Raw genomic sequence first — 72,089 nt, forward strand, 5'->3', positions numbered from 1 at the left:
TCTGCTACTGCATCTCTGTTGTATTGGACTGCAAGGCGCCTTATGTCCGAGAGGACGTTGGTGGGCGTAAATTTAAAAAAAAAATAAATAAAATAATTAAAAACTGAGTGTATGTACCATGTGTATCTATGTCCAAGTTTCTTCTCCCAAACGACAGTGAACTGACCATCGAACCAGGTATCGATGGATTCATAATCTTCTGGTTCTATTTTACATAATCCTCCGATAATAATCAGCGGAGATATCAATTAAAAACAATTAATTATAACTCTTATATTTCGACATAAAATCCCTACTTTACGAAGGCTTTCCTCCATTCAAATTGTTATTCAGTGCTTCATCTCTACTTTCCGCAACAATGCTTTTATTAAAATTTATAGCTTGAAGAAAATCATGGAGACTAAAGATCTGCAGCCATTTTTGTTTTCTCGAATATGAACAAGAATAATTCTTGCTTTTGTTTTAAAAGCTTTTCCTGCAATCGGCGGATTTAAAATGTTTACTTTTTGGTTATTTTTCCGCAATATTTTACTGATTTTTTTTTTTTTTTTTTTGAGCAATCACATTGCTTATTGTTCTCATTTGACTGTTTTGAATTCCTATGATTTTATTTTCCCCCCGCCTCCCTCTCAGCACCACCGTCGACCGCCCTCACGATGCTACTTTTCTAGCGAAAATAGTCTCCAGGTTGCGTCCATATCCTACACACACGCGCATACATACACACACCTGCACACACACACACACACATACATACATACATACACACACACCCCCCCCCACACACACACGCATACCTACACACACAAATACACATACACACACCCACACACACAAATAAACATACACACACACATTTACACACTCATGCCTGCACGCAGACACAAATACACACGCCTACATACAAACACACACTCGTGATTGCGAAAAACATAATTTGAATTCCAGATGTTAAAATTCAAATTAATTTTTATTTTTATTTATTAATTTATTTTTTTGTTCAAGCCTGAGTGTTGAACACGCGTCACTTGACAGAACTTTTATTTTCGAGGTAGACCGTGCAAAGCCGGACGACGCAGCTAGTCTGGATATAATATCTGACATGAGAGATATCCAATGCTCATCTATGAGCTCTACGAAACTTCTTCTGCATGCCTCTTGCATGCTCAAGTAAAGTCTGAATATCCTACCAGTAGGGAGTTACAGACTGTAAAAAAGCAGTCGAAAAGTTTGTACTATGGAATGAGTAAAACGACAACAACGTGTATAAAGTACAAGTAAAGCATTAAAATAGACTTAAAAACTCAGCAAACAGCTGTTTCGATCTTTCAATCATATTTCCGATTTTTCTTCTGCCAAGGTTATTCATGGGTGTTTTTCGATTTATGATTTAGATTTTTGGGAATCCTATTACATTTGGGAAAATTCTGCTTCAGTAGTTAAGGACTTGTCGAGTACTCCCCTTTCCCTGGTGTTTGGAAATCTTTTCTTTAAAAACTTGTTTCTGTTTGTGACGTTTTTCCGCACTATAAGTGTCGTTGTTCTGTGATGCAGTGTTTCCGGTTTCCATGTCTATTTACTTTGCTTCCTTCCATTTTTCGTTCATTTATCGTTCGGTCTACATTGTGTGGGCTTTTCATTATTTTATGCTCTGATGAAGGGGCTTGCATTTGACAGCGCCGAAACAGCTGTTCGCTGAGTTTTTAACTTTACTTTAATACTTTATTTGTACTTTATACACGTTGTTGTCTTTTTACTCAGGGGTCACAAATATTGCAACCTTTTTTCCACTGGTGGATATTCTCAAGGACAGTTGAATATGTCATAGATGTCCACAGGATAAAGTTAATATTCACCTCGTGATCCATCAGATATCTACAGCATGTAATTTGGAACTATGTGACACTACGAGAAACTTTATTAAGTGATTTACAAAAACAAAAAAGGGACCAAAGACACAGTTTTAAGAAAATATGCTTAAGCCATGAGCATGCCGACGAATAGTTTCGTCTGCATTTCCTTGATGCTAGAATTAAATAAGTAGACAATGGTCCCAACCAAACATAAATGTGAAAAAGGAGCCAAATTCGGTCGAAATGAGGTTTGGAGTAGGCGGTGTCACCATTGAGAAGGAAGTCACCGACGAAGGAGTTTAGATCTAACGGTTACCAAACTCCATTGCAGTTCCTCACAGATGTTGGGTTGTCCCTCAATGCATTTAGAAAACAATTTTTTACTTTCTTTGATAACGGGTTTTAAACTTGCGACAAGTTATAGTCACCAATAAACAGTTTTTAAAGCATTTGACTACTCCAATCATAAAGTAACTTCGGCAGGTTTTAAATCATGTATCAAATAAAGTTAAAAGAAAAAAATGTTTTCTAAGTGAATTAAAGAGAACAGGACAATATAACAACAATGAGCAACTGTTATGGAACTTGTTACCAGTCACTAATAGACCAAGAGCTGACCCCCCAAAACGCGATTTATCTCTTTTTATGGCTTGTGGCCGGTTAAAATAGTAAAAAATGCAATGAAAAAACTTTGGCTCTAATGCCCCCCACTAATTTTGGGTCACACGGCTGCGTGGGTGGATGAAAGGTCAAAAAAAAAGAAAAATATTAAAGTGATGAGTTAAATGGCTAAAAATTATATAATAACATTAAATTAATAAGGAAAAACACGTAGCGAATTTCTCCCCCAGCTATGTTGGGGCGAACGTGGTGCCCCCCAGGGATAAAGTATCGATTATTAAACTAAAAAAAATGATCACTTTCGTGGGGGGGAATTTTACAGGGTATTAGTTTCATTATTTTGATTGCCAAAAAAAATTCCCCCCCAGTAACTATGGGTCAATTTGTCAAAAAAAAATTTTTTTTGTTCCTCTTTATTTGGTCCAAGTCGAGTATTATTCGAATGTTTAAATTGCAAAAAAAAAACCCCAAAGTTTGAACGTTTATTCGTTAAAAAAAACTCGTAGCAATTCCCCCCCACACACACCTATGGAGGGGGCTGCTACGCGGTGCGCGGTTTTACAACGTGGTGCCCCCCCCCAGGGGTGAATTATCGATTGATTAAATAAAAAATGATCACTTTCGTGGAGGGAATTTTACAGAGTATACATTTAATTGTTTTAATTGCAAAACAAAATCTCCCCTCCCCAGCAATTATGAGTCTACTAGCTGCATTGCCCGGCGTTGCACGGTCTACCTCAAAAATGTACGTGTATTCGGCGTTCCAAACATTTTATACAATTATATAAATTTTCCCGTTTTCATTACATTTCTTATTGCTGCTCCACTGCTATTAGTCAAAGCGCAATGTTATATAGCCTATAGCCTTCCTCAATAAATGGACTATTCAACACAAAATGAATTTTTCAGTTCGAACCCGTCGTCCCTGTAGACCAAGAGCTGAGCCCCCAAAACACGGTTTATCTGTTTTATGGCGGGTGGCCGATTAAAATAATAAAAAAATGTAATTAAAAATTTTGACTCTAATCCCCCCCCCGCCCACTATTTTTGGGTCACACGCTGCGTGGGTGGATGAAAGGTCAAAATAAAAGAAAAATATTAACATAAGTGAAATGGCTGAAAATTATATAATAACATTAAATTAATTTAAAAAAAACACGTAGCAAATCCCCCCCTCCAGCTATGTTGGGGCGAATGTGGGAGCCCTCCCCCCCAGAAGTGAATATCGATTGTTAAAATTAAAAAAAAAAAAAGATCGTTTTCGTGGGGTTGGGGATGGGAAACTTTACAGGGTATTTGTTTCATTATTTTGATTGCCAAAAAATCTCCCCCCCCCAGTAACTATGGGTCAATTTGTCAAAAGAATTTTTTTTTGTTTCTCCTTATTTGGTTCGAGTCGAGTACTATTCGAACTTTCCCATGACCTCTTAAATTGCAAAAGAAAATTGCAATTATTTATTCGGTAAAAAAAAAAAACAGGTAGAAAATCCCCCCCCCCCCAGCTATGGGGCGAACTTGTTGCCCCCAGGAGTGAATTATCGATTGATTAAATAAAAAAAAGATTACTTTCGTAGAGAGGGGGGATTTTCTCAGAGTTTACATTTGATTGTAGCAAAAAAAAAAAAAAATCCCCTCCCCCAAAATTTTTTTTTAAATTTAAATTAGAAATTTTGAAATATTTTTCAAAATGAAAAGAAGCAATTCATCGTCCGTACATCAGTGTTCAACTGTAGCCCACACAGTGAAGTCGTTATAGCTGTTGGTTTTTCTTTTCGGAGCACGCTGTACCGCATCCTTAACTGAAAACGTAAAAAAATCCTTTTTTCAAAAATAAATTTTGATGTTTTTATATTGTGAGTGTTTTAAAGGGTAATTTTAAGTGTAGCCAGCCATTAGATAAAAGATTGAATGTCTTGACAGAAACTTTATTTGAAGGAATAAAAGTTTCAAAGATTCGAAAACACTGAAAACTGAGATTCCGTGATTTAGATTTTTCCGAGTTCTTAACAGAAGCAGATCATCGAGATTGTAGGAACATTTTTATCAAACTAGATAGACACTATCACAACCAATATGATGAAGGTAAATAAATCTATATGAATTACCAAATTATTATTTTAAAAATTCTTTTAACGCATCGGATTAACGCATTAAAATTTACAAGTAAAAAAAATCGTTATTGCAATTTTAACATTAAATCACTTTTGTTTGTGAAATAAACTCATAATTACTGGGGTAGGGGGAGATTTTTTTTTTTGCAATTAAAACAATTAAATGTATACTCTGAAATTCCCTCACGACAGTTATTTGTTTTTTATTTAATCGATCGATAATTCAATCCTGGGGGGGGGGCACCACATTGTAAAACCGCGCACCGCGTAGCAATCCCCCCCCCCACAAATAGATGGGAGGAATTTGCTACGAGTTTTTTTTAACGAATAAACATCCAAGCTTTGTTTTTTGCAATTTAAGCGGTCAGGCTAAAGTTCAAATAGTACTCGACTCGGACCAAATAAAGAGGAACAAAAAAAAAAAAAAAAAGTGACAAATTGATCCATAGTTACTGGAGGGGGAGGGGGAGAGATTTTTTTTTCTTTTTGAAATTAAAACAATTAAATGTATGCTCTGTAAAATTCCCTCCACGAAAGTGATCATTTATTTTTAATTTAATCAATCGATAATCCACCCCTGGGGGGGGCACCACGTTGTAAAACCGCGCACCGCGTAGCAACCCCCTCCATAGGTGTGTGTGGGGGGGGGGGAATTGCTACGAGTTTTTTTTAACGAATAAACGTTCAAACTGGGGTTTTTTTGCAACTTAAACAGTCATGCGTAAGTTCGAATAATACTCGACTTGGACTAAATAAAGAGGAACAAAAAAATTTTTTTTGACAAATTGACCCATAGTTACTGGGGGGGAATTTTTTTTGGCAATCAAAATAATGAAACTAATACCCTGTAAAATTCCCCCCCACGAAAGTGATCATTTTTTTTTTAGTTTAATAATCGATACTTTACCCCTGGGGGGCACCACGTTTGCCCCAACATAGCTGGGGGAGAAATTTGCTACGTGTTTTTTCTTATTAATTTAATGTTATTATATAATTTTTAGCCATTTAACTCATCACTTTAATATTTTTCTTTTTTTTTGACCTTTCATCCACCCACGCAGCCGTGTGACCCAAAATTAGTGGGAGGCATTAGAGCCAAAGTTTTTTCATTGCATTTTTTACTATTTTAACCGGTCACAAGCCATAAAAGAGATAAATCGTGTTTTGGGGGCTCAGCTCTTGGTCTATAATCATTGATACATGTAATGGAACAGTTTGTAGCACATTATACATAAATAAATACTACGAATAAAACACAAAAGAGGTTTATTTGGCATTGCATAAAATATAAGAACATCACTTGAAGTTACAACTATTCAGAATTCATAGTTTTATATTGCACAACGCACGCTCACACACCATGCAAACATAGTAGAAAGACATCTTCTTATCTTCCGGATCTACGACTATCACTGATTGAGAATGTGGAGGCAGCGTTGCTCCGCATCCAATGGAAACTTCATATCCTCCGTGCAGATCGCGATGACAAAACATGCGCACTAACGGGAGGAATGAATGCATGCAACAAACTCTATTCACATGACGTCACTTGCGGGTATCAACCGTCGTTGGGGGTACTGTAGCAGACGAAAAAAGCAGACTTTCTACCGTTCATTAACACAAGCGTTTTTCCGACTTAAAAAGAGTTCTTTCTAAAAAAAATATCTTTTGAATATTTCAAATTTAGAAATGTAGTAAAGGGATGATGAACGATTCAAATGGTACTTTTTTTTTTAAATATTACATTTTCCTGTTTTAAGGTCTCTTGGCTCCTTATCAGAAAATTGGTGAAAACTCACATTCTGTTTTTATTTATAACTATTTTTAGCATTTTCCACGCAATCGCATGTCTGTATAAGCGCTACGTACGTCTATCATATACATTGTAAGTTCACGGATTATTAGATAAAACGAGTTTCTTTAGCGCTACAATACCAAGTACTCAATTAGAATACGTGAAGACGAAAAGTTACATGGACCATTGCCACACAGTTTGTAAGGTCCATTTTCAAGGTTCGAATTCGATAGCTCTGATGAGGTTTCGCAAGTCACTGTCACTCAGACAGAACATCAAGATATCGGTGACTGGCGATGGTAGGGGAGCCCACAGGAGTGAAAAGCAATCCAGACTGCGATCAGTGAGGGCTCTCCTCTGCTTTGCCCTCCTCAGTTTCATTGTGATGAGATCGCAGTAGATCGGAAAATCCAGCCTCACACAACCACTTTGTAAGACACGGCGAATAGTTTCGCTAGTGAGATACGGGGTGACCCAGCACGCATGTCGCCTAGCAACCTCACAGAAAGACACCCTTGATTGAAGCACCCGGGTATCCTCCATCCTCTGGATCTCCTTATGGCACTCGGAGAGTAGACGGATACAGCGCCGCGTCTGTTCCTGGGGAAGCTTCATCTCATCCCAGTCCATGGCAATGTCTCTCCAGGCACACCACGCGAGGATCACTTTCACAACCCTCTCATGTCCTTCGTTAAGTGCCTCTTGCAGAGGATACTGTGAATCGATATCCATGACGTGAGGGCGCACGCCGCTGAACAGCATCCTCCTTGCCGCGTCAACACATCCTCTCGTAGCAGCATGATGCAGAGGAGTCCTCTCGTCCTCATCTTGAATGTCTATCCCGCTGTCAGCATCCAGCAGGAGCTCCACTGCAGCATCGTTCCGAAAGTACAGTGCGAGGTGGAGGGGCGTCTGTCTCCATTCATCTTGGAAACGCGGATTTGCTCCAGCAGCAAGCAGTTTCCTGATCATTCCCATGTGTCCGAACCTTGCAGCATAGTGCAGAGGGGTGCGCCCCTCATCGTCCTCCACGTCGATTCTGTCGTCTGTCTCCATCAGGATCTCTGCTATTGCCGTCCTATTGAAGTAGGTAGCGGTGTGGAGGGGCTTCTCTCCCTGTCGATCTGGGACACGGGCATCGAAGCCACTGGCCAGCAACTCCCTCACTCTCTCCTCATCTCCTTCTTCTATAGCCCGGTGCAAGGCAGTCCGTTCATCTGGAGACTCCGACTCACTCCTGGAAAAGACAAGGATTTGTAAGGCCTTTGATAAATGCAAGTCAAGTTTCACCATATTGGGACATTTGGAGATCTATAAATCTCTACCTACATGATTTAGAATATGCAAGCGTGTGTGCTACAATGCTCAATAGCTCTGACGTTTGTGGCATTGAGAAGAAAAGGGGTGAAAGTGGACCTTTTAAAGTTTTGAGCAAAATGCATTTTAAGTTCAGATGCTTTCACTAGAAATATTTTCTAAAGCATACTGTATAGCAACACCTAGTAGAGCTTCTAGTTGTTTCTTTCCTCAAAACAGAGGAGAGGTTCTCTTTGAACTGGTTACCTCTAAATTTTTAATTTTGGCACTTGACACTGCTTTACTTGTGAACTAACTTTTTCTCTAATGATCGTTAACAAGTCAAAATTCAAGAGCATACTAACAGACAAACATTTGCGACTAATGTTAAGAACAAGCAACGATGAACAAAATATATTAAAATTAGTAGATAAAATTTAGTCTCAGTCATCAACCTTCAGTTTAATATTCATACAGTAGAGTCAATTTTCGATAACTCAAAGTCTAAGTTCCCCTCCCAACCTTCTCAAAAATTATTTTCATTTTCTTTCTCAAAAATATTACACAATAGATAGAGGTGTGTAGTTAGGATAATATTAGTTATTAAAAAGTATTTTACAGTGGATAAATTTTATTAAGATACTAGGTAAAATAAATTGCTTGTGAAATGACTGCATACATTTTTAAAAAATTCTTTATCGCATCTTTAAAAAGTCATTAAATTTGTAAACACGACTCAACTTATTTGCCTTTTCAGAACGTTTCAGGTACTGCAGTAAAATACTTGCAAAATCTGATATTTGCCGATTAACTGGAGGTGGTAAAAGTTCTTTATCAGAATCTACCTATGCAGACTCTCCAGGAACACAATAGCTTCGTAGAAAAAGGACTCACATGTATAGTAACACTTTCCTCAATTTTCAAAAAATATTTCATTTTTGCCATGTTTACATCAAGAAAGATTTCAAAAGAATACTATTTGTCGGCCACTTTAGCATTGTTATCATTGATGCTTATAAAGCAGTTTTTAACTGCTGTTACTGATATAAAGCTTAATTGGGCCTATTGTCGTTGGCCCAATTTCTTTTCTCTTACTTCAGTTCGCAATGTCTTTTTGTCTTAAAAGCCCGATTGAGTCACCCAGGAAATAAAGGCTTTTTATTTTCAATTTTTATCAAAACTTTAGATCTCTCAAAGATTAGCTAGCTGCTATTAAATGAAATTTTAGATCTTTAGAACTCACAGCAAAAGGTAGCCCAATCGGTCACTTTTCACGCAATCTTGCAACACCATGCGCATTAAGGAATACTATTGTAAAGAAATTATCCTCTTCGTACAAGCTGATAAGTGATAAGCGAAGCAATGTGTAAAAGGAAAAACAAACTTTTTCTTCTTTTTTTCGCTGAATTTTTTTCATAAAATGAAAACGAAACTCTCGTGAAAACTTCCGACGCAGAAGAAGTACATTCGAGATATAGAGACAACTTTGTATTGAAAACACAAAATTATTTTGGGACCGAATGAAAACTTCGAGATAAAGAAATTATACGAGTTATAAGACTTTAAGTTCTCCAGAGTTAACTGGTGAACTCTTGATAACTCAAAGTCCCATTCGAGTAATTGGTAGTTCGAGCTATCAAAACTCTTTTCCCAGCCATCCTAAGAATGGGGTCGTTTCCAAAATTTTAAAAGTATCTTTTTTTGAAAGAACATGCTTAAAAACATAGGATCTAACCATTTTTTAAATAATTTGTTTAAGTTTAATATTTTTAAAAAATTACTTAAATCGGTGATCTTTCAATGTTTACATTTCTTGCCGATGACATCACAAATGATGAAATGCTATTGAGTGTTGCCATTCACAGATCAAAATATTTAATTCGCATCTTTACTCACTTGTATTGGCAACGATATGGTTGATAGCATAGACTAATAATAAGAGTAGACCGAGCTATGGCAACCCTTTTGCTGCTCATAAACCAAACCATGTGACTGGTGGATATCCTAGCAACAGCGGGCGTTGATCGAAGCAGACGATCAACGCGAGCGAGAAATAAAATAAATAGAATTGATGGAATACGGACGAATGAGCTTTTATGAAATCCTATTTGTAAATTTGTTATTCTAAGTTGTAAATATTTTGTTAATATAGTGAGTTTTTCGTTTAGATGGTACTGTGCATTTTCTTTAGTCAATTTTTCAATAACTCTCTAAGCAATTAAAGATGCAAACGCCCAAAAAGAATCGGCAAACGGTAAGATTCTTACATACAATTTCAATTTAAAATACCGATTAGTACATTTTTGCGTTAACGCCAAACGTTTACGCCATTCCGTTCACGCGAACGCAAGATTTCCAAATGAAATAAAAGTTACTGAGAACTGTGATCAGAAACTAATTACGAATGTCAAAATAATACATAACTAAAAGAAAAACAGTTCAATCTCTGCACCTGGAAAAAAAAATTATAATGAAAACACATTACGTCTTAAAATACATGTCGAGTGCCAAACTATAGATAATGTTGCCATCTAGCAACCATGCTGCCAAAGTTTTCGCCAAGCCTTTCCACTAGTCACGTGATGTATCCATGAACCAATTTTTTTCATCAGCAAGTCTGAGAAAGCTCGGTCTACTCTTATTATTAGTCTATGGTTGATAGCAAGCGTAGAGCGCAATTTTAATTCGCTTCTTGATTAACTGGAAAAACGATAGAAAAATGCGCCAAAGAGCATCATTTGTGACGTCATCAAGACCACGCCTTGTTTGAAAAATCGGACCTTTTAAAAAATTAATTAAAAAATAACTGTTGGGATTATGAAAGTATTTTCTGGGTCTATGTTGTTATTATTATTATTTTTTTTTTGCTTATTCTATCAACTTCAGTGAAAAAAAGTACCACTTTTGACTGAAGGAAACAACCCCAATATTTTTATTTTCTTTTTCAGGAATAGTGCATAATAGGTAGACACTTATAGCTTGGATAGAATTAATTATTTGTACTACTTACAAATATCCTTACATAGAAGAAATTTTTATAAGATACTTTTTCGAAGTATCTGATAAAAATTTCTTCTCTTTAAGTTTGACTGCTTATATTTTTATCGCATCTTAAAAAGACATTAAATTTGTATGTCGTAGCCCCAATTTCTTTCCTCTTGATTTCAATTGTTATTGCTTTCAAACGTTTTTGCATTAAAAGCAGATTATTTCAGTCATCCAGAAAAATAAAGGCTACTTTTAAAAATGTTTGCTATAATTTTAAGTTTCTTAAAGATTAGCCAGCAATAAAATTTTAGGTCATTAGCCACGGCAAAAAGTAGCCTGATCGGCTACTTCTCACGTAATCTTGCATTGCTGTGTGCCTTAAGGAGCACTATTGTAAATAAGTTATTCCCTTGTCACAAGCTGATGAGCAAAGCAATGTGAAAAATGAAAAATAAACACTTTCTTATTTCGGCAGCATTTTTATGCATAAAATGGAAACGATATTCGCAGAAAAACTTCGACTCAGGATAAAGAGACAACTTCGTATAGAAAACATTAAATTATTTTCGAACCAAATGAAAACTACGAGAGAAAGAAAGATTCGAGTAATAAGGCTTCGAGTTATAGAGAGCCGACTGTCTTAAAAATGCTTTTATTTCAACTAAAATGAGTAATTTCATACTTCTTGTTCCCTCCTTCCCCTCCCCTTGTCACTGACTGTCACATTTTCAGGCCCCCCTCTAAACAAACATCATTTATTGCCAACCCCATATGGATTAAATACCCGACAAAAATTTCGAAGTAGGAAAACAGGCAATCCCGTTACAACGAATATCAATACAACGAACTATCCGTTTAAACGAAAGAGAATTCAGTCCCGATTTAATTTCCATTCTAGTGCTTGAATTCCATTACAATGAAATTCTCGTTGCAACGAATAAAATTTGCGGCTCTTTGAATGTCATTGCAACGGGATGATAAAAGTGCAATACCGTTACAACGAATATCAATACAACGAACTATCCGTTTAAACGAAAGAGAATTCAGTCCCGATTTAATTTCCATTCTAGTGCTTGAATTCCATTACAATGAAATTCTCGTTGCAACGAATAAAATTTGCGGCTCTTTGAATGTCATTGCAACGGGATGATAAAAGTGCAATCCCGTTACAACGAATATCAATACAACGAACTATCCGTTTAAACGAAAGAGAATTCAGTCCCGATTTAATTTCCATTCTAGTGCTTGAATTCCATTACAATGAAATTCCTGTTGCGACGAATAAAATTTGCGGCTCCTTGAATGTCATTGCAACGGGATTACACTGTATTATGATTTAAAATAAGGTATTTTATGCTTCTTTCAGCTTAGATAGAACACAATATAAAAGCTATGTTCGAAAATATATTTTGGGAAAATCGAGAAGCGGATTTTTTTTTTTTTTTTTTTTTCATAAAGAAGTGAGGAAGCACGGAAAAGTTGGAAAAATTAGGATTTTCAGTTCAACTCCTGAATACAGCACTGTTAAAAAATTCAGGAAGATTTTCTGGTAATTGTTACAGTAAAATGGCGGACTTAACGCATTGCTGATTTTTACAGTAATTATACCGGGAAAAATAAGCGATCCCAGCTCCAATTGGTTGCTGTGGTCTACAGAGGAAACCGTAAAATTTTACAGTAACATTTGATTTTTACGGTAATAGTTACTTACTACGGTAATAGTTAGTGTACTTGGCAACATGGATGCCAGTAACAATTAACGGAAATTTTCTGGAAATTTTTTAACAAGGGTGTTTTGAAAACAACAAACCATTTCCATGAAATCATCAAAGAATTGATTGTTTTCCAGATGTTTGATAAAATAATCTTCTTAGAAAGAATAGTCGTCATTTCCTGGAAACTGGATGGTAAAACACAATATCAGGCCACTTGTTCATTGTTCAGGTCGTTCAGGTGAACCGGTAAAATGGTGGATGGAAAACATCATGTACGACCATCCTGGACTGTCGGTTCCTCTGAATTTGCTCACAATTACCCTGATCTGATATTGGGCCTTGTTGGTCGCTGTTTTTCGTATTTTTGCTGGAGCTCTGATGAACACTTTTCCATACGTTTTATCGTTCAACCTCCAGAAAAAGATGGCTATTCTTTCTTCTAAGAAGACCATTTCTTCAAATACATGTAAAAGAATTCAATAGTATTTTCATGAAAATTATTTTTGGAACACCTTTGTTCGAAGTGTATTTTCATTAATTGGTGCGCATGAGTAATGTGGAACTTCATAAAAAACAAGATTAAATTTGCGCACATACTACAGATGGAGCTAAAGACAGCATTCCTCGTACATCAGCCAGAAGTTCTCAGAGGTAAATCAGGTTCCCACTTACGCCCCAACCTAAAAATGAACCAACTTAGAGCAGCGGCGCTCCTCTAAAAAACATTTAAATCTTGTTTTCTAATATGTATTTACTGTCCTACATATTTCTTACTTTTTCTACATATTTTTTAGAACTACTGTCTAGCTTTAGTAATTAACATTATTTTGGGCGCGGGCGACACTTCATTCGTACAGCAATTTATCATACATCAGCAATTCATCATTAGCTGAATATGCTTTCAGCCAATGATAAATTGCTGATTACTTGTTGCCTTGACTAGATACAATGTAATACTAAATCTTCTAGAAATGAAAATTAACGACAAAGCACTTTCGCAAAACTACATAGCAATGCAGTCATCTTACAGCAACCAGTCAAAGACACATACAAGGACAACATGTGATTAGTGTTGAGGTTAAGAAGCACTGCTCCTTTTTTCTTTGGTTGACATGACGCGCTCAATTTATAGAGTGAGTCAAGTGAAGATCACTGTTACAGGCTGTTCTCACTGCGAACTACCGATATGGACCGTAATATCTATACATATAAAAATCAATGTCCTGAGATAACATATATACATACTAGAGGACCCGACAGACGTTGTTCTGTTCAAACTTTGTAAATTGAAAAGTTGAAAAATTTAAATAACTATCAAGTGTTTCAACCGTTTTGACGAAAAAATAAGTAAATAGAAAATGTTTTTAGCTGCTTGGTGTCAAAATGCGTATATTTATTACAACTTGACTTATTAGTGCCCACTGAGCAGTTGTTTTATCAACTATTTTTTCTAGCGTACTTAAAAGATTTTTATAGATTGTATGGTTTGTTCCTTCAGCCATACTCAAAGGATAAAAATCATCCTCAGATATTAAGTATAAAAAAACTAACTACCCATCTAGAAAAAAAACGGGAAATCCCGCTGCAACGTCCCTCATATGAAAAAGAATAAAACAATCGAATGGATTTTGTTTTAAAAAATAATAAATGTAAAATCAGTTCCCTGAATAAGCGAAAAATCACCCCCCCCCCTCCCGATGTAAACTAAACACGTTCTTCAACTAAAATGACTAAACACTCTTTAAAAACAAAAAACGGTTGTTTGCAATTTAAAATATTTCACCAAATGAACAAAAAATACAATAAATTACATTAATATAGTAAACAAATAATCACGCAACTGTAATGTTATGGCCAATGTCGCCAAGCCACCACGTTCCTGTAATCCAGGGGATCAGTAAGCGAAGAGAACTCCGACCGATTAGCGGCCCATCTTTTGAACGAAAACTTCATATATTTGCCTTATTTGTTCTTTCCACCAAAGATAAAAATCTTCCACTGAACTGATCTTCTGTGTACAGAACTACCCTATTGTAATTTATCTGGACGAAAATAAAATTTGTTTCGTCTTCAAATTCTACCATCTTTTCCTTTAATAATGTACTGATTAGTTTGATAATCCTTCAAGTACTCTTGCCATTGGTGCCAAAACTCAGATGGTTTTGAACCGAGAAGCAAATGTTGTTATGTACACGGTACTATCCGTTCATTTGGTTAGGAAAACCAAAAGCACCGATCCGGTAACATGGTTTAACTACGACGAAAAATACGCCTTTTGCGGGAACCTATTTTATCTTACCTATTATAAATATAGGAAGCCTATCTTATATCAGGTAATCTTATGTATTATATAGGTAATATTATATAGGTATATATTATAGGTAATATTATATAGGTATATATTAGGTAATACCTATAATCTTATATATAAGATTATAGGTATTACCTAATAATCTTACCTATATATTGCGTACCGATTTTATCCAGTACTTTACTTTAAAATATATCACTGCACCTAAAATCGTTGCTTTCAAAAAAATGAAGGCTTCACTCTCTTTCTCTCTATAACGTTTTATTTGTTCTCAGTTGACATTATCACAGTAGGAAATTTCATTACAAAAAGCAGAACTGACTTTCTTATTGTCCTTTGGCAACCGTTTGTTGCCAACTTCAGCCATACTCAAAGGATAAAAAGCGTCCTCAAATATCAAGTGAAAAAATTAACTACTCATCTGGAACAAACGGGAAATCCCGCTGCAACATCTCCATATGAAAAAGAGTAAAACAATCGAAAGGATATCGTTTAAAAAAATGATAAAGGTTAAAACAGTTCTCTGAATAAGCGAAAATGTAAAATAAACACATTCTTCAGCTAAAATGACTAAAAAATTTTTAAAAATGAAAAACAATTCTTTGTAGTTTGAAATAATTCGCCAAATAAGTAAAAAATACAATAAATTACATTAAGAGTAACTTTAAAATGTAAACAAATGTAAACAACTCTATTGTTTATAGCCAAAGTCGCCAAGTCACCACGTTACTGTAATCCAGCCGATCAGTGAGCGAAGTCAACTCCGATCGATTAGCGGTCCGATCATTTGAGCGAAACCCTTTTGAAACTTCATATATGGCATGATTTGTTCTTTCCTCTGAAGGTAAAGATCTTCCACTGTACTGTTCTTTTGTATGCAGAATAACCCTGTGGTAATTTATCTGGACGAAAATAAAATTTGTTTCCTATTTAAATTCCACCATTTTCTACTTTAATGATGTACTGATTAGTTAGATAATCCTTAAAGTATTCTTGACATTGGTGCCAAAACTCAGATTTATTTCAGCGGAGGGTATAACTTTGATATACACCCCCAAAAATTACACGCCAAATCTGGCATTTCCTACGGACTTTTTAGGGTTGCTGTTTCTTATTTTGGTGTTGCCAATTTAGGTTTTTTCAGCTTTTTGGTTTTTGCTGTTGCCAAATTAAGTATTTTCTTGTATTTTGTACCATTTTTTGAGTTTTTTTTAAAGTTTTGTGGCAACAATTTTTGTGGCAACAAAGTTTTGTGTCAACAAAAACAAAAAAAGTCGCGAAATTTCCGATTTGGGAGGGTATATCAAAGTAGTTCCCAGCGGAGAAACAAAGGTTGCTAGGGAACGGAACTTTCTGATCATTTGGGTTAGGAAAATCTAAAGCACCGATCCGGTCACACGGTTCAACTACGACGACAGAACACACATTTTGAGTGATCCTTCCAGTACTTTACTTCTTTACTTTAAAATATATCACGGGGCCAAAAATCGTTGCTTTCAAGAAATGAAGGCTTCACTCTCTCTCTCTAAGTTTTATCTATTCTCAATTGGCATATCACAGTTGGAAATTTCATTACAAAAAGCAGAGCTGGCTTTCTTATTGTCCTTTGGCAACGGGCTAAATATTTATTTCAGTTCTCGCTCAACAATAGGTTAGAATAAATATTAATCATTTGGGAGATATAACCATCCCATGTTTCAATTAATTAATTAATTAACAGATACGTTTCCGATTCGACCCATCGCCCTTCGAAACCATGCTTGCCACAACTTAATTACACACAAAAAATTCGATCAAAATCGGTCCAGCCGTTTAAAAGCCTTATGGTGACAAACGTCCGCACAGAAGATTTTTATATATTAAGATATATATACATATCGCCATCAAACTGTTAGACTAAGGAAATTTATCTCACCAACGAGTGACCACAGCATGGTGAGGTTCGACTCGAAAATTGAAGGCAAGGCTTGGACGTTAGCTTACCGCCCCTAAGCCAGGGCTAAGGCATAACCACATGCAATACACCAGACAGCCCGGTCATCACAACCAAAGATTGCAGTTTCGTTTTTGTTAGAACTCATTAGTCTGGAATCGAATAGACAGGAATAGTGAGGAATATTATACATGCTTGGTAGAAGATCAGTGGTGCAATTCTTTGTTAAAAAATGAGAAAAACTATTATTATCTTTTTAAATGTCATTTAAAATATAATTTTGGTTAAAGAATATGGTTTTTTGTTTTAATGAACGGTAAATCTGCTTATTTAAGGGACAGTTAAGCTTATTTCCGATATTACACGGATTATCTGGATTTTCTTTAATCCGGATTGGTTTTGGTCCCAGCTAGTCCGCATAAAGGAGGTTGTACTGTACCTTGCAGTTATATATCGATGCTTATTCACGTCCTCCTGGTAGACGATATGATTGATTCGATACGATTGCAATTATCTTTACTCATTTTGCAATTTTTAAGCATGATTGCACCGCGGACATCACTTTGAGAAACTCTGAGCGAGACGACTCATCAACAAAAATCTTACTCAGGAGGTTCTTCTTCAGAATCTTCCGAATGATGATCGGACGCAGCTGCTGCTGGCAACTCACAAGACGCTCCACTGCTACTTCCCTGGAACACAAGGTTCTTGGTTTAAACAAGATAATTGCAACTCACCAAGAATATAAACATTAGCTAGAAAGACAGCCAGAAAAGTTGGAACTAAGGTTGGAATTAACCGAAAAGTTGTTCTAAATGAAAAGGGAGGTTCCTTTTCCTGTCGTCATTTTTACGTTTTTTCAAATGGTGAATTACTGAACTGAAATGTTATTATTTTTATGTATATTCATGTGAAACACTCTTCTGATATTCTCCAAATGCGTCTTTTTTTTCCTTCACCAAAACAGATTTTTGTACACATTTTTAAAAAATAAAACTTTGTATAAAAATATTTTTGTGCAAAAAGTAGTAGCGTTTTAAGAAATAATACTGAAACCTAATACCTATTAAATAATACCGAAATACCACACTGCATCATATCTTTACTACGTACTTAACAATATAAAGTTTCAAATAAATATTTTCAAATTGAAAAAATAATATGCACAGGGTGTCTCAGTCAAATGTTTCAGAACTCCTAAGAGCAGTAAGGTGCATCCTGACGACTCAAAATCATATAGGTATGCGTGGTCGGAATTTCATCTCGACCCGAGAAATTTGAGATATGATAGGAGTATTCCAGACTGATCGGAGTTACATGCGCCGAAGAAGTGAGGTGCGCATTGCGGTCGGTTGAAAAAAAAAGTCGTAAACTTACTTGGATCCATGTACCTTTTGCTTTTTACACGTGTTTTTCACTCACTGTCTCTTTTTTGTACATCACCGCTTCAGAAAAGCTTTTCCGATCCGCGTTGCTATATCAATTCGAGTCATCAGGATGCACCCTCTTAGGAGTTCTGAAACGTTTAACTGAGACACTCTATATAGAGAAAGTTTCACTGAATTTTGGGGTGAAATGAACGTTTTCCAATGAAGAAAAGGAAATGTAAAGTTTCAAAAATGGACAGAAATGAAATATGTGTGTAAAAAGGTTTCGCTTTTGCGATCGTGATTTCTGAAAAGTGTTCATTTTCACGACTTCCCCTGATTTAAACAATAATACAGCCATTTTTTGCACCGTAGTGTTTTACTTAGGTGATTTACTCCTACCTCAGTGCAACCTGGCCAGCAGTACGTGCAGTAAATAACAGGAAAGGTATGCAGTTGTAACTCTACAGCACTTTCGTCGATTCTACTATTCAAGTGAACCCCTGCGGTTCTGTTGGGCCTATTGTTCTAAAATTTCTAAATAGGGCGCTGATCTCGTTAATCATTACTCATAAATTCATATTTTTGAATATTTGATCAAGAAATGGCGTTTTGGTCGGAACGATGCCGAAAATTACAAAGTGTTAACTTTGCATTGGCAGTAATTCGCAAAAAGCATTAAAAACTAAATGAAATCAAACGATTGTCAGAAATCCACACGTTTTTAATCGATACCTCAATCTGCATCTTGAATATGCAAGTAAGAAATAAAACATGAAATCTTACAATTGATTTTAGTTTGAACATGTCATGAATTATTTGAAGTCGAATGGAAGTAAAATGAAATTAATCTTCGGCAAGAGCCGTTTCAATGAGTGATGAATAAGAAGTTTCATTCATTTTTTTTTCTTTTTCAGTGTTTTTATTATTCATTTTTCTCTAAAAACGTTTACAAATGCTACAAAGCGTATACATTGGGACAAAAGCTCAAAACCTTAAGTTTTTTTCTTTTAATTTTGACACATCATGATCAAGGAAAAACAGTTCCACAAACACTTCTATATGATATTTCAAAAGCGATACTGTAATTTTTGAAATTTGTTATCAAAAGTAATTATTATTTTGACCCCTTAAACTTAGAGTGGTCCAGAAATGATGTCAGTTTTGATTGAATGCTTGTCACACACAGTTTCTTTGAAGTCGTCAGAGTAATAAGCATCGGCGGAACACCATTGATGTCGTAACACAGCTGAATTCTGCGCTGTTTTCTCGCAAATGTTTTTTCTTTTTTCTTTCCAATGGGGCTGTATGAGAGACAGACCTCAAGAGGCGTCTGGGCCATAACCAGACCTAGGGCGCTCCCTAACAATGCATCAGTCTTTCGTGTTGTCACCATTAAGGCGGTGGTGCATGACATAGTAGTGTTTTAGACGCCCAGTTTACACCAGATGGAGGCACCTGGGCTCTCATTTGATGCGAAATTGCACCAGGAATCTAATTTAGCCGAGGGATATTCTAAGCCAAACGAATACCCAAGGAATCTTTTACATGCCGCATAATCATACGACATGGAGGCTGAAGATTTTCTGCATCTCGAAAATCCCCCGACTGGCCACCCCAGGTCAGAGCCTGGGTCCACAGGCGTAGAAGGCTAGCGCCTAACCATCACGCCACCAGCCGGCCTTCTCGCAAGTGTTTTGAGGAGTTTCTGGAATCCGGAGATGTTTTTCCGTAAAACAATTACCAGAATTACATGAAGCAGAATTCAGCTGTGTTATGACATGGATGTTTAGAGAATGTGCAGAGGAATTAGTGGATGTTATTTTGAATATTTTCAATGCTTCTTATAACTCGGGGACGGTGCCAGAGGACTGGAAGCTGGCTAACATAACGCCACTCTTCAAGAAGGGGTCTAAAGGTATTGCTGGGAATTATAGACCTGTAAGTTTGACTTCGGTGATTTGTAAGATTTTCGAAACTTTGATCAAAATTAAGATCATGAAATTCTTAGAGACTAACGGTCTGTTGACTAGTTTGCAGTATGTTTTCAGGAAAGGTAAATCCTGTACTACTAATTTATTGCATTTCTACGACAAGGTTACCTCAGCTTTAGATAATTTGACAAGGTACCGCATGTTGCTCTTCTCAGCAAGTTAGCTGACATTGGAATAGGAGGAAAAACTTTACTTTGGGTTAGAAATTGGCTTACTGGTAGGAAGCAAAGAGTAGTTGTGAGAGGAAATCATTCTAATTGGAGTGATGTTTTAAGTGGGGTTCCTCAGGGATCAGTTTTAGGGCCTCTTTTGTTTATTATATTTATGAATGACATCAATGAAAATATTTCTGGAAGCATGAATTGTTTTGCTGACGATGTAAAAGTTATGGGGATTGTCGAAAATGAAGAACAAGTAAAACAGCTGCAAGAGGATTTAGATCATATTACTAAGTGGGCAGATAAATGGGGTATGGCAGTTAATGTAGGGAAATGTCAAGTGCTACACTTAGGTCATGGAAATAAGCGTATGAGATATCGTTTACAGGGTTCAGTCATAAATCAGGCAGAAAATGTTATGGATCTGGGTGTCTTTATAAATCAGGACTTCAAGTTTAGTCAACAGTGCAGTATTGCTAGTAACAAAGCCAACAAAATGCTTGGGTTCATCAATAGATCTATTTCAAACAAATCTAAGAAAGTTCTTCTGCCTTTATATAGGAGTTTAGTAAGACCTCATTTGGAGTATGCTGTGCAGTTCTGGTCGCCTTATCTGAAGAAAGATATTTTTGTATTGGAAAGGGTTCAAAGAAGGGTAACTAAATTAGTAAGGGGACTCTCAGATTTAGATTATGATACCAGACTTAATAGGCTTAACATGTATAGCCTAGAGCAAAGGAGAGTCAGAGGGGACATGATTCAGTTATTTAAATTTATCAAAATGAAAGATGTAAATGGATTAAATTTTTGCGGGGAAAGCAGGACAAGGGGTCATTGTTTTAAGCTATTTAAATCTCAGGCTAACTTGGAAATCAGGAAAAACTACTACTTTAGCAGGGTCGTGGGCACTTGGAATAGCTTACCGGAAGAGGCGGTAATGAGCAAGGGAGTGGATAGCTTTAAGAGGGCCATTGATCTTCATTGGGGACTAATTAATTGACTAGGACCAGCCTAGCTGGGCCCAGAGCCTGTTGCTGGTCGTCACATTTGTATTTGTATTTGTATTTATTCTACCGACGTTTATGACTCTTAAGACTTTAAAGTAAATGTATATAAATAACATTCAAACATATTTGACATTATGTTAAAAGAAGGGTACGCCTACTTTCAGACCGCTCGGAAAGTAAATGCTTTGTAAGTATTTTGGTTTTGAAAAAAAGGATTCGAGCTCACTGTAAAAAATAAATAAATAAATAAATAAATAAAAAATAAAAAAAATATGTAACTTTACTCCATAAAACCGGTGGCAGCATAGATGCCTCCACTACTCTGAAGTAAATTACTGTTGTAAATGGTGGTTATCAATTAAGTTACACCAATGCTTGTGTTGAGGTCGATGGTACACCATGGCTTGGAGAAAGTTACACCATGGGAGACGTAACTATAGGTTAACGTCTCACTAATTTCTACATTAGGTTGCACCAGAATTTTGGGTATGTTCACAGAGAAATTGCTTGAAAGGTTACACATTGGCAAAAATTAAGCTTTCACCTGACTTCCTTGAACGGATGCTCATTTTTAATTGCAAACAGACTTATACTTCAAGCTAACTATTCGATGGTTTAAATTATTAAATTATTCAGATATGTCAAATGGTCAAGTGATAATTTCTTCCAATACGTTTTAAATTGAAAGTACAAAAAAAAAAAAAAAAAAATAGTAGGTAACAATACTTGAAATTTCATCATAACAGTATTTTTAAAAAAATCATCCTAGAAGCCCTTTCTTCACAGCTCTTCCTTTTTATTCGTTTATTCAATATGAGTCAAGTTCATGGTTTTCACAACCAATAACACCAATTATTTATTTGTTTTAATATCCAAACAAAACATTTTCGATGTACTAAGAGTGAAAATAACCTGAGTTATATCCGAACCCGCAACGCGAATCTCAGAGACAGGTCGCAAAGCAAGAGCTTTTACCGGTCGGCCACAAAGGTCTCACCCTTAACAAGCACAAATTATTATGTTTTACAAACAAAAACTCTGTTTAGAAAGTTGGTATTTTCTGGGAAAGTACAAATATATGCGTAAAAGTGTCACTGCTGCACAAATAGCGGATTGGGCAAAATAAAACAATCACTTGAACAAGATTCAAACTTACTAATTCCATCTCTTTAGTGGGTTTCTTTTTCCTTATTTCAGAAGTAGGCTCCTTTTCGAATCGTCTTTTCAACTGAAACCTAAAGAAACAGTACGTACAATATGTATTCAATGAATATGAACAAATTTCACATACTAGAATTAATCATTATTACATCTAAAAACATGACATGAAAATGAGTTGAGTCGGAATTAAATTTTCTCATTAATACTGTCAATAAATGGGGTTGAAAAAATGTCTGTATTAAAAAAAAAAAAAAAAAACTAGCATGTAGTGGGGCCTCATCATGAAACTTTCTCCTGTATCTCTCTTATGAATTCTTAAATCGAACCATGAGCGGATTTATTGAAAGGCACAACTGCCCCCCCCCCCTCGCTTTGGCGCTTTGGGAGGACTTAAAATAATAACAACACACCTTCTAAATTATAAAAGAAAAACAATCTTGATTTGTTTTATTTATTTTCTTTTTTGAATAATTCAAAAAACTACTTCTTGTAAAACTGTGGTGTTAAAAATATGTCTAAAATGACTATTTTGAAATGAAAATCAATATGGCAACTATATAAATGAAAACATAGGCTAAACAAGCTATACCTTCAGCTAAAGCACTTAAAATAATAGGTGATTATTTTTATATTAAAAGTTAAAAAAAAAAAAAAACCCACCTCTCCGTCCCTTTTTCGCACTAACAGAACGATTTACTCGTTGTGTATTGTTTTCTTTCTTTTCAGAATGTTTATTTTCAAATGAATCGGTTTCAAAAGGAAGATATTTTGGTTTGTTATATAGGCAAAAGGTTTTGAAGAATCTTTCAGTTGCATATTGTTACGAGTTCAACCACTTCAAGAAATTCTTTAAATGACGACACAGTTCTTGAGAAAACACAGGAGATTTATTTACAACTATGTACAAGAAATATCCTTAGCAACTGCTAAATTAACCATATCAATTAGGAAAATATTTAAAAACGTTAACTCAACGGCCACACACGTATTCACATCAAAATACGCAAAAACACAGCGCAAAGGCTAATACACACTTCCAGCGGAACGTTGAAAATGAGACTCTACAGTTAGAAAACAAACTCCCCCATACACAAGACGCCCGGCGTTTTATACCGAGCGAAGAAATATCTAGAAAATCGTACAAAGTTCCATAAATTTCTCATATTTTCTTTTTATTCCATTCACAAATCTTATCGTTCAGAAATGGGGGGACCGTATACTTCATTCGAATGTAAGGGCGTTGTATATTCATTACAAGAAACTATTTACAGGTTAAGTTGCTAGAATAATTTTAGATGAAGAATAATGGAAAAAACATCAAATTTAGCCAGATTACAACAAATTAATCATAAAAATAATTACTATTTACAAAATTTGTAACAATATTTTTAACCCTCCTTTTCTGTCTAGTTGTGTAGTTGAGGACTTGTAAACTTCGTATTTTTCCGCTCTCATTCGACTCGAAACTTTCAAGTCATTTTCACCCGTGTTGATTCAAGAGGCTCATAAAAATTATCATCAATTTTCAGCAGCGTCTTAAGCTAATGATGATTTTAGGAATTACAAATTGTCAAAAGAATTAATTAAGGACGTTTAGAACATCGATAACATACAGAAATCAGGGAATTTTCACGGGAAAATTTTTTAAATAGTCCGAAAATGTTGCAAAAATCACAAATTCGGGAGTCATTTAAATACAGGCTGATTTATAAAGAATGATATAAAAAGAATAGCGCAGTGTAATGGATTTGTTCAGTTGAAACAAATTTATTCTGATAGTACAACTATACAAGTTATGACCTATGCTTAAAATTTGGTGACTGAGATTCAGCTGGTGTCAGAGTTACAGTGCATCAAAGTTGGCCAAATATTGCATTACACATACACAAAAGTTAAATATTAATTCATAGATAAGCTTCACGTTCCAAACATTTAATAGCAACAAAAGTTTCTCTTCTTTAATATATTAAATTCATGCAATAGAAATATGCACAAAAACAAATGAATAAATGAAATAAATGTTTAGCTCCTTTGTCCTAAACATTTAAGTGTATACACATCATAAATCAATTGTTATTAATAACAACACATTTTTTGTGCTACAATTTATCATCTTTTACTTAAGTTTTCTTCTGCATATAAAATACCAGACACCCGGTTATCACAGTCAGAGGCTGGAGGCAGTGTTATCGCTGAGATGACATCTGCCTCCAACTCGGTTATTCGCTCTTCCGGACTGATGAGTTCTAATAAAAACGAAACTGTAGTCTCTGGATATGATAACCGGGCTGTCTGGTAGATTGCATGTGGTTCTGCCTTAGCTCTGGGTTAGGGGAGGTAACATACTGCTGATTAGTTTTCTTCTGACTTGAAATGTTTACTTGATTTTACTTGATGTTCCTAAGAAAAGTAATCAGAGAAGAGACTTTTAGTTGAAATTGGTTGAATAGCTACTTATGCTTGAAACAAAACCTTTAAAAAAGCTTTTCAACTAATGTAATAAATACATCTGCATTAATGCTTGTTGTTTAAAATGTAGCTGTTTTTTTTAAACTTGAAGCTATTGCTTTAAATCGCAGACACAGTGAGCTGTTATTGCTAATCATCTTTAGAATATTACTTTTAATATTAATTTAGCACATACATTTTCCTCCCCTTGCCCCTAGAAGAGGTAAACTCATACTGTATGCATATTTCATCAAAATGAATAAATAAAATGAAAAATTGCATTTTGACATATTGAATTCAAATTATGCTTTTCGCAAACACGAGCTGTATTAGGACCCTACTCGTTGGGTTTCTTGCTTCTATTACTGGTTCTTGTTCCCAAAATCAACTTTATTTATATCCGACCCTCTCTACTTTACACAATCAACCTCTGCGACTGCGAGCATGCCCCTCCTCCTGGGAGGTGGCGTGTGTGGGTGTAGGTGCATCTGTTTACGTGGTCACTTGTGAGTTTGCATGTAGGGCAGCATGGATACCACCGCTCAGGGGGAGCCGATGCCAATGGACAGTAGAGCTCACATGATCCTAGGTCGGGAAATCAAAAGATCCATCAACTGCGTTCAAGTGAAGCAATTGGTTGATTGTTTAAAAACAGCACACACACCATGCCTATACTTTACGGAAATACATTGATTTCGTAAAAGCAAGGGGGCAGTGTTGGGCATTAATCAACTAAATCCTCTATCGACTAAAGTAATCCGACTCCCATTTAGTTCAGACTAATATTTTAAAAATTTAATTCAATTGCAGACGAAGATTATCGTTAGTTTAAATTAACTCGTTAGTTGACTAAAAAAACTAATTTAGTTCAGATTGATTTAGTTCAGATTAAAGTAATCAGATTGAATTTAGTCAAACTAATTTAATCAGATTGATTTAGTCAACTAAAGTAATCAGATTAAATTTCGTCAGATTAAAATTTATACTAAATCTAATCAGATTGAAATAAATCTACACTGTTAAAACTACAGATTGCGTTTGGATTCTTTAAGGGGTTCCTTTCTCTTCTCCCCCCCCCCAATAAATATTAAGAAGCTCCTAATGTGTTACGGGGGGGACATTGGGGGTTGGGGGGCTGCCCCCCTTAACGATATAAGACTTTAAAAAATCAATAATTTTTAAAAACACCCCCTTTGGACTGACGCAGTTTGCGACATGACCCACACTACCCCCCCCCCCCATTTGGTACACAATACTGCTTTTGGTCTTCCTTATCTTTATCTTCTTTATCTTTACTAATAATAAAGCTGAAAGTCTCTCTGTTGGGAGGATGTCTGTAGGATGTCTGGATCTCTGACGCGCATAGCGCCTAGACCGTTCGGCCGATTTTCATGAAATTTGGCACAAAGTTAGTTTGTAGCATGGGGGTGTGCACCTCGAAGCGATTTTTCGAAAATTCGATTTTATGAATTTTCTATTAAAATTTTAAGCCCTTTACACATAATCTTTAATAATAATAAAGCTGAAATTCTCTCTGTCCGGAGGATATCTGGATGCCTGTAGGATGTCCGGATGTCTGGATCTCTGTGACGCGCATAGCGCCTAGACCGTTCAGCCGATTTTCATGAAATTTGGCGCAAAGTTAGTTTGTTGCATAGTGGTGTGCACCTCGAAGCGATTTTTCGAAAATTCGATTTTGTTCTTTTTCTTTTCAAATTTTAAGCCCATTTTTCACAGAAATTTAATAAAATGGGAAAGAATTTGTTCTGAAAATTATCTTTCTTTATCTTTCTTTTCTTTACTTCTTTATCTTTCTCCTTTTCCTTTCTTTTTAAATAACAAACCTGAAAGTCTTTCTGTATGGATGTCTGGATCTCTGTGACGCGCATAGCGCCTAGACCGTTCGCCCGATATTCATGAAATTTGGCTCAAAGTTAGTTTGTTGCATAGTGGTGTGCACCTGGAAGCGATTTTTCGAAAATTCGATTTTGTTCTTTTTCTATTCCAATTTTAAGCCCATTTTTCACAGAAATTTAATGAAATGGGAAAGAATTTGTTCTGAAAATTATCTTTCTTTATCTTTCTTTTCTTTACTTCTTTATCTTTCTCCTTTTCCTTTCTTTTTAAACAACAAACCTGAAAGTCTCTCTGTATGGATGTTTGGATCTCTGTGACGCGCATAGCGCCTAGACCGTTCAGCCGATTTTCATGAAATTTGACACACAATTAGTTTGAAGCATGGGGGTGTGCACCTCGAAGCGATTTTTCGAAAATTCGATTTTATTAATTTTCTATTAAAATTTTAAGCCCTTTTTCACATAATCTTTACTAATAATAAAGCTGAAAGTCTCTTTGTCTGGAGGATGTCTGGATGTCTGAATCTCTGTGACGCGCATAGCGCTTAGACTGTTCGGCCGATTTTCATGAAATTTGGCAAAGTTAGTTTGTATCATGGGGGTGTGCACCTCGAAGCGATTTTTCGAAAATTCGATGTGGTTCTTTTTCTATTCCGATTTTAGGAACAAAATTATCATAAGATGGACGAGATTACCATAACGTGGAACCATAACATGGGCATAAGCCAATTGGCGATAAAATTCACCATACATTATTTGTAAATATACAGGCGGACCAAAAGACCTTTTAATTTTCTATTACGGGCAAAGCCGTGCGGGTACCACTAGTACTGGAATAAAGGCTTGATTTTTTTCATATCCAGATAGCCGATGCCTATTCCCTATTGCAGTTACTTATATGAGGGTATGCCCCCCTTTCAAAAAGAAATTCACTCCACTCAAATTATGGGGGGTGGTTAAAAACGCGAAAATTTTCCAAAAACAAACTTTAAAATTTTGAAGTCTGCTCCACCCGCCCCACTACCCCCCCCCCCTGTAGGCCACACCGCTTCTGATCTTATTCGAATAAAATGCTTGAATTTTTTTATCCAGATGGCCGATGCTTGTTCTGTTTCAAAGTAACTTATTTAAGGGGATACCCCCCTTAGATTGAACCCCCCTCAAATTACGGGGGAAGGGTTTCTCCCGAAAAAACATAAGTACAATTTTTTTTCAAAAACAAGCGCTGAAACTTTTAAGTTTGATTCAACCTCTCCACTGACCACGCCCCCCCCCCCCCATAGACCACACTGCTTCTGATCTTATTGGAATAAAGTGCTTGAATTTTTTTTATCCAGACGGCTGATGCATGTTCTCTTTCAGAGTAACTTGCGTAAGGGGATACACCCTTTTAAATAGAAACCCCCTCAAATTACGGGGGGTTCCCCCCACCCCCAAAAAACTCATTAAAACACGAAAATTTTTAAAAAACAAACCTTAAAAATTCGAAGTTTGCGCACCCCGCCCCACTACCCCCCCCCCCCCGGAGGTCACACTGCTTCTGATCTTATTAGAATAAAATGTTTGAATTTTTTTTATCCAGATGGCCAATGCCTGTTCTGTTTCAGAGTAACTTAAGTAAGGAGATACCTCCCTTAAATAGAAACTGCCCTCAAGTTATGGGGGGTGGGGGATTCTCCCCCCCAAAACATTGTAAACGCTAAAATTTTTCAAAAACAAGCCCTAAAAATTTTACGCCACCCGCTATACTGACCACGCCCCCCCCCCCATAGACCACACTGCTTCTGGTTTTATTGGAATAAAATGCTTGAATTTTTTAAATCCAGATGGCTGATGCATGGTCTGTTTCTGAGTAACTTACGTAAGGGGATACCCCTCCTTAAATAAGAAAGTCCCTCATATTCTGGGGGGCTCCCCCACCTTCAAAAACCTATTAAAAACACGAAAATTTTTCAAAAACAAACCTTTTCAAATTTGAAGTCGGCGCCACGGACCCCGTTAGTCTGGATCACCGGATAATCCGGCTCGATCGATTTGACCGATTTCCCTTTACATTTAAAGAGCGATCGTCAAAATTCCATAATAATTATTTATTTAACCCTCTCACGGGCAAGACCGTGTTATGTCGTTGATTGAGTTCCCTTTTCTTCGCAATGAAACTTTTGAATCAATTTGTTTTACTCGATAGGGAAAAGATTGAACTGTCACAGGAGAAGATTACAGACTTTGTAGACATGTTTACTGTTTATTTGTAATTCTATGTGTTTCCTTTTAAGGTGATTTTCAGTGAGTATGTTTTATTTTGTTTTGTTTTTTTCATTCTCCGGATTTTCGATATTCCGGAATGGGTCGGATTCCAATTAATTAGAATTGTCGAGGTTCTACTGTAATGCCCCCCCCTCCAAAAAAAAAAAAAAATTCAAAAAGATTATTACATTTTCTCATGGTTTCGACACTTTTTTTGTATTTTTCAAGCAAACGTTCAAAATTTTCCCCGCTGTGTGGGGGGGGGAGCGGGTCCTGACCCCTCTTTGTATATGCAATTGACATACACTTGGACATAAAAATATACATCTGTACACCAATATACTCGGGATAACAAGTTACACTTATATACTCGTATATAAACGTATTTACTTGTGTTTGCACGTACTTTGATGTACATACACGTGGCAAATACAAAATTAGTGTGTAAACGTATATACTCCGATTAACACGTTTACGCACATACTCGTATATACACGTACTTACTCGTATATACACGCATTAACTCGTGTATGCATCATAAATATGTATTTTAACTTACAAATACAAATGTACGTCTGTACATGAGTATACTCGGGTTAAACAAGTATCTACACGCATATTCTCGTCTGTACACGTACATACTCGAAAATACAAGTATTTTTTCTTATATGCACGCATGAATATATATATACACGTTTAAAAGCTAATTTACCTCTGTACACGAGTACACTTGGGGTAACACGTATCTATACGCATATTCTCGTGTGTACAAGTACACACTCGTATATACACGTATTTACTCGTGCAAAAATGCATAAATATGCATATACGCGTAGAAATACAAATGTACCATTGTACACGAGTATACTCAGATTAAACACGTATCTATACGTCTTTTCTCGTGTGGAATCGCACTTACTCGTTTGTACACGTATTTTCTCGTATACGCATGCATAAATATGTATATAAACGTTTAAATACAAATTTACCTTTGTACGCGAGTTTAGTCGGGTTAACACGTATCCATACACAAATTCTAGTATGTACACGAACATACTCGTATATACAAGTATTTACTCGTGTTTGCACACATAAATAAGTATACAGGATGTATCAGTACAGCGTTTACATACTTTCAGGGCAGATACAGTGCACCTAGATGCGATAGTGACGACACAAAGCGTAAGACAGGGCACGATTAAGAGGAGAAAACATGTTTATTATTTTTAATACAGCAAAAATACTGGTAAGATTTGTCTGGTGCATACAACAGATGTTGCTACGTAAACCGAAGCATCAGATGACGGTGCATGCGCACACGTGGTTTTTGTTCCACCAGGAAGTCCGGGACCCGCCCGGTATTTTTGCTAAATTTCGATATTACGGGCGGTGTCGTAATTTCGAACACCTTCTTTGATGATGATCGTTGGCCCCTTAATTTTCTTTTTCCTTAGTTTTTTGCTGTACTAAAGATTCTGAACATGTTCTCTTCTCTTATTCGTGTTTTGTCTTTTTGGTGATTGGTGTTGTCACTACCGCGCCAGGAAAGTGTTTCCGACCATGCATTGCTATGCGTTTCCCCTCGTCTAGGTGTACTCTATCTGCCCTGAAAGTCTGTAAACGCTGTACTGAAAAACATTGTGTACACTTAAAAGTTTGAATATAAATCCGTGCACTAATAGACTCGGGAAATACGTATTTATACGTAAAATTTCGTGTTTACACTTACGAACTCGTATATACACGTATTTACTTCTGTTTGCACGTAGAGGTACAAAATTCCTGTAGACACGAATATACTCAGGTTAACACGTACAGCTCCGTATATACACGTACACACTCGTATATACACGTACTTACTCGTATATACACGTACAACTCGTGTATGCGCGCATAAATATGTATTTTAACCGAAAATACAAATGTACCTCTCTACTCGAGTATACTAGGGTTAAACACGTATCTATACGCATATTCTTGTGTGTGCACGTACATACTCGTATATACTTGTATTTTCTCATGTATGCACGCATAAAAATGTATATGCAATCTTAAATACAAATGTACCTCTACACACGAGTATACTCGGTGTAACATTTATCTATACGCATATACTTGTGTGAATACTTACATACTCGTATTCTCTTATATGCACGCATAAATATGTATATACAAAGCAAATTTCTCTGTACACGAGTATATTCGGGGTAACAAGTATCTATACACATATTCTCTCGTGTGTTCACGTACATACTCGTTTATACACGCATTTATTTATGTATAAACGCACAAATATGCATATACACATAGAAATACAAATGTACCATTGTACACGAGTATACTCGGGCTAAAAAAACCCTAGACATCGATTCTTGCTTGTACACGAACTTACTCGAATATACACGTATTTTCTCGTATATGCATGCATAAATATGTATATATACGTTTAAATACAAACTTACCTCTGTTCACGAGTATACTCGGATTAACACGTATCCATACGTATATTCCTTTGTGTACACGTATATACTCGTGTATACATGTATTTACTCGTGTATGCACAAATACATTTGTACATACACTTAGAAATTAAACATATCTCCGTGCACGAATATACTCGGGATAACACGTATTTATACGTAAAAACTCGTGTTTACAAATATGTATCGTATATACACATATTTACTTGTGTTCACACGTACTTGTAGGTATATACACGTAGAAATACAAAATTCCTGTATACACGAATACCGTCGAGTCAACACGTATATACACGTATATGCACAAAAATACTCGTATATACACGTACTTACTCGTATATACACGTACTTACTCGTATATACACGTATAACTCGTGTATGCACGCATAAATATGTATTTTAACGTACAAGTACAAATTTACCTCTGCACACGAGTATACTCGGGTTAAACACGTATCTATACGCATATTCTCGTGCGTACATGAACTTACTCGTATATACACGTATTTTCTCGTATATGCCTGCATAAATATGTATATACACGTTTAAATAGAAATTTACCTCTGTACACGAGTATACTCGGGTTAACACGTACCTATATGCATATTCTCGTGTGTACTCGAACATACTTGTATATACACGTACTTTCTCGTATATGCACGCTTAAATATGTATATAAACGTAGAAATACAAATGTACCTCTTTACACGAGTATAATCGGGGTAACACATATCTATACGCATATTCTCATGTGTACACGTATATACACGTATCTTCGCTTGTGTGCACGCATAAATATGTATATACACAGTTAAAAGCAAATTTACCTCTGTACACGAGTATACTCGGGGTAAAACGTATCTATACGCATAATCGTGTGTACACGTACATATTCGTATATACACGTATTTACTCGTTTATAAACGCATAAATATGCACATACACGCAGAAATACAAATGTGCCATGTTACACGAGTATACTCGGGTTAAATACGTATCTATAAGCCTATTATCATGTGTGCACGTACTTACTCGTATATACACGTATTTCTCGTATATGCCTGCATAAATATGTATATACACGTTTAAATAGAAATTTACCCCTGTACACGTGTATACTCGGGTTAACACGTACCTATATGCATATTCTCGTGTGTACTCGAACATACTTGTATATACACATACTTTCTCGTATATGCACGCTTAAATATGTATATAAACGTAGAAATACAAATGTACCTCTTTACACGAGTATACTCGGGGCATAAACGCATAAATATGCACATACACGTAGAAATACAAATGTGCCATATTACACGAGTATACTCGGGTTAAACACATATCTATAAGCCTATTATCATGTGTGCACGTACTTACTCGTATATACACGTATTTTCTCGTATATGCCTGCATAAATTTGTATATACACGTTTAAATAGAAATTTACCTCTGTACACGAGTATACTCGGGGTAACACGTATGTATAAGTATATTCAAGTGTGTACATGAACATACTTGTATATACACGTACCTTCTCGTATATGCACGCTAAAATATGTATATAAACGTAGAAATACAAATGTACCTCTTTACACGAGTATACTCGGAGTAACATGTATCTATACGCATATTCTCATGTGTACACGTATATACACGTATCTTCGCTTGTGTGCACGCATAAATATGTATATACACAATTAAAAGCAAATTTACCTCTGTACACGAGTATACTCGGGGTAACACGTATCTATACGCATAATCGTGTGTACACGTACATACTCGTATATACACGTATTTACTCGTTTATAAACGCATAAATATGCACATACACGTAGAAATACAAATGTGCCATGTTACACGAGTATACTCGGGTTAAACACGTATCTATAAGCCTATTATCATGTGTGCACGTACTTACTCGTATATACACGTATTTTCTCGTATATGCCTGCATAAATATGTATATACACGTTTAAATAGAAATTTACCTCTGTACACGAGTATACTCGGGTTAACACGTATCTATATGCATATTCTCGTGTGTACTCGAACATACTTGTATATACACGTACTTTCTCGTATATGCACGCTTAAATATGTATATAAACGTAGAAATACAAATGTACCTCTTTACACGAGTATACTCGGGGTAACACATATCTATACGCATATTCTCATGTGTACACGTATATACACGTATCTTCGCTTGTGTGCACGCATAAATATGTATATATACAATTAAAAGCAAATTTACCTCTGTACACGAGTATACTCGGGGTAAAACGTATCTATACGCATAATCGTGTGTACACGTACATATTCGTATATACACGTATTTACTCGTTTATAAACGCATAAATATACACATACACGTAGAAATACAAATGTGCCATGTTACACGAGTATACTCGGGTTAAACACGTATCTATAAGCCTATTATCATGTGTGCACGTACTTACTCGTATATACACGTATTTTCTCGTATATGCCTGCATAAATATGTATATACACGTTTAAATAGAAATTTACCTCTGTACACGAGTATACTCGGGGTAACACGTATGTATAAGTATATTCTCGTGTGTACATGAACATACTTGTATATACACGTACCTTCTCGTATATGCACGCTTAAATATGTATATAAACGTAGAAATACAAATGTACCTCTTTACACGAGTATACTCGGAGTAACATGTATCTATACGCATATTCTCATGTGTACACGTATATACACGTATCTTAGCTTGTGTGTACGCATAAATATGTATATACACAATTAAAAGCAAATTTACCTCTGTACACGAGTATACTCGGGGTAACACGTATCTATACGCATAATCGTATATACACGTACATACTCGTATATACACGTACATATTCGTATATACACGTATTTACTCGCTTATAAACGCATAAATATGTACATACACGTAGAAATACAAATGTACCATCTTACACGAGTATACTCGGGTTAAACACGTATCTATAAGCCTATTGTCGTGTGTGCACGTACTTACTCGTATATACACGTATTTTCTCGTATATGCCTGCATAAATATGTATATACACGTTTAAATAGAAATCTACCTCTTTACACGAGTATATTCGAGATAACACATATCTATAAGCATATTCTCGTGTGTGCACGAACATACTTGTATATACACGTACTTTCTCGTATACACACGCTGGAATATGACGTAGAAATACAAATGTACCATTTTACACGAGTATACTCGGGGTAACACGTATCTAGACGCATATTCTTATGTGTACACGTACATACTCTTATATACACGTACACACTCGTATATACACGTATTTACTGTTGTATGCACACATAAATATGTATATTTACTTAAAATTTAAAATATACCTCCGTACACGAACATACGCGAGATAACACGTTTATATACGTATATACCCGCACGCAGTCGTATGTACACGCATTTACTCGTGTATGCTTGCATAAATATATATATACACGTAGAAATACAAATGTGCCTCTGTTCATGTGATATTTATATTTTACGAATGTAATCTGAATTAAAAAAGTAATCAAATCAATTTGATTACTTTTAATCTGATTACTTTTAGTCTGACTAAATTCAATCTGATTAATTTAATCTGAACTAAATCAATCTGAACTAAATTAGTTTTTTTAGTCAACTAACGAGTTAGTTTAAACTAACGTTAATCTTCGTCTGCAATTGAATTAAATTTTTAAAATATTAGTCTGAACTAAATATGAGTCAGATTACTTTAGTCAACTAATCAATCAATTACAAATTTAGTTGATTTTTACTTTCTTCTATATCTAATATATAGAAGAAAGTATTGGATTCGTGCAAATTTTCGAATTTCGAATTTTGACGGATTCGAACGTTTTGAGGTGTGCTGAGTCCATTTCGACTATTTTTGGAAAATGTCTGTCTGTCTGTGTGTGTATGTGTGTGTGTGTGTATGTGTGTGTGTGTCACGTCTGTGTGTGACCAGTTTTTGTGGCCGCTCTACAGCAAAAACTACCGCATGAAATCGAACGAAATTTGGTACACATATGTGCCCCTATGTGAACTTGTGCCCATTAGTTTTTGGCGCGAATTCCTCCAAGGGGGGTGGAGCAATGGGACGTTTTTCGAGTTACGCGTGCTTGCTATTCCTCAGGAAGTTACTGGCGGAATCAAACAAAATTTGGTCCATATGTTGGTATTAACAGGAACAGGTGCTGATTCAATTTTGGTGTCAATAACTCAAACGGGGGTTGAGCTGTAGAACGTTTTTTGTCGTCAATTGTGACTGCTGTATCTCAAGAAATAATGAACGGAATGAAAGAAAAATTTATCGGCAAGTAGCCCTTAGTGGGTATAAGAACTGATTTTATTTTTGTGTCAACAGCTAAAAAGGGGGTAGCGCAATCACCCGTTCTTTTTTTCCATTTTGAGTGCCCTATCTCAAGAAGTAATGCTACGTTCTGGTTGAAATTTGGAATATATGTGAATCCATATGTAAACAGGCTTTGGTTCAATTTTGGCGCCAATCGCGCCAAGAGGTGCTGATTTATTTTTATTATCATTATTTTTTTAGCGAATAAAAATAGCTTTATTAATGCAACAATAAGAAAGATAAATCGTAATAGATTGTCGTCTGCGTATTTCTCGTGATTTTAATTGTATGGAAATGATCGGAAATATTATCTCAATGATTTAAAATTTTTAACTGTTGCCATCTTATGTTTGTTAACAAATAAAATATTTGTAATTAATTCAAGCAAGGCTTTTAAAATAACTTTCAATTTTCGCTCTTTGCTTTGCTTTTGCAATAATTCAGACATTGGGATGGTCGTCAAGTTTTTGCATGTGTAATTTTGTTTTTGTTAGAATATTGCTTCCTCGTCAAGCATGGGGAGGGATCAGAAAAAGGAAAAATATAGAAGAAAGTTTCGTGATGGCCACAACATACTAGTTACTTTCTTCTATATCTAATATATAGAAGAAAGTATTGGATTCGTGCAAATTTTCGAATTTCGAATTTTGACGGATTCGAACGTTTTGAGGTGTGCTGAGTCCATTTCGACTATTTTTGGAAAATGTCTGTCTGTCTGTGTGTGTGTATGTGTGTGTGTATGTGTGTGTGTATGTGTGTGTCACGTCTGTGTGTGACCAGTTTTTTGTGGCCGCTCTACAGCAAAAACTACCGCACGAAATCGAACGAAATTTGGTACACATATGTGCCCCTATGTGAACTTGTGCCCATTGGTTTTTGGCGCGAATTCCTCCAAGGGGGGTGGAGCAATGGGACGTTTTTTGAGTTACGCGTGCTTGCTATTCCTCAGGAAGTAACTGGCGGAATCAAACAAAATTTGGACCATATGTTGCCATTAACAGGAACAGGTGCTGATTCAATTTTGGTGTCAATAACTCAAACGGGGGTTGAGCTATAGAACGTTTTTTGTCGTCAATTGTGACTGCTGTATCTCAAGAAATAATGAACGGAATGAAAGAAAAATTTATCGGCAAGTAGACCTTAGTGGGTATAAGAGCTGATTTTATTTTGGTGTCAAAAGCTGAAAAGGGGGTGGCGCAATCGAATGTTCTTTTTTTTCATTGTGAGTGCCATTTCTCAAGAAGTAATGCTACGTTCTGGATGAAATTTGGAATAAATGTGAATCTATTTGTAAATAGGCGTTGTTTCAATTTTGGCGCCAATCGCTCCATGGGGGTCTGATTTTTTTTTTGTGTTAATAAAAATAGCTTTATAAATGCAACAATAAGAAAGATAAATTACAATATTCTCGTCTGCTTATTTCACGTGATTTTAATTTTCGGGAGATAATCGGAAATGTTATCGCAATGATTTAAAATTAATAACTGTTGCCATTTTATGTTTCTTAACAAATAAAACATCTAATTAATTCAAGCAAGGCTTTTAAAATAACTTTCAAGTCGTTCTTTGCTTTGCTTTTGCGGGAATTCAGGAATTCGGACGGTCGTCAAGTTTTTTTTTTTTTTTTTGCTGGGAATATTGCATTCTTTTCAAGCATAGGGATTGATCAGAATTCACAAGAAAGATATAGAAGAAAGTTTCGTGATGGCCACAACATACTAGTTTTAGATTATGTGAGAAAGAATTTCAAGTTATTGTGTACAGATGCAGTTATAGAGGTTGCAGTCAAAAACTGTTTGTACCAGGGCGAAGTTAATTATTGTTGAACTTTGAAATGTAATTGAAATTATATATTAATACATATGAGTGTGTGTGTGTATGAAACTTATTGTAAATAAAGTTTATGTATAAATTTTATGTGTCAGTTTCTCTAAAGAATACTAGGAAAAATGAACTATTTTTTTTTCTTTCTTGGTATATATTATAAAAGATAATGTTCTTTCAGTATGCTCTGTAAAAACATCTATGAAGCATTGTTCTTCTCAGAGAACAAAAGTAAAACAACTCACAATTTCTTACTTAATTGAATGTACCTGCATGACTCAATTAAATCAATAGAACCATTTTAAGTCCAATTTTTCAAACTATGAAAAGTAGTACAAACCTGCCTAAATCAGTAGAAAAGTTAGTATTCTTGCGTTCTATGTAACTTGTAAACTATGCAATAAGTACTTTATACTCTTCACTCTTTAAAAATTTAAGTTTTGATTTTTTTTAAAGTAATAAATTTCATGTGCATGTGTTGGAAAGATAAAATAGAATGTTTCATGTACAGAGGTTTCATATAAAAACAGTAGCATGTATATATAAAAGTAGGAAATTTTGTTATTCCACTTTTTGTGTATTGCTAAAAAGATTTCTATTTTAACAACTACACTTGGTGTACATTCAATAGCACAATAATAATACTTAGACGAGGTTGAGTTTTTGACAAAAAAAAAAACTGTTTTTGACATGACCTGTTAAAAACTCCAATACTGACATTGATAATTTTTATAAACACATATGGTTTCCTGATGCTGAAAAATTATTTCACATTATATCATTAAAATTAATAGTTCAATTAATAAGTTTGATTAAAATTAATTGATAAATTTTCTTGTAGATTTGTTACACTGTAAAAGTAGTTATGGATATTAAAACTGTTACAGCTTGTTTTCAAAGTAGTTTTGTTTTAAACTTTTTAATAACTTAAATTTATTTGTAACAATTAGATACAATTAATTTTATCAATCAAAAAGGCTTTCTGGGAAAGGATTTATGCAATGTCTCTTTTCTTTTGAGTAAAAGTGAAACTAAGTTGATCAGCACTCAATAGTTAAGTATAATAGTATCTAAATATTTTGAATGGTGCTATTTACTTTTTTTTATGTTATTAATTTTTTCTCTAATATAAATATTCTCTGTTTATAGAGGAACTAATAGTTGCTTGATACAACCAAAGACATAAGTGTCAAAAACTTAAATACCATTTCTAATAGCTTTTGTAGCGGTTATCTCTCAATTCAGGAAGTCTCAGCAAAAGTATGATGGGAAAGTTTTAGTCAAAACAATATACCCATGTTCAGCATCAATAGAGAGGATATTCTCCAGTTTTGAATTGATCCATTCCAAACTTAGAAATAGACATGGCAAAAGGATTTGAAATTAGTATTTTATCACTGCATGCTTTGATTAGAAAAGATTTAGAGTGGGAATAAATGTAAATGTTGACTAACGATGCAAATTTTATTAAAGAATTAATTGAAAATTAAACTACACAAATGTATGCATTGCCTTGCACTTTCAGCTTTAAAAAATTTAAGGAATAAATAGTCATTATTATTGTTACTATTCAATATACTGCTATTTCCAATACTTTTTATCCTATACTAGCATTCCCGTACCCGCCATTACTCGGGTAATGAAATTAGCAGGGATTAACAGTGCTTGGTGCACAAAGTTTCGAAAATCCCCTATAATAATTACTTATTGCCTATATTTTTTCTAATTTTGGGGGGATCCCAGGACCCTTGGACTCCTTATATATATGCCCTTGTCCTTAACCGATCTTTAACTGTTATTAACGATCCTTTTAAAGTATTGATTTTCTTTGAAAACACAGGCCATCCACATTTTATCGTTATACCTATGTTTAAGCAAGAACTTCGTTGTACACAACATTTTTAGGTTTTTTTTTCTGGTGCTAAAATTATTAAGCTGCTTGTTGAACTGACCTTGGAGCAAACTACATAAAATTGGACGTGTGAAAAAAAGTCTTCTCTTAAATCGATCCCTGCTACTTTTAATGTCTGTCCTTGTGACCCATTAACGGTTATTGCAAAGCAAATTTTTACAGAAAACTGCACTCTTCTAAATTCAAACAGATAGTCTGCCTGTGATGATGTTCTTAAAAACTTCGTTTCTAGTATTGAAAAATGTTAATACAGAAGACAGAAACATTATTATTTGACTTGAGAAAAGCCTCGAAGAATCACGTGAGAAACAAAAACAGTATCAAATTTAAAATTCGCTATCGACCAAAAGTTGAGATGAAGTACTTAATAACGATTTGAATGGAGGAAAGCCTCCGAAAATAAGGGATTTAAATTTCAATGACAGGTTTTAATTTCACAGAAATTAAAGGGTTTTAATTAATTTCTCCTGAACCAGGGGCGTAGCTAAGGGGGGGTTTTGGGGACAAACCCCCCCCCCCCCGAAACGTTAGTCTCAAAAAAAAGAGAAAAAGAAGAGAGAAGAGAAAGAAAAAAAAGAAGAAAAGGAAAAAATTCCAAGCGATTATATATATATATATATATATATATATATATATATATATATATATATATATATATATATATATATATATATAGAGAGAGAGAGAGAGAGAGAGAGAGAGAGAGAGATAAAAGTAACCCGAAAGTCGGGTCTAGCTACGCCACTGTCCTGAACTAATTGAGATTTCAAAAAATCCTTTCTTAGTGGTTACTTTCGTAATCATGCGGACATGCCTGCCAAATTTCAAGTCTGAAGCTTCAGCGGTTTCGGCTGTGCGTTGATATATATATATTAGGGTGGAACGAAAAAAACAAAGTTTTTATTTTCAAATTGTAATAGTGCAGAAAAGTTGCGATTGGTGAAGACTTACAAAACAAAACAAAAATTTTTAAAATCGGATAATATCTTCCGATCCCGCAACGAGCCTAAAAATTTGAAAAAATGGAAAATTTCATGTGTTTTTAGCGATTTTTTAAAAACTTTGCTCCAACGTTTCTTTTTAATACTCTAAGACGGAAAAGTTACGATTGCTGAAGCCTTCAGAAATTTAAAAAAACATATTGAAATCAAATAATACCTTCTGATCCAGGAACAAGCATGAAAAGTAAAAAAAAGGAGAATTTCATCTTTTCTTATAGTGATTAAAAATTAAATTGTTCTTCTTGTTTTTTTCCCCGGTGTTACATGGAAAAGCCTTTTAAAAAACCCTATATTACACATAAACATTAATTTATCTCATGACTTTTAAGGTATCTTCTAAACATGCAAAACTACCATTCTTTACAACAATGAAACATTTTCAAATAATAGAAAGTCATAAAATATTTACCAAATTTACAATCCAGTATACAAGTCTTATTGTTTTAAGTGTTACTTGTTAAAGCTAATTTATAATCAGATTTTTTGGAAAATTCGGGCATAATTGACCTAGATTTCAATGTTACTCTTATGTAACCATCTCTTGATTTAAATCCACACACTTGGAGTGAAACCTCCGTCACTAGCTTCACACATCTTTCGCCAGCTTGCGTATGGCAGGGGAATAGTTTTATATCCCAGTCGGGTACAGTGCTTGTTGCAATAAGATTTTCAATGTCTTTGTTAGGAACTTTTCGAAGAAAAGGTGGAGAAGATAACTTTGTCGTGTTCCAATTAATAATCTCTGTGTAATCTTCTGCTTCGAAATTTAGAGATGGAATGACAAAGTTTCTAATGCTTTTGCCTTTAGAAACAGACTCCCTGGCTTTTAAGACGTTTTTAAACGCTAGTTCTCTTATGTGCCTCCTTTCATCAAACACCATTGCCATTAATAAGTTTTCGGGATGCGAAAAGAAAGAGTTTCTTTCAATGACAGGGTGAACAACTTGTATGAGATTGTCAGGTAAGTATCGACAGGTTTGAATTGTTCTGTAAACATGAATGGCACCGTCTGTGAAATTTTTGCGGTTCTTTATTTCAAACCAGACCAGCATGTAACATCTCAAAATAAAAGTCACTTTGTATTTTAAGTCCCCTGATGGGATCGATACACTTACGTACAGTCTAAGGACTCTATTGGCACAAGTGAGACATCTGGAATGTGAGAGTGGGCCGGGGGTCACGATTTGACAAATCATTTGGGCAATTGCCACCCTTTATTGCCTGAGATACATCTAAAAGATACCTTTGATCCTTGCTCAAGCACTTTCTGTTTACATCTGGAATTGTACAGCCAATTGCTTGAAAATCTATTACTGGCAGTTTTTCGCAACCTCTGAGTTGTTCTCCTATTGGTCCAGAAAACGAATTTGAGCCAGTTGTTCCACCATCCAAATACCGAAAACGATGGCGGAAAGGCAATTCAATGAAATGTAATAAACAAATAGCCCATTGCAATGGTCGTCCAATATAAATTTCAAATTGACGAATCGCGCCACTTTCCCACCCAGTATTAGTTTTAGTACCATCGCAACCTACGATGGCTAAATCATCCAGTGAAATTCTTTGTTCATTTAGATATGAAACAATGCTATTCACTATGTCTTTGGCTGATCCAGAGTTTGGAGACACGTGGCCAATATAAACGGAATCAGGTTCTTTGATAATAGAATAATGCTCTTCTTTCACTGTTCGCCGAAATTGCTTTGATTCAATCTTATCTATATATATAAAGTATCATCTTTTCTTCCGTCAAAATAAATACCACAAACGGAGTCTTGTTTAATGCCACTTTGCAGATCTTTTCTGATTTGGCTCTTTTCTCCCCTAATTTTTTGTAATTAATCGTTAAACTAAAATTAAAAAAAAAGAAGCTGAAAAAGGGCTTAAAGTTTACATTTTTTCAAACATGTAGGTTCGTTGCGTGATCGGAAGATATCGTTTTATTTCAAAAAGATATTTTTTTTTTGTTTTGAAGTCTTCACTAAACGTAACTTCTCCGTTCTGTAGCCTGAAAAAGTACATTGAACCAAAAATGTTAAAAATTCGGAAAAAAACGTGAAATTCTCAACTTTTTCGATTTTTTAGACTTGTTTCTGGATTAGAAGATATTATTCGATTTCAATTTTTTTTTTAAATTTCTGAAGGCTTTACCAATCGTAACTTTTCCGTCTTAGAGCCTTAAAAAGAAACATTAAAACAAAATTTTTGAAAAATCATTAAGAAAACACGAAATTTTCCATTTTTTCAAATATTCAGGCTCGTTGCGGGATCGGAAGATATTATCCGATTTTCAAAATTTTTGTTTTGTTTTGTAAGTCTTCACCAATCGCAACTTTTCCGCACTATTACGATTCGAAAATAAAAACTTTGTTTTTTTCGTTCCACCCTAATATATATATGTTATCTCAGGACATTGATTTTTATATATTAAGACTAATAGTAGCTCTTTTATTCATCTCTCTCATTCTACAGACAAGCAGCTTGTTGAATCAACATTCTGTTTGGGATTTTTTACTAATCATATATTTTTTATCTAAAATAGTCGAAAAGTTTCCTTTAGAGTATATAAATCAAAATACTTTAAACTGAGAATCATTTGTTGTAGTAATTTTATAGTAAATACAAATTTTTTAGTCAGGTTTTGGGCAGACAAGTGTTTAAAAGTAATAACTAGTAATGTCCATTTACTTTATTTATAATTGCTGTTATTAAATTTTGTCATATATTTTAAAGTGGTAGACAAGTTTACTGGTTTAAAAATCACAACTTTTACATTAATAGACAAGTTATTTATAAATATCGCCTCTTACACAGGTTCAGATCTGCATGCCCGCAGGTGGGGGGGGGGGGGGAGGCAACGACCCAAGAAATTGGAAAACTTTTTAAATAAACGAATACACTTAAACCTTCAACGTTGCAAACACATTTGGGACATTTCTGCAAAGTATCAAGATAATTAAAAGATTTTATTTTGGAAAATCAGCAAATGTGAAATAAATACATAGAATTACCTTAACATGAGCCACGAAAATGTCCGTTTCAAATAAAATTATTTAAAAAAAAAACTTTTAAATACATTATGAAAAGCAACAAGACTAATCAAAGTAAAAAACGTAATAGTTACATAAGAGTTACCTACATTTCCAAAAAAAAAAAAACTTGCTATTCGACCCAGAAAGATGGATAAAACAAAATTTTTTAATGTAAAAAGTTTCTTATGATCCATTGATTTTGTAATGAACTTATACGTAAAATGAGAGGGGGAAAAAAATCAGGAGTGAAGAATTTCAAACTCCCTCAAAAGCAAAATAAGTCAAAAAAAAAAAAAAAAAAAAAAACCGTGTATGATAATCAAAATAGCGAGTTAAAACATAAATAAATAATAATATTGAATTAAAAAAAAAATAGTGAAGAAAAGCTTCCATCTTTTTATTCAATTCTTATCGGGGGAGGGGGGATCAACACTTACTGATCCAGGCCTGCTTTTACTCATTGTTATTAGGTAAAAGGGCTGTTCTCGCTGTATTGAGTTAGTAAAATCAACATGTTTATAAATCACTTTTTCATAATTTCGAAAGATTGCAACTTTCAAAACTGAAATTTATTTACAGCTTTGAAATAAATTGAGATAAAAACCCATTAAATCCAAAAAACATTGCTCAGAGTACATTGTGCTAAGTCGCCTAAAATGGTAGATAGAAGCCACATTTAGGATCAACCCTTCGTTTGAGAGTCTGGCAACCCTGTTCAACTTCTCCAAGAGAAAGTTGAATGAAAGCTTGAAGTTGAACGAGCAGGTTGAGCAAATTTCGTTACATGTGACATGGCCTTAACTTTTCCTCACTTACACAAACAATTGTTCATCCGTTTCTAATATCTATTTAATTTTTTATTTCAGCATACTGCTTTAATATTTGAAACGGTTAACTTGCAACTTTTTATTTCTTCATTTTTTTAAATTTTGTACAACGCATTTATTCGAAATGCATTTTCCAAGCTGACAATATACATTATGTCAAAATTTTCTGCAAATATACTTTTGCTACCAGAAGTAACGTAACTTAGTGTTGATATTCAGTTGATATCTAAACAAGTTTATTGAAACAGGTTTTTAACTAATCTTATACTTTCGGTCTCGATTAAATTGTTTCATAAGCTACCATGTGTTATTTTGATCAAAAAACGTTCCTTGGTGGGCTTCCGTTATTCTGAGGTAGAAGCTTAGCTTTGAATGCCGGAGGTCGTGGGTTCGATTTCCAGACATTTCCTCACGACTACGTTACTGCAATGTTATTCAAACAAGCTGGTTCTGTGTGTAAATGAAAGTATATATGTATGAATTTGTTTTTTTCAGTCATCTTTAAGTTTTGTGCTATTTATGCATAAATTGCTGTTGAGTTAACTGCAGTCATAATTTCTGGGATTGCGAAAGATTACTTTTAAGCAGTGGATACACAACGTGTTTTGCCAAATGCTCTATGCTTGTTTGTTATGCTTAAAAAGGGCAAAATATCTTGAACTATATATTTTTTGAATTCCTTGGATTTTCTGTTAATCAGCTAGCAGGAACCTAGAAACTGTAACATAAATTGGATTAAGGAGCTATCCATAAACGATGCTACAAATCTTTGAACAAATTTGTCGTCCCCCTCCCTTGTCACACGTAACGCTGTTTTACATGAGCATATTGTTATAAACAACGCGTGATATCATACTTCTTGTTATCCCTAAAATGGTCATTCTATAGGAAGTTTTTCGAAAAGGGTTACATTGCCATCAATTAATGCTTTTTAAAATAATTTTACAAAAGCCTAAAATGATGAACTATTAAAGCCCCCCTCCCCCAACCCCAAATGACCACTAGCAGCAGAAAAAGCTAAAAAGAGAAAAGTAGCAAAATTCAAAAAAAAAAAAAAAAAAAAGGCTGCTTAGATATTATAAATACATTTCTTACGTACAACATACAGTATTCATGCTGTTGTATAATTCATACTACAACTAATGTTTCTCAAGTTGAATTCCTGTGTTTTTTTTTTTTTTTTTCAAGAGTGCCCACCGAGAGGGAGGGGGATCATGATCTCATAATAATGATAGCTTTTCAACAGCTATAGTTATAAATAAGTGTGCCATTGAAAATTGAGAGGGAGGGAGAGGTGGTTTTTGGGGTATTTTTCTTGAAGTTTTCACAATTGAAAGGGGTAAGGCACCGTTTATTTTGGGGGATGGCACTCAAGTATTCATATCTTTTTAAAAGCATTAATTTGCTCAGCTAAGTTAACATTAATAATTTGGTATTACTTAATTTGATGTTATGTCTTCGAAACATATTTCAGTCATGTTTCCCGTTTATTTAAATAAAATTGTTTATTTATTTTTTTAAATGTCATTTGAAGCTTATTCAAATACAATGTTAAAATTATTTTTTGTTTTGATGTAATTGTAAAATGAAAGCTCATTTATTTATTTGAATACTTTTTAAGACTTAATGTTTCAATACAATATACGAGTAGTTTAGAATGTGATTAGTTATAAAATTGTTTTCAAATGAAAAATAGAACTTTGTTCATTTATCACTTCGTTTTAACATAATTGTAAAATAAAAACGTGTTTACTTATTTGAATACTTTTTAAGACCTAAGTATTTACATGGAAAATACTATGAAAAAAGCTGTTTATTTTTTAAAGTATGATCATCGGTTCCTTTTTATGTTTTCAAATGATAAAGTAGAACTTTTAATACTAGTAAAATAATAGAAGACAAAAATAAATAAGGCAAATAATTCAATTAAACCAAAATACTAATCGAAACGCGCACTTCCCAATATCATCGTGGATCGACGAACGATGACGTCATTTGCTAGTTGGATGGCCTTTATATCTCGAAGGCCTCGATTTAAGTTAGAGCATTGAAACAAACTGCGCAGAACGCGGAAAATTCTACCCTTTCTGACGATACACAATATTAATGTGCAAGCAATTTTTACCCCTTTAATAGGCAATTTACGCGAAAATTGAGCTTAAAAAATTAATTACAAAAAAAAAAACTAATTCGAATTTTAAAAAATAAAACCCCAAGTGCACACCTCCGGGGTTCGAAGTAATTTTGCACAAAATTTCAAGGCTGTAGGTGCTATGGGGTCTCCTGGACATAAGCCCGCCACAGACTTCCTTCCAGAATTTCTTTGAAACCTTACTTTTATTTACTATAAAGAGATCATTTTCAATTTCTAATGTTTGATAACACTTTTTTAAGGTAGTTACAGTTTCTTGGCCGTGGAAATTTTAAAAAATCTTGACTGATTGCCACTTCAAAAGTTTCATTAAATTGTAAAAAATTCCCTTAATAACTAAATTATGCCATAAAAAACATTACATTTTTAAATAATACAGCGAATAAAGAAATTAGAGCTATTAAACTTCACACAAAACTCCATTAAAATGAACAATTTCTGATTATTTTTATTATTTATCACAAATCTCGCCAAGCGACTGTGTATCAAACCTAGCACTTTTTTCTTTCCCCATATTTTCAACATTTTCAAAACGGCCCTTAAAACAGACACAGTGCTCCACCGTTGAGAGGTACAGCTATCAAAAACTTATAATAGAAAAAAATTTACTTTTCTCGTGCAAAAAGTATCTTCAATTTCTCCGACTAAACCTTAGCAGAATGCACCAACTGAAACGTTGACAGAGAACTTTATTTTCAAATCGCAATAGAGACTGTTTTAGGTATTAGATTGATTACATCAGAAATAAGATTTCAGTAAGCTTTACAGATTTTGCTGCAATCATCTTTATCGCGATCGTGAGTCACTGTCACTTCAGTCTGTTACTTTATATTATATTAGATAGATCCAAACAGAGGGAAAAAACGAAAGCCTTCTGCAATGGGCTTCTCCTCTTCATTGTAAACTCGGTCAGATTGCGGAAGATTTACGAAAAGAACAGTGGCGAGATAGAGAGAGAGAGCTACACTCTACACTTTCTACCGCCCGGGGCGGTTCCCCAATTTGCCGCTCTTTTTGAGGGGGAAATAGTTCATACATCAAAGAGTCAAAAGTATTTTGATAAGATTTTAATAAAAACGAAAAGAAACTTATTTTTTCTTTCTTATTTTTCTTGCAGAAGAAAAAAAAAAGTAATTCAGAGCCCCACTGAAACATTCCAAAAGTTGAGTCAAAATTCGGAATTTAAGAATTTTTTAGTAACGTTTACAGAAAAGATGATTGGAGCTCCCTCCATATCATCTTTTCTGTATATATATATATATATATATATATATATATATATATATATATATATATATATATATATATATATATATATATATATATATATATATATATATATATATATAATATATATATATATATATATATATATATATATATATATATATATATGTAACGGATTCGGTGCGACTTCCGCTTTCTTGAAATGAAAACACAGTTCTTGATAAAAACACAGGAAATTTATTTACACTATGTACAGGAAAGATCTTCAACAACTGCGAAATTATTCATCAGCAATTAAGCAATTAGCACACAACACCGTAAACTCAACGTTCACACACGTATTTACTTCCAAATACGAAAACAACACAGCGAAATGCCTCGCTATAAACAGAGCTAATACACACTCAGCGCAAATTCTCAATCGAAACTAACTGTTTATCCATCGCTAACGGCTTAAATACACCGAAAAGAATTTTCTCAAATATTCCACACGCTTCTCGAAATGCGTTGACCGTTATCAAATTTTATCAATGAACAAAGAGGGAATAGGGGTCGTATATTTTAGCCATATGAAAAAGGGGTTGTATATTCATTACGGGAAACTATTTACAGGTTACGTTCCTACAATAATTACTATTTACAGAATTTGTAACATTGCCCCCTTCCTAAGGACTGCACGTCCCGGGCAGTACAATCCCCAGAAAGGGTGCCAAACTTCTATCACAAGTTTACAAATATACACATTAATTAACAACTAACAGATACAGAAAACACAATAATAACAAGAAATATTACTAAACATTAAAAGCAAAAATTATCTACAACTTTTATGTTATCAACCATGGTTGTTTACGTAATACTCATGAACTATGGCCATAGTATGGGGCTAACCGATCATAATGTACAACCCTAGGTTTTGCATTAGGTGATTTTTGGATCCTCACTACGACGTCATTTAGTCGGTTAACGACTTTGTAGGGTCCATCCCAATGCGACTGCAATTTGGGTGAAAGACCTTTCCGTCGGATGGGATTCCATAACCAAACCTTGTCGCCTTCGTTGAATTCATGTCCAGTAGACCTTGTGTCGTATCTGGTCTTCATCTTCTCCGCCGCGATGTTGATTCGCTCTCGTGCGAAGTTATGAACGTCTTCCAACCGGGCCTGGAGATCCTGGATGTATTCCTCAGGTGATGCAGGCGCATCCGGAGGACGACCGAAGACGAGATCACAAGGTAGCCGAAGCTCTCGTCCGAAGAGCATCTGAGATGGGGCATATCCGGTAGTCTCGTGGACAGCACTGCGGTAGGCCAGCAGGAACAAAGGTAGCTTCTTGTCCCAATCCTGTTGATTTCTGGATACCATAAGCGAGAGATTATTCAGGATTGTGCGGTTAAATCTCTCCACCATGCCGTCCGATTGTGGGTGTAGTGGTGTTGTCCTAGTTTTCTCAATTCCAAAAATTTGACATAGGCCCTTAAACACAGCAGAGATGAAATTCCTCCCTTGATCGGAATGAATCTGCAAAGGTGTTCCATATCTCGAGATCCAATGTTGGACTAGAGTCTCTGCTACGGTGGTAGCCTCTTGATCTGGAATGGGATATGCTTCCGGCCATTTGGTGAAGTAGTCGATGGAAACAAGAATGTATTTGTTCCCATCAGCAGTTTTTGGTAGAGGACCCAGGATGTCGATCCCAATTCGTTCGAAAGGAGCTGCAACGTTGTACAGATGTAGCTTCCCTCTGCTTCTCTTCTTCGGTCCTTTACGAGCAGCACAGGCGTCACAAGAATGGCACCACTTCTCCACGTCATCCTTCGCCTTACTCCAGAAGAAGCGCTCCCGAACTTTGTTGAGGGTTTTCACGACACCAAAATGTCCTCCAGTCGCACTACTATGTATTTCTTTCAAAACATCTGAAATCCTTGATCGGGGAAGTAGTAACTGCCACCTAGATGTTTTACCGTCGTCAGATTCCCATTTCCGGTGTAGCACGCCGTTCCGTAAATGGAGTGAGTTCCATAAAGCCCAGTATCTTTTTGTTGCAGGACTGAAGATGGAAACGTCCTGCCAGCTAGGGCGTCGACTGTCACTTTCCATGAACTCTAAAATTGGTTTTATGTCGGGGTCTTCAAGTTGATCTTTTCGAACTTGGTCATCACTCCATGGATCAGGTTCTGATGATGTTGGAGTCACTGTCACCTGATAGGCGGTAGGGCTAGTCGTTCCATACTGTTTCTCGATTCGGGAACAATAGTGGCAGTTCTCAGGACAGGGTCTCCTTGATAAAGCGTCAGCATTACCGTGAGATAACCCTTTTCGATGCTTGATCTCCATGTCATATTCCTGGAGCCGCTGTATCCATCTGGCTATCTGGCCTTCCGGATTTTTGAAGTTCAAAAGCCAAGTTAATGAGGCATGATCTGTCCGAAGCAGAAATTTTCGGCCGTAGAGGTAATGATGGAAGTGTTCTACAGCTTTCACTATGGCCAGTAACTCCTTTCTGGTGACGCAGTAATTTCGCTCCGACTTTGATAAGCATTTGCTCCAGTAAGCGATGACATGTTCATTTCCGTCAATTTCTTGGGATAAAACAGCTCCGATGCCCTCGTTGCTCGCATCAGTGTCCAGGATGAAGGATTTTTCAGGCTGAGGATAGGCGAGGATAGGCGTTGATGTTAAAGCCTCCTTCAGTCGTAGAAATGCATCTTCGCATTCTTTGGACCATTCGAACTTTTGCTTGCTCTCCGTCAGCTTATGCAAAGGTCGTGCAATGTTGGAAAAACCCTTTACAAACTTCCTGTAGTAGGTGCAGAGCCCCAGGAAACTTCGCAGCTGATGGATGTTTTCGGGACGACTCCAACTCTTGACAGCAGACACCTTTTCTGGATCGGTTTGTACACCTTCAGAAGAGATGATGTGACCAAGGTAGTTCACTTCCCGGCGGAACAAATTACATTTGGACGGGCTTAACTTCAGATTGGCTTCCTTAAGCTTTTGCAGCACCTTCCTAAGATTTGCCAGATGTTCTTCGAAACTGCGTCCCACGATGATAATATCGTCTAAGTAGACCAGACAGGATTCGTAGGAAAGTCCTCTTAACACTGTCTCCATAAGACGCTCGAACGTAGCTGGTGCATTGCAGAGGCCGAAGGGCATCACTTTAAACTGCCATAAGCCTTGTCCAGTTGTAAACGCTGTCTTTTCTCGGTCATCAGGGTGTATCTCAACCTGCCAGTAGCCGCTCTTCAAGTCCAGGGTCGAAAACCACTTGTGTCCGGAAAGAGTGTCCAAGGTGTCGTCTATCCGTGGAAGAGGGTAACTGTCTTTCTTGGTGATTTCATTCAGCCGTCGGTAATCGACACAAAATCTGGTGGAGCCATCTTTCTTTCGGACCAAGACGATGGGAGAGGCCCAAGGACTGGATGACGGTTCGATTACATCATTCTCCTTCATCTCTTTCAGGAGGGTCTCAACCTCTTCCTTCTTGGCGAACGGTAGTCGTCTTGGATGCTGTTTAATAGGGGGTGTTCTCCAGTGTAGATCCTATGCTGCGTTAAATTCGTACGGCCAACATCCTCCGATGTAGATGAAAACAGATGCTTGAAGTCATCCACCAATTGTTCCGCAGCAGTTCTTTGGTCTTTCGTTAATGGTGCACTCCCAATTAACTTCGATGTCAAGGACTCAGAAGACACAGTCTCGGGGGAATTGATTCTTCTAATGATGCAGTTTACTGGAGTACAAGTTGCTAACACTTCACCTTTCCGGATATTCCTTGGCCTTTCACTCACGTTGGCGACTCTCACAGGAATTACATCCTTAGAAAGGTCTACAAGCGTAGATGCCACCAGCACTCCTTTTAGGTTATTGCTTAGGTTAGGGTATTCAATGAGTCCAAATCGAAAACTATTGCTTTCTTCAAGGCAGCCAGGTATTAATGATTCTGACCTTGAGGGAATCGATAAATCTGTTTGAGCTATTATTTGATGAGCGGATTTTACATCACTTTCTGCAGGGAAAACGGCAATGTCTTCTCTCATCGAGTGCAGCTCATTAGTCTTGAAGTCGAGAGTGAAGTCATATTTCTTCAAAAAGTCCAATCCGAGAATGAAGGGGTCCGTGATATTAGCGACGAATGCCGTATGATGGTAGGTGGCATTCCCAAACACTATTTCCAAGTCCACTTTACCGTCAATCTCAATTTTGTCACCTGTCACAGTCTGGAGACTTACGCGTGGCGATGTCCACAGCAGTTTCAATCCAAATTCACGAGCCACATCTGTCCTAATGATTGTCACATTGGCTCCAGTGTCAACAATCAGTCTGCAGGGTTTCCCATTTACATGTGCGTAAATGAAAAGTCCATCACTGCCACTACTAGAAGAGGAAATCTGCAGAGCTTTAGTGGTGGTGATTTCCTTCCCTCGCGTAGCTTGGCGAGCCGGACAACTCCTTCGCAGGTGTCCTTCACTACCGCATTTCCAGCACTTCTGCTCTTGTTTCTTTTGGGCTGTTATGCTGCTCAAATGTCTTGTCAAGTCACCGAGTTGTCTCTCAAGTTCAGCGAGGTGGGACGACCTGGAATCAGACTCATCAGCTTCCTGAGTCCGGATTAGATGGCGATCCACACGGGTTGCTTCTTGGGCGGCCTCGTATCTCATCGCATACACAACGCAGAATTCAGGTCTTTGACATCCGCCATCCGTAGAGCTTTCTGGATTTCCGGATCTCGAACCCCGTCGATGTAGTAGTTGAGTGCCAGGTTGTCTCGAACATCCGCAGGACAGTCGCAAAAAGCAAGATTGAGACAGTCTCTCGACGTCCGCCGCTAGCTCTTGCAGGGTTTCCCCGGTTTTCTGGAAACGGGACTTCAACTGGAGTCGGCTGAAGTCTTTCTGGCACTTCTCACCGAAGCGAAGCTCCAACGCAGATGTGAGGGCGGCGAAATCCAGGCGCTGGCTGTCCGGAAGGGTCTGAAAAATGTCCGCTGCGTCACCTCTCAGGGATGCTGCAAGATGGCAGGCCTTGGTAGCAGAGTCCCATCCATTCGCTTCCGCCACTATCATGAATTGGGTCTTGTACACCTGCCACGAACTTTTCCCATCAAATGTGGCCAGTTTAATGGACGGTCGAGCAACAGATGTGGGAGCGCAAAACTGTACAGAGCTGTTTTTCGCGGTCGCCAATCTCCTTTCCAGGTCTTTAAAGATGTCTTCTTTAAGTTGATGAAATTTTCTATCTTCTTCTTCCAGTTTATTTTCTACAGCATTGCATCGGCCTTCAACGGAACTTAATTTTTCTTCAAATTTCTCTTCGATTTTATTTTCCACTGCGATGAATCGGCCTTCAACTGCCTCAAACTTTCCTTCAATAGCATCAACTCGATGCTCTATCTCATTAAATTTATTTTCCATCACAGTCTTTACCGAAGTAAGATCGTTTTTAATTTCCTCTTGGTTAGAAACTAGGTCATTTTTCAGCACCGTTAAATCACTTTTCAATTGGTTTTGATTAGCCGCTATATCATTCTTTAATTGTTCTTGATTAGCTGCCATATCATTTTTTAATTGTTCTTGATTAGCTGTAAAACTTGCAGTCAAGTCACTTTTTAATTGCTCTTGATTAGCTGTAAAACTTGCAGTCAAGTCACTTTTTAATTGTTCTTGATTAGTAGCCATATCACTCTTCACAGAGGTGATTGCGTCAAGAAGTTGTTTTAATTGTTCATCCATTGCGCGAGTAATCACCATAAAAAATAAAGTCCTAATTCAAAAAAAGTCTTTATGAAAAAATGTCCAAAGTCACACTTACTCCAAGAAAGTCCAGAAGAAGCCCCACGTTGGGCGCCAAATTGTAACGGATTCGGTGCGACTTCCGCTTTCTTGAAATGAAAACACAGTTCTTGATAAAAACACAGGAAATTTATTTACACTATGTACAGGAAAGATCTTCAACAACTGCGAAATTATTCATCAGCAATTAAGCAATTAGCACACAACACCGTAAACTCAACGTTTACACACGTATTTACTTCCAAATACGAAAACAACACAGCGAAATGCCTCGCTATAAACAGAGCTAATACACACTCAGCGCAAATTCTCAATCGAAACTAACTGTTTATCCATCGCTAACGGCTTAAATACACCGAAAAGAATTTTCTCAAATATTCCACACGCTTCTCGAAATGCGTTGACCGTTATCAAATTTTATCAATGAACAAAGAGGGAATAGGGGTCGTATATTTTAGCCATATGAAAAAGGGGTTGTATATTCATTACGGGAAACTATTTACAGGTTACGTTCCTACAATAATTACTATTTACAGAATTTGTAACAATATATATATATATATATATATATATATATATATATATATATATATATATATATATATATATATATATATATATATATATATATATATATATATATATATATATATAATATATATATATATATATATATATATATATATATATATATATATATATATATATATATATATAATATATATATATATATATATATATATATATATATATATATATTTCGAGATTAAAATTAGTTTTATGCATTCTTTGGTGAAGTTAGGGGGGTCGGGACTTCTCAAGGAAATGTTACAAAACTGAAGTGTTAAAAAAGCACTTTTAGAATATTTTTGGATACGTGAAGATATATTGGGAAAGGTTCGGGGGCGCAGTCCCGAAAGCTTTTCAACAGAATTGAAAAACACGTAAATATAGGCGGTATCTAGTATGGGGTAAGGGTCTCCCCTAACTCCAACAAAAACTGGATTTTTTTCCAGAAATATTTTCGAACTTGAAATCAATTTTAGTCTATCGATCTTTGATGACGTTAAAGAGAATAGGGAACGTTCAGGAGCTCTCTGGAAATTTTTCGATGCCGAAGTTTCAAAAACGCAATTGTAGGCTATCTTTGGCGGCATATGTTTCCAAAAATGTTGGGAAGTCGGCCCGAAATCTTTTTCGAAACTGTTGCTCATTTTAAGCTCTTCATTACTGAGAAAAAAAAAAAAAAAAGGATTTGCGGTCTTTTCCGTCAGAAATTCTTAAAAATGAAATTTGAAGGCAACTGTTTACGATGTTAGGTGGTTTCGGGCACATCTGGGGTCCCTACCTTAGAATTTTTCTGAAGTTTAAGTTTCAAAAATCCAACTTTAAGCTATTTTTGGAGACATTGGATGAGATGGGGATTTGAAAGTTCGAGGTTGATCAGGGTGGCGACAGTAACGGCGAAAAAAAGTTCCCTGACTTTTCCCTGATTTCCCTGATTAAGTTCACTGAATTTCCCTGATTTACGTTACCATGGATATTGGTTTTCTTCTTTTACCCTACCTGAAAACCATTGCATATTAAATAAAATACAGTGTTTAAAACATTTTAAGCTGTTAATTAAAAAAATATATTTTGAAAATAAGATTCTTTTTTTAGTAAAAATAGTATATTAAATTATCTACCAAGAAATATTATAGGAAAACTAAAACAAATTCTTTACTTCCAGTATCCTGTTAACATAAGAATTCTAAGAAATTATTAAAACCACTCGTAAAGAAATATCTAATCATCATAAAATTAAAAAAGTACATTTGGAAATAATTTTGAACTGAATTTTCAAGCAGCATAATTGTTGCTGTGAGAATAACAAGTAATTGTGAAAGTATAGAAGTAATGCTGTTTTACTTATATAAATAATGGACATATTTATGTAAAACAAATTGGAACCTTTAAACAACCAGTCATATTGAGCTATTCTCTAATCAAGAACTTAGGTTTTAACGAAGGAATACAGCATTTTAACTATTAAAAAATAGTAAAAATATTTAATTATGTACACAACTCAATTTCAAATGATTTCATTATTAGTCGAAATCTTTTTTAACAAACATTGGAATGTAAAAAAATAATAATTAATTTCAAAATTTATAGTATATAACTTGGCTTTAAAATAAAAGAATTTTAAAGTCTGAAAAAAAAAAAATTATATTAAAATTTAAAAAAACCTTCGCGACAGCAAATAATAAGATGGCAAAAAACAAAGTTGATTTTCACTTAACATTCAATTTTAGCAATTAAATCGAAAACGCCAAGTAAAATACCTTTTAAACTCTTAGCAGTATCAATTATTGGAAAAAAAAAAAAAAAAAATCTTGAAATCGTGATTACAGTACGCTAGCTACTTCAAGGCAATGAGTAAAGGCAATGGAGCAAAGTCTTTAATGGCAACTTCCTCTTTGCCTGTTGGGCTGTTTATTTTACGTAGCATGGAACGCCTGGCAGAAAAATTCAAACTACGTAAAATAAACAACTTTACAGACACAGAAGCTTAAGAAATTCATCCTGTGGTTAATAACTTAAGATTCAATACTTTGACCTTAAGGGGAAAAAATGCACAAACATGTGTCAGTGCATAATCGCACCTCACTAATATTACTTTTTTTTAAAACAAATAATTGGCGGAAAATGAATAGGAAAAAAGGGTGTTTAATTTTGCAAAGCAAAAAAAAAAAAAATCTTCATTTGATCAATTTTCCCTGAATTTTTATTTTTTTTTTCGAAATTCCCTGATATTTCCCTGATCAATAAAGTTCCCTGACTTTTCCCTGATCTGTCGCCACCCTGTTGATGTTGTAAATAAACACTTTAGATTCTCTTTAATCATTATACAGGAAGGGTCAAGGCTTGACCGCTCTCAGGAATTTGTTGGTTGTAACAATTCAATAATCAATATTAGGCTAAAGTATGAGATGTGAAGGGATGGGGTGGGCGTTATCCCTTCGAAATGTTTAGAGACCAAATTTGGATGATTTTCTTTTTTAAAATAGAGATCGAAATGTGAAAGGCTTCGCCTAGAGATCATTTTACTAATTAAATACATTTCCTTAAAATGAATGACTAAATGTGAAACTCATTGTATAACGGAATTAGTTAATGTAGTGCAATTATTATTCGAGCAGTGAATAATTTTTTTTATAAAATGAACATAAAATTCAATCCGTTTTTGTAAAAGTTTTGTAGTCAAAGCAAAGCAGTTGTTGAAACTAGAGCCGCTATAGATAGGGGCCTTAGTTGAAACAGGTAATGCTATCCTGAAAATGAGCAAGAAATCGCCCACCATTTGAGACCACTCTCCCATTACTCTTGTTGACACTTTCCTTTAAAGAAAGTGTTTTTTATTACGGTGGTTTCCTTGGAACTTACTTAAAATCAAGTGGTAGCTTCATCTTTTAACGAAATGTCATGAAATTTATTGTTTCCTCCGTAATAGTTAACATTAACGGCAAAAAGAAAAAACATGGTCCCTTTGACACTTGACACTACCACCTCCTCTACAGTCTGTAGATGGCTGTTTGCGATCGGCCGCCAGATAGCCACTTTTGAAAGCAGTGTTAAAAAGTTGAGTGATGTGAAAACTAGATATCAGTGGTTTCTGGCAATGCTTTGAAAGTTAGTTTTGTAAAAGATTCAAAATCGCATAACTTATTGAATCGTATGTTGGTTAAAACCAGTGGTGGCGCTAGGAAATCCCCGACAGGGTGGCAAACTTGCCCGACAGGGGGGCATAGCCAAATTTTACTTTGCAAGATCCCCCCCCCCCAGAGCCTGATCATCCTGACATTGGACATGGGGCACATTTTTATTTCAGGAAATTCATTTTGTGCCTCCCCCCCAATTCCAGCTTTTTTTTATATGTTGAAGCAATAAAATATTTCGATACTTGTGTTTTTACACAACCGTACTAAATTTGGTGGTACCTCATATCACAACAGGGGTCTGGCCAGAGGATATTTGGGTCCGTTAACGGACCCTTCACAAAAATCCGATCAACCAAAACGGACCTTTCACAAAATCCCGATCAAACAAAACGGACCTTTCACAAAATACTGATAAACAAGATCGGATCTTTCACGAAATGTTTATTGAAAGAGCAAATCTGAAAGCAAAATGAAGCATATTTCCATGTATAAAACCGATAATTTTTGGAACCTTTTTTGAAGTCAAATTAGAGGGATCAGCTTATACAAAATCTGCTAGTTCTGCAAAAAAAAAAAAAAAAAATCTGCACTCTTGCAATGCTCCTGCAAGCGATAAATAATTGCTACTGCCAAATAAATATTATGCCTGTTAGTTTCTTGGAAAGAAATTAAGCTGACTGAAAATAAGTTTGTTTTTATATAATTTTGTTTGTTTTATCATGTTATTATTTTAAATACTGTTCAGAAATATTTCCAGTACAATTTAACATAATGCGGAATGGTAGATAAATATTGATACTTGAGAGAGCGATGTGCCCCCCCCCCCCTTCCCCCGCCAATAACTAGAAAAACACTCCAGAATGATATTCTTGATGTAAAAGAGGAAAACACTCAACTTTAAGTTTAAATGATGCAGTTTGTGAAATCTCTAAATTCTAAAATTTTGGTTTAACAATTTCTTTTATTTATTTATTTATTTAATTTTTTTTTTTTTGCAAAATTATTTGATTTTTCACAAAATTAATTCATTTTTCACAAAATTATTTCATTTTTCATAAAAAACGGACCCTGTGAAAACTTCTGGACAGACCCCTGCACAATGTAATATATACATTTAAAAAGTAGAAGAGATATAGTAGTATACGATAAATATATAAATGTGGTTAATCTTTGCAGTAAACCGTAAATACCAAAATGATCTATCATATAACTTTTAATAGTAAATACAGGCTAAATTTGGAGTGGTTTTCTGATTTGCAAAGAGATCACACTTTTAAGGCGAATTTTTAACAACAAATAGATTTTTTCCTTGTTTTGGCATTTGCAAAACTATCAATGATGTCATTGTACTCTAGATTCTGAGTGAAATCATTATTTATTTTTAATTAACATGATAAATTAAGGGGATTTTGGCCCCCCCCTGAAATCTAAGAGGAAGGGCCTGTGCCCCACATGCCCCTGCGGTAATCAGGCTCTGCCCCCCTCCAATTAAAGTGATAAAGAAACTAATCATTCTTTGCGTCTAAAAGTACGAATTCCCTATAAAAATTAAAAGCAAAAAATAAAAAAAATTAAAATAGATAAAATGAAATATGTATGGAAAAAAATCAAATTTAAAATGAAAAACATGAAACTAGGCTTTTGTGAGCAGGGTCATCGCGAGATCAATAAACTAGAACTGTCTGAGAATCAGATATTGACGAAAAGTCTGACTATGATAATTTTAAGAAATTGAAGTCCAATAAACGAACTTTTAGTCGATCTGTAATGGTATTTTATAGGGAGTGAGAGCCGAGGTGCATCCTGAAAAAGTTTTAAAATTAAAGTATCGAAAACGCAATTGTAGGTCATGTTTGGTAACGTTAGGGTGATGGGGTTAGTGACCGATTAAGATACTGAGGGTTCCCCCCCCCCTCCTTCCGTAATCAAACCTTATAAACACACAAATTTACGGAGGGAAACTCCAGGGCTCAAGGTTATAGCAGTGCTCATCCACTAGCTCAAAATATTTATTGGGGAGCAGAGAAACCCACATCTTAAGTAAACAAAAGAAGAGCAACTAATATTAAGTTAAAAATTCAAAAGAAACTTGAGTCCGATGCCTAGCTTTATATTAAGATGAACCTCGCGAGTCAGAACACGTATAAAATTAAATTTATTTATATTTTCTTTCATTATATTATTTTTCCGGGATAACTTGGGAAAGCATGGAAAAGGGAAAACGATTACAACTATCAAGTTTTGCTAGCGCAAAAGCAGAATCAAGAGAAAAAATTGAAAATATTTTGAAGAGCCTAGTTTGCTAAAACCCATTACAAGTATTTTATTTGATAACATATAGAAACTGGAAACGGGTAAAAATTTTGCGCTAAAAAAATTAGAAAAGGTGCAAATTTTTACGATTTTTTAATTAATTTGTATGGTAATAAAAGGTCTACATCGATTAGGCCTAGCTGGTGGTGGGTGGAGCCGGCGGGCAACCGGGCTAATCAGATAAATAATCATGATAGTTTCATAGGGGCCGCAAACATATTTCATTCCTAGATTTTTACAAATATCATCCTACAAATCACAGCTATTTGGAGGAAAATGTGTGGGCCGCCGAAGCATGTTTGAAATAGAAAATAAAAGTTAAAATGTAGTGAGATTTAAATTATTGAAATGAATAGTCACACCAGCAGTTCTAAGCAAGACTGCGGAGTCGGAAGAAAAATGACCGACTCCGACCTCCGACTTGGGGAATTTTAGAGCCTTCGACTCTGATTCCACAAGAACTGGCAGGGTTGCTGATTTTAAGTGAAAATGATCGACTCCGACTGTTGAATTTTTAAACCTTCGACTCCTGACTCCGACTTCTTTACCTCAAAATCAGTCCGACTTCAACTCCTCACCGTTGGTTCTAAGTTTTTGAATGTACTAAACGAAAGTAATGTGTATGTGTGTGTGTTTTGTGTAATCCAAAAAAAAAACGAAACTTTATAATATGATTGGCACTATGCTAAACTCGGTAACAAAAGGAAGGTGAAAAATCGCGAATCTCGTTTTTCAAATTCAATGGTTTGCCGTAGTACTCAAAAAGGGCTATTACTACTGTACACTCCCGATTATCAGCGGAATTGAGTGGCTCAGGTACCGCGGATAACGAAAGTCGCTTATAATCCGAAAAAGGTTTAAAACCAGAGGTAAAGAAGACAGAAATTATCTTTTGCTTGAGAGTGATTTTATTGTAAATAAAACGTGAAACGTTTAAAAGAGATGCGGCATTAAAAAATACTTGTATTTCAAGTTCTACAGAACTAAAATAAACTAAAATTTAAATCATGAGTAGGAACTTTCCGTCAACCTAAAACATTCAACAGCCCAGAAGTGAAAACAGTGACCACAACAAAAAAGACCCCATCAGAGAATTCCCAGAAGACCTGTAGGCGTTTTCCTAACCTTTCTCAATCGGAACAGATGATAAAGTCTTACGCTCTTTTAAACTAGGGGTCTTCAGTAAACACATGTGTTTTACCGAAATCAGCTGAAAGCTTTCCCTTGAGGCACGTGTCAAAGAGAAGTTGATGACAATGCATACCGACTTTCGCGTTTTTTGAGAAGGAGCACTTTCGTGGGAAAGGGAAAAAAAATCTGGGACGAATTGATTTCAGATCCGCGTTTTTGAAGAACAAAATTTTTCAACTATTTTTTTTTCTTTTTCCGAGACTTTCACGGATAATCGAGAGTTTACTGTACTTCAAACAATAAGATTTACACTTAATGTTGTTTATAAAAATCAAAAAATTGAAAATAACTAAAGCGTCTGGTGGACAAAAATATTGTTTCGGCTCTCCTGAAAAGAGCCAATTTTCATATTCGGTAGTTCAGCATAGTGCCGACGATATTACGTCATAAACAAACTTATTAAGTATCAAAGTGATTAACATTAATTGCACCAATTTCTTTTGTGTAAGGTTTTTCCCTTTTTTTTTTAAATTAACTATATACCTAACTTTTTTATTTTTCAAATTTTTTGAAGCATTCATAATTCGAAAATGCATAACCATTAGTTTCAAACTTTTTATTGAACATGCCAGTTGAAATAGGTCATAATTTCAAATTTTAAGTTTTAATTCTCTTTCCAGACTAAAGGGGGAAAATGTAAATTCAAAGTCTTACCCCAAAATTCATCTACATAGACCATTTTTGCAGATCTACTGAGTCGGAGGGAAAATGGCCGACTCCAACTGAGGGCCAGATTTAGACTTAACGGGGCCCTAAGCCATTTTAGGTATGGGGCCCCTTTTGCAGTTTTAACAACATTTCTCTCGGTGGTGTAAGAGATGCATTTTTTAATAATTTTTTTTTCTCCTTTACTATGTCTGTCTCTTTCATCTGATACATACAGCGATGCAGCAATACTTTAATTTTGGATGATCGTGTTTTAATGTGTTTTCCCTGATGTCCTGTGTTGGATTGACCTTAAGAGGGGAAATGTTATCAAGAAAGTGACACATGACTCCCCTTTAAGTGGAGTACAAAATATTCCCAATTGGTAAGAGGCCCGGGGATTTCTTCCCCGGAGAAAATTTTGAAAAATTGATATAAAATTCTGCATTTTGAAGCCTTATAAGATGTAGTTGGAACTACAAAAATATCAGGACAGAATTAGGCAAACAAAACTTTGTTTAAGTTATAAACTCTTTCAAAAATTAAGATAATACACAGTAAAAATTGTTTCTGATTCGAAAAACCAATGACAGCAGTCGACAGAGAGAAACAGCGCGGGAAACGAAAAGCCAACGCATTGCTTCGTGCTCACATTGGCTTTCGATACAATTAGTTTTTAATCACCCCTCTAACTCACCGACAAACAATTCAACTCCGACTCCTTTACCTTAAAACCAGTTCGACTCCAACTCTCACTCCGACCCCGCAATCACTGGCAGTGTTACAGGCATTGAGGGAAAATGACTCCGACTCTTGGAATTTTTAACCTACAAATGCCGACTCAGACTCCTTGTCTCCAAAATCTGTCCGACTCCGACTGCGCAGCACTGCTTTTTTACACTATTTTAGTACTTGAAAAAAAGCATATTAAAAAAAAAAGAATATAGCTTGCAAAAAAAAGAAAAAAAAAAAAACTTAAACAAGATTGAGTTTGGTATCAGTCTGTAAGTTGGTTTGATCGATCTCGAAGGAGCAATGTTGACTTTTGAATTGGACTTGGTCCGATCAAATGATTACAGCGGTCTGGGCTAAGCGCAGCTTTTACTTTAAGTTAGAAACATGAGTTTCGACTAAATGATAACATCTGAAAAAAAATAAATTTGGTAGCAAAATGTATGTTTTCAATTGCTATTAACACATGATTTATTTATTTATTTAATTTTGCCTTTTCCAAAAGGTTCGCCCCTCCCCCAAACATTTTTCTCAAAAAGAACCCAAACCCGATGCATTACCAACCCGACGTTTAATAATCCAATGATTGTTTAGTTGTGCCAAGCCCGAATGTTTAGTAAATCATTCTCTATTCCCAACAAAACTATTATGCAGCCTACAAACAAGATCAATATAAGTTTTTAAGAAAAATGTATTTAAAATGTTAAACATCTATTTGCTTTTATTTTATTAGGCCAAAGAATTTTTTTCCTGCATTTAGCATTTGCCGACAAGACATCATTGCACTAAAAAATTAAAACATTAAATCTACTTTAGTACACTTCTTGTATGAGGTAAAAGGATCGTTTACTCGTCGATATGTTTTGTTGCAGAATAATCAACAATAATCAGAAAAGTTGTAAATAACTATAGAAATAACTTACTTGTAACTTCTGAGTGAAAATAAAGTACTTTAAAACGCATCAATGAGAGCGGTCTGTGTCTGCACACTTGACATGCTGATGAAGAGCTGTTTAGCGAATGTAATAGGAAAGCAAAAATCTCCGAAGCATGTGTTTTCTCCCCCGATGACCCCCCCCCCCCCCCCCATCCTCTCTCGTCTCGTCCTGACTATTGTCATTCGGTACGTATTTCTCTCGTAACCCGATGACGACGCCTTAGGTCTGACCGGTAATCACCACTGCATTCTGCAGGGACGGGGATGGTACTCTTTTAGTCTAAGTGGACACCCTGAGGTCAAAACCAGCTCATCGACACCCTGCATCGACAAGCAGAAACTTCAAGGATCAAAACACCATTTCCCCCGAAGCAATAGCTATATTTTGTCACCATCTGGACGACGTTATACGGACTCGGGCTAACCTTGCCTCAAAGGAGATTGATTTTTTGTTTCCTTTTATATATATATATATATATATATATATATATATATAAGATACTTCTACTTTTTTCTACTAATTTTTTTTTTTCGAGTTCATATATGAGAAAATTTTATCATTTACGATAAACGCCAAAGCAAACAGATTCCCCGACGAAATACTAAATTTTCCCCGACGGGGGGGCAAGACGCTTCCGACGAGGGGGCAATTGCCCCCCCCTGCCCCTCCCTTGGAGCCACGTCTGGTTAAAACCTTACGCAATGTTCCCAATGGGATGTCCTTGTGACCAGTGATGGCGCTAGGAAATCCCCGACGGAGGGGCAAGCTTTCCCGACAGGGGGGCATAGCCAAATTTTAGTTTGCAAGATTCCCCCCCCCCAATTTAGGTGATAAAGAAAGTAATCATTCTTGGCATCTAACAACACGAATTCACCATAAAAATTAAAAGCAAACAATAAAAATTTTAATAAAGATAAAATAAAATAATTAGAAAAATAAAATTAAATTTAAAATTAAAATTATGAAACTAGGCTTTTGTGAGCAGGTTCATATCGCGAGATCAATAAACTAGAACAGTGTAAGAAGCAGAATTTGACGAAAAATCTGAATATGATGTAAAATCATTAAAAATGTGTGCTCTACAGAGTTTATGCAGAGAAAGAAACTTAACAACATTAATGTAGTTGTGAATATAATGTTGCTCTTACAGAAATGAGGGGGGTCCGGGGGGTCCTCCCCCGGAAAATTTTCGAAATTGTAGCTCTGAAAACGCAATTTTAGATGATCTTCAGTGGTTTCATGCAGACAAGGGTTGGATGCTCACCTCCAAATAATTTTAAGAAATTGAAGTCCAATAAACGAGATTTTAGTCGATCTGTAATGGTATTTTGTAGGGAGTGAGAGTCGAGGTGCACAACCGAAAAAGTTCCAAAATTAAAGAAACAAAATTGTAGGTCATGTATTGTAACGTTAGGGTGATGAGGTTAATGACCAATTAAGATATTCAGTGTTCCTCCCCCCTCCTTCTTCCGTAATCAAACCTTATAAACACACAAATTTACGGGATGGAAACTCTAGGGCTCAAGAGTATAGCGGTGCTCATCCACTAGGTCATCAACATATTTATTAGGGAGCAGAGAAATCCACATCTTAAGTAAGCAGAAGAACAGTAACTAATATTAAGTTAAAAAAATCAAAAGAAACTTGAGCCCGATGCCTAGCTTTATATTAAGATGAACCTCGCGAGTCAGAACATGTATAAAATTAAATTTATTTATATTTTCTTTCATTATTTTATTTTTCCGAGATAACTTGGGAAAGCACGAAAAAGGGAATACAATCACAACTACTAAGTTTTGTTATTGCAAAAGCAGAATCAAGAGAAAAAAATGAATATCTTTTGAAGAGCCTTGCTTGCTAAAACCAATTACAAGTATTTTATTTGATAACAAATAGAAACTGGAAACGGATAAAAATTTTGCGCTAAAAAAATTAGAAAAGGTGCAAATTTTTACGGATTTTAATTATTTTCTATGGTAATAAAAGGTCTACATCGATTAGGCCTAGCTGGTGGTGGATGGAACCGGCGGGCCGCATTGGATTTTGCAATTAAATAGTATAAAAATAAATCCATGATTTTTCCTTCCTTTCTTTCTTTTGATCGTATAAATAATCATGATAGTTTCATAGGGACCGCCAACATATTTCATTCCTAGATTTTTAAAAATATCATCCTGCAAATCACAGATTATTTGGAAGAAATGTGTGGGCCGCCGAAGCATGTTTTAAATAGAAAATAAAAATTAAAATGTAGTGAGCGAGATTGAAATTATACAAATGAATAGTCACACCAGTAGTTCTAAGCAGGACTGAGTTGTCGGAAGAAAAATGACCGACTCCAACTTCGGGAATTTTAAAGCCTTCGACTCCGATTCCACAAGAACTGGCAGGGTTGCAGATTTTAATTGAAAATGATCGACCCCGACTCTTGAAGTTTTAAACTTTCGACTCCTGACTCCGACTTCTTGACCTCAAAATCAGTCCGACTCCAACTTCTCAGACTTGGTTCTAAGTTTTGAATGTACAAAACGAAAGTAATGTGTGTGTGTTGTGCAATCAAAAAAAAAAAAATAAAAAATAATTTGAAAAAAAAAAAAAAGAAACGAAACTTAATAGTATGGTCAGCACCATGCTAAACTTAATAAACAAACGAAGGTGAAAAATCGCGAATCTCGTTTTTTAAATTCAATGGTTTGCCGCAGTACTGAAAAAAGGCTATTACTACTTCGAACAATAAATTTTACACTTAAAGTTATCTATAAAAATTAATACATTGAAAATAACTAAACGCGTCTAATGGACAAAATTTTGTTTTGGCTCTCCTGAAAAGAGCCAATTTTCAGATTCGTTAGTTCAGCATGGTGCCGACGATATTACGCAATAAACAAATTTATTAAGTATCAAAGTGATTAACATTAACTGCACCAATTTTATCTTGTGTAAGGTTTTTTTTCTTTTTCTTTTTTTTTTTTTTTAATTTACTATATACCTACCTTTTTTTATTTTTAAAATTTTTTGAAGCACTTTTCATAATTCGAAAATGCATAACCATTAGTTTCAAACTTTTTATTGATCATGTCAGTTGAAATCTGTCATACTTTCAAATTTTAAGTTTGCACTCACTTTCCAGACCAAGAGGAAAAAGTGTAAATTCTAAGTCTTACCCCAAAATTTCCATACATGGAGCTTTTTTGCAGATCTACGGAGTCAGAGGGAAAATGGTCGACTCCAACTTCAAAAATTTTAGAGCACTCAATTCCGACTCCTTTACCCTAACGTCAGTTCGATTCCAACTCTCACTCCGACTCAGCAATCACTGGCAGTGTTACGGCCATTGGGGGAAAATGACTCCAACTCTGACTCTTGTCATTATTAACCAACAAATTCTGATTCAGACTCCTTCTCTCCAAAATCAGTCCGACTCCGACTCCGCAGCACTGCTTTTTTTACACTATTTTAGCACTTGAAAAAAAGCATATTAAAAAAAATAGAACATAACTTGCAAAAAAAAACTTAAACAAGACTGAGCCTGGTACCAGTTTGTAAGTTGGTTTGATCGATTTCTAAGGAGCAATGTTGACTTTTGAATTAAACCTGGTCCAATCAAACAATTACAGCTGTATAGACTAAGCGCAGCTTATTGCAGGCTTTACTTTAAGTTAGAAACATGAGTTTCGACTACATGATAACATCTGAAAAAATGAAATTTGGAAGCAAAATATATTTTCAATTGCCTTTAGCACATGATTTATTTATTTATTTAATTTGGCCTTTTCCAAAAGGTTCGCCCCTCCCCTTCCTCCAGACATTTTTCTCAAAATGAACCCAAACCTGATGCAATACCAACCCGACGCTTAATAATCCAATGATTGTTTAGTTGTGCCAAACCCGATGTTTACTAAATCATTCTCATTTCTTCTTCATTCCCAGCAAAACTATTATGCCCCCTAGTATGATCCCCTGATCCCCCAGTATGCAGCCTACAAACAAGATCAATATAAGTTTTTGAGAAACATGTATTTAAAATGTTAAACATGTATTTGCTTTTATTACATTAGTTAAAAGAATTTTTTTCTTGCGTTTAGCATTTGCCGACAAAACATCATTACACTAAAAAATTAAATCTACTTTAGTACGCTTCCTTGTATGAGGTAAAAGGATCGTTTACTCATCGATATGTTTTGTTGTAGAATAATCCAACAATAATCAGATAAATTTTAAATAACTATAGTAATAACTTACTTGTAACTACAGAGTGAAAATGAAAGATAATATTGCAGTACCCAGAGAAGTATTTTAAAACGCATCAATAGTGTGTCTGCACTGGCTGAAGTGCTGTTTAGCAAATTTAATAGAAAAGGAAAAATCTCCGAAGCATGTTTTTTCTCCGATGACCCCCCCCCCCCCCCCCGTCTCGACCTGGCTGTTGTCATTCGGTACGTATTTGTCTCGTAACCCGATAACCAGATGACGACGCCTTAGGTCTGACCGGAAATCACCACTACATTCGGCAGGGACGTGGATAGTCAAGGGGAGATTGTACTCTTTTATTAGTCGTCGACACCCTGAGGTGTCGAAACCAGCTCATCGATAAATAGAAATTTCAAGGATGAAAAACACACCATTTCCCCCGTAGCAATAGCTATCCCTTATTTTATCACCATCTGGGCGACGTTAAAAGGGGACTTATGGACTCGGGCTAAATTGCAGGTGTCAAGGTGGGTGGCCCCGAAGGGAATTGATTTTTTGTTTCCTTTTTTTTTAAATATTTAAGATACTTCTACTTTTTTCTACTAATGTTTTTTGAGTTCATATCCGAGGGAAAAAATTTTCATTTACGATAAACGCCAAAGCAAACAGATTCCCCGACGAAATAAAAAAATTTCCCCGACGGGGGGGCAAGACGTTTCCGACAGGGGGGCAATTGCCCCCCCTGCCCCTCCCTTGGAGCCACGTCTGCTTGTGACCGTGGAAAAACTTCCCTTGTTCGACACATTTTGCTGACGTTTCGGGAAATTTTAAGACATAATTTTAATATTGCAGTACGGTTGTTTCCTTCAGTCAAAAGTACTACTTTTAGTCACTGAAATTAATTTAAAAAAAAAACAAGGAGCGAAAAAAAAAAAAAAAAAAAAAACTTTCATTTTTCCAACGTTTAATTTTTAATTAATTTTTTAAGATGTCCGATTTTTAAACAAGGTGTGGTCTTTATGACGTCATAAGTGATGCAGTTCGGCGCGAAATCCACTGGCACTCTGATTATTCACGCTTGCTGTCTACCGCGTTTCCAGGTTTATGATGATTCAGAAGCGAATTAAATATTGCGCTCATCGTTGCCAAATCATGCGAGTAAAGAAGCGAATTAAACATTGAGCGATGAGCAAATGGCATTTCATGCTTTTGTGATGTCATGTGCAAAAAAAGAAAATTGAATCTGCGCACCAATTAAAATAATTTTTTAAAAGTATTAATACTTCATCAAATTATTTAAAAAATTGCCAAATCCTATGTTTTTAAGCATATGCTCTTTCAGAAAAAAAAATACTTTTAAAATTTCAGAAACGACTCCATTTTTAAATGCCTGAACGCTCCTTTTCTCTCATCATTTGGCAAAACTTGGAGTTCAATTTGCAAATTGAGAATTTTCGCCCTTTCAAAAATTTAAATTTTGGGCTTTACGTGGTTCCGACAGCAGACTTAATTATGAAAACAATAATTACAAAGCGAACTTAAAAAACTTGTAGGTGAAATTTAACAAGGATTTAACGCAGTTATTTCATGAAGCACCTAATATTCCGTTATTACTTATAAATAACGTTTTCCTAAAAGCTTCTTTTTTCCTGTTGATTGAATTTTAGACCAGCAAGGGATTTTTTTAATTAGTTTAGATATAATGATATATTTATTTCCTATAATTTTCTAGATGACATGTGCATGTACAGAAAGGCCCCAACTTTTGCGAGGGAAAATGGGGTACTTCCCAAAAGCACCCAAATCCTGAAAGAACAATTTTTGCAGTGTTTGTTTTTTATTCTCTGTTTTCCAAATTTTAACATATCTGCCAATTTCAATGTTATTTGTCAATGGAGTTCGAAATTTTTTCTATCCACTTTTCTTAACACTGCCATGCGTTCTTCAAATATTTCTCTTTTCACTTCCGTAAATAAATTTGTGTATTAAGCAGCAAATAACGGCCCTTAAGCCAGGGCTAAGGCAAAACTAAATACAATATATTGACAGCAAACTTATGACATCTAGAGACTGCAGTTTCGGCATTGTTATGGATTCATCAGTTTGGAATAGTCAATAACCGAGCCGGAGTCAGTCTTCTCTCAAAAGCTGAGATAGCTTAAAACTGGCAGCTGAAGTAAATTTAAGCAGTAATAGTCTGCAGCAATGGTACAGTTCAATTAGTCAATTGAAAGCAAAGCTCAAGCTTAAGGGTTAAGCAGTAACTTACCACCCTTAAGCCAAAGTTATGGTCCAATATACCAACAACCAAGTTATCTAGACTGCAGTTTCATTCATGTTAAGGATTCATCAGTCTGGAGTAGAAAATAACCAAGCAGGAAATAGATGTTATTTTACTCTAGCTACCAGTTTGTTGGTATTCTCAGCTTCAATGAGATGACATGTGCCTCCAGCTCGGTTATTTACTATTCCAGACTGATGAGTCCTAAACAAGAAGGAAACTGCAATCTAGACAACCAGGCTGTCGGTATATTGTATGCAGTTCTGCTTGAGTCCTGAATTAAGGGCAGTAACTTATAGCTATGACCCAGGCTTTGACATCAATAGAAGGTTTGAACCATACCAATGATGCAGACTCAAGCTAGTGTGCAAAATTTGCTCTAGCTATCAGTTTGTTGGCTTGGCACTCTTGGCATCAATGAGATGACAACTGCTGTCGCCAGCTTGGTTATTGTTAGTAGGTATATTTCACATTTGTGCATTGCTGAAACATTGAAGGTAAGGGTCACAACTCATAAAGTGAGAGCAAATTGTCGTACCCGAAATTGTATGTTTGTAAGCTACAGGTTACACATTATCAGGTTTCGTTCCCGACCTCCCCCCCACAACTTTTCTTCTTATTTGAAAAATTAAAAAATATTAGCACCAGAGTTTAAAGGCAGAATCGGAATCCTATATGAACTCCCCTCCAACAGGTGAATTTGCTTTGAATAAAATTTAGCAGAAGAATCTTCTGATGCAATTGTACAAAAATTATTTTTGAATTTTGTGGACAAATATTATTTGTAATACATATCTTTTTTAAATTCCTCTTCCAAACACCAGTTACAGAATTGCACTTGAATAACACAAAGAGCAGATGACAGTTAAATAACTTTTATTCATTTTCTTTTATTATTGAACATACATTGTTTTATTTCAAATATTTCCTCAGTCATACAATATTGCTTATAACAGTAAACAAACTTTGTTATGACAGCCTTAAAAACATAAAATTTATGTTTTACATTATGAATAATTTTTTCATGAGAAGAAAGGCTTGCTTTTCTGAATATTTATGAAGAAGAAAATGAAATGATTATTTAATGATATGCCACATTTTCCGCAAAAGTTCATTAATATATCTGCCATTTTTTCTTCGTATAATGTTAAGTATAGTCATCAAGAACACTATAAGTGAAAAAAAAAATTCACATTGAAAAACAACTACATGCTTCAAAACGCCAATCTCAGAAGAATTTATTAATTACTAACTTTTTCATGATGCCTACATTTTCTTGAAGTATACTGCTTTTATTAGTACTGTAAACTCAATTTCTATTCCACAGATATAAAAAAAGTTTCATGAGAAAAATGGTTTGCTTTTTATGAAATAAACTTGCAGCGAAAAAGTTAATGGCATCAAATCATTAACATCGCAACCCAGGGGTACCCACCTGGGAGGAACAACAAAAAGACTTGAGACAACAACAAGACCCCAACAACACTATTGGTGGGGCCCCACCAATATTGAGTTTTTTAAAAATCTGTCCCACCAATAATTTTTTTATATAGTATTTTTATAATTTAGTAGTACAGTGAAACCTGTGTAAGTTGACCACTTGCGGTTCAGTACTTTGGCGGTCAACTTAGACAGGTGGTCAACTTATAAAGGGCGGTAATGTTTTTTTTTTTTTTTTTTTGTCATTTCTTGCATCATGTATTCATTTTTTGAGGAGTTCACCCTTACTCTTTCTGTTAAACTCACTTTCAGTGTTTAACATTATTGAAAGGGAAATAATAATTAAAAATACCTAATAGTATATTTAATAATAAACAAAAAAATAACTTTGTTATTTCTTCCTTGTTTTTAACTATATTAGACAATGTAGGTTTAGAAATTCCATATATGCCAGCTAATTTCCTCTGGATTTCTCCATTTTCAATTAATTTTAATATTCCATACTTTTTATTAATCTCAAGTTCAACTAACTTTCTTTTTGAAGCCTTTTTATGTATAGACAAAGAGTAACCAGCTCGACTCTCCCAGTTCATAAAGGCAAAATTAAAATGTCCTATCTCTTAATCACTTGCACCAGAAACATGTAACTTTACTCATTAGTAGCCCAGATCTGTGTACCCGCAGAGCGAGGGGTCCGCGTCCTTAAAGTGACTTTAGAAATTGAGGATAAAATAGAAAAAAACTAGCACTAAGACTTATGCACTTTACAAATAGACACTGCTGGCCACTAGGGAGGGGCCCAACATATTTTGTTGCAGGGAGGCCCAAAATATCTAGATCCGGGCCAGCTCTTTTTGCACAATTCCTCTGTTGCCATAACATATTGCAACTGAAAGAAAAGATTTTGAACTTTTCTACTGACACCTATTTTCATTGAACAGAGAACAAAAAGCTATCTCAAATAGAACAACAAATGAAAAACAAGTTTAGAGAATAAAGAGCAGCATAAGCTTTATGCTGCTGTTTAGTTAGTAAAATGCTAGTCTGTCATCAAAGCATTAAAAACATTCTTGGAAAGCTATCAAATAATAATAATAATAATAATAATAATAACAGTAATTAATAAATAATGAAATAAAATAATTTGCTGAAGAAAGT

General features: G+C 35.4%; 1 protein-coding gene across 1 annotated transcript; it reads right to left on the reverse strand.

The window, feature by feature from the left end:
* Positions 1-5,863: 5,863 nt before the first annotated feature.
* On the reverse strand, positions 5,864-47,263 carry LOC129229723 (26S proteasome non-ATPase regulatory subunit 10-like). The gene is made up of 4 exons (XM_054864086.1): positions 47,085-47,263; positions 22,306-22,384; positions 17,230-17,315; positions 5,864-7,617 (listed from the first exon to the last, which is right to left on the reverse strand). Exons 2-4 carry the CDS (start codon positions 22,312-22,314, stop codon positions 6,594-6,596), a joined length of 1,119 nt encoding a protein of 372 aa, XP_054720061.1. The 5' UTR covers positions 22,315-22,384; positions 47,085-47,263; the 3' UTR covers positions 5,864-6,593.
* Between the last annotated feature and the right edge of the window lie 24,826 nt (positions 47,264-72,089).

This window comes from Uloborus diversus, chromosome 9 (assembly GCF_026930045.1).
Source record: "Uloborus diversus isolate 005 chromosome 9, Udiv.v.3.1, whole genome shotgun sequence".
Classification (NCBI taxonomy): Eukaryota; Metazoa; Arthropoda; class Arachnida; order Araneae; family Uloboridae; genus Uloborus; species Uloborus diversus.

Bases quoted from the DNA above. Each gene is read 5' to 3' on its own strand.
- LOC129229723 (XM_054864086.1), bottom strand. The intron at 7,618-17,229 runs GTAAGATTTTTG...TGTCTTTTCCAG, and splicing joins TCTGAAGAAGAACCTCCTGA to GAGTGAGTCGGAGTCTCCAG.